We start from the raw sequence: 56,801 nt of genomic DNA, 5'->3' as shown, positions 1-56,801 counted from the left end.
CCCTATGTTCCACCTCCACACCCGAACAACTCGTTGTGGGCCCTTTTGGCCCAACTCAATATGGCTGATAGGTCATCTATGACCCCCACGCAACTTCAAACGCACGAGACCATGATATTGGGTCTCCAAAAACAATTGGGGTTGGTGCCGCCGGATGCGTAGTCTTCCTCGGGTAATATTAGCCAATAATTGTGTAATTTTTAATTTTTAGGATTTTAATTATGTAATTTTAAATTTTTAGTATTTTAATTATGTAATTTTTAATTTTTAGGATTTTAATTATGTCTTTTTTATTTTATTTGTAATTTGTAATATTTATTGTGGTTTTTTAATGAATTTTAGCATTATGGAAATATTTTTGTGTAATTGAATTTTGAATTAATTGTGCTCGTCCTTGCGGAAGAGCACAGTTGTGGGTGTTGTGCTCTTGCCAGAGAGCAGACAGAAAAAGTGGGGTCGGGCCCACAACCGTGCCGCTGGCAAGTGCACGGTTGTGGATGCTCTTAGAAACGTTACTTGTGATTGGTAATTCATTATTTAAATTAATAATTACTTAATGATGTCTTGTGTTGGTTTTAAAGCATTTGTTTTTTATTAGAACTTCCGTGATGGCTTAGAATATCGACGCAATACGTAATAAAATAGTTAGCCAACCTTTGATCATTCAGCTCAGTGAATATCAATCGTTTTTTTAATTTTATTTTAGAAGAATTTCGAACCTCGAGTTGCTATCAATTCGAATTATAAATTTGGCCTTGACGAAGAATAAATAAATGTTTTTAATTCGAGATTCAAAATGAAAAAAAAAAGAATACATTAATGTTTAAATATGCAATTGAAATTCGAAGGGTATGTACTCGTAAATGTAACAAAAAATCAACATGTTTTAGTTAAGGATATTATTATAGACAAAGTCTCTTACGAAAACGTTTTGGGTATGAATGCGTGGAAAAGCACAAGTCAAGATTTATAAATTAATCTCAATCTCAACTAGAATCTATTAGTACTAGTATCTAATGTTTATTTAATTTATTATATTAGTTTTAATTTTCAGATTTATCAAGCGAGGACAGAAGATCACCTCTTAATTATATGGAAACCCCATAAGATAAATTAATAAATGTAAATTGAATTTGTATGTATGAAAATCTAATTAAAGTAATGTCACACGGCTTAAATTAAATCTGCGAAAACAAATTATATTTTTATGCATGTTTCAAAATTGTAGTAGTAGTAGTACTTATTTTTCTTCTCATGCTGCCGTCCTTTCACTATACATTGTCCAACACAAGCCGCCATTTGGTAAGGAAATCAAACGTTACATTATGAATTGCACTCATCATTGTTGCTTAAATAATTCACATGCATTCTACTTTTGAATTTGTCGTGGAATTATTGATAAATGGGGATGAAGTGTGGATAAGAGGTAGGCTTTGGCCTTTGGAGTATGAACATTGGATTAATGGAATTAAATGATGCAATTAATGCCAATATGGGTTCATAAATTTCCACAATATAGACATAAAGGTTCTACGAGTACTATTATAGGCAGCACTTCCAGACTAATACATCAGTAGGGGCCTGATTAAATGAATATCCTCAAGCTTTAGAAACATAAAAGGATAAATCATATTACAATCTATTGCTATTATTATATTCCCTTAATTCCAACAAAAGATAATCAACCTTTTTTAATATTCCCTTTATACTATAGTGTATATTATATGGAGTAGTATTTTAATGGTTTGAAAGCTTTTGCTTGTCGCTGGTGTAGCTCAATAGCAAGTGAAATACTATTCCATGGATATTGATTTATAAAATCATAAGCTTTGATCAAATTTTGGTATATAATCTATGAATATTAAAAATTATATAAAATATCACAAACTTTACATTTCTTCTGTTGATTGTCACGGCATATCAATTATCATATCTGAGCAACGTACATAATTTGTTCATCTTATTTGACACAACTAAATGAACTTGACTTTTTTCATAGTTTTTATCCAACTTCCCACGAACTTAATAATTGGTCTAAAATATCATAAACGTTTAACGATTACCACATAGAATAAGTTTTTGTCGAAAATATCTTATTTGGGTCGATTTGGGAAATAACAAAAAGAAATGTTGAGTTTTTATATTTTAGACCAATTCTAATGTCCGTGAAATATGCTAGAATTTGGCTAAAATTTATGATTTTAAAGACCAATATCCCCATACACAAATAGCCCTAGAAAACAGATCATTCATTAGAAACGTTATAATGAACACGACTCCATGTCCCTCCAAACTAAGGTTACGTTATAATGAACACGACTCCATGTCCCTCCAAACTAAGGTGTTTGTATTTGACTTGAATTATTAATTTATAAATATAATATATAGATGCAAACACACCAATAAAAGAGAGAAGAAGAAAAAAAAAAGAACAAATGAGAGTTAGCGACCACCTTGTGCGGAACAAAGATGGCCGATAATGGGCACGGCCCTGGCGCCGCCCTTGTGGCTGAGATGGTTGGATCCTATTGGCCTCTAGTTGGATTCCAATTTTTTCGCAACAAACCCCACCACTACTTTTGTTGTTTATCATCAAACACACACATATCATATATATGCCGTGCCGCTAACGTTCGTTTCCTAGTGAAATTGTTTTGTCCTAATTCAAATAAATATGCGTTGTTATCCCACTTTAATATTTTGGAGATAACTTTGTTTACCAGACGAGTACGTAGATATAGTTATTAACTAGTAGTACTTCTATTAAATTCTCTCGTTACAAATGGAGTGAAAAGAATGAAATAAAATTAATGAATATTCATACTCTCTCCGTTCCATACGAATTGGCTGAATTTCTTTTTTTGTCTGTTTCATAGAAATAGCTAGATTCATTTATGGAAACTTTTTTATCTACCATTTTATTTCTCATTAATGTGCCAACATTGACTATATTATTTCAATATTTTTTTCTTTTTTTTAATTTACTAATTACGCATTAAAACTCGTTTTATTCTCAATTATCTAAAAAATATAATACAGAAAAATAAAAGAGAATAAATAATAGGTCGACGTGGAGTAAAAGCAACGACAGTAGAAAAAAAGAGAGAGAAAATCAGTATGAAAAACAAAAAAGATGAAACCCGTGTGGAGCCCATCAACAACCGCGATGCTTCTTCACACCCAAAAATATCTTCAATTTTCTCTTCATATAAGCCCGCAATTTCCATTCATACTCTTCCACACTAGAATAATCTTCCTTCTTTCTCCCATTTTGGCATTCATTGTTTTTTCCTCAACAGCCGCTCGCTCTCTTATTACATCCTCCTATTTCAAATACTCAACAACCATTCCATTTCATCATTCAAGATTCTTGTCGTGGAGCACTTTGTCAGCTGATTCAATCTCCCAGTGAGTTTTAGCATCTGCGATTTGAGATTTCATCTACAATTTTCACTCCTCAAGAGCGAGCGGCCAAAACCAGAGCATTCAAGAAAACAGAGCACAAAAGAAAAAAGAGCAAGAATCTTTATCTTCTACATCATTCTAGATGGATTCTTCTAAAATTAAAGGAAAATCGAAGAAGATGACGGGAAAAGGAAACGCCATGGATTTCGATGGAGACGTAGCTCTTGATGAAGCTTCCATCTCAAATCGCCCTTTCAAGAAAGTCAAGAGCCCTGACCGCGGCCAGAATTCATCATCTTCATCTTGGACGCCTCCGCCGCTTCTACCCGCAATGACATTTCCGCCGCCATATTCCCCCTTCTCAACGGAGAATTCGCCGCAATTGGGGTCGAATCCGACCCCGTTGCTCCGGCCGCAGCAGCAGCAAATGATCTCATTCGTGCCACATTACCAGCAAAACACGGCGTTCCCGCCGTATTTTGCTGGGGAGGCGGCGGCCGGCGCGCCTCCCCGTCAGCAGCAGCTCCAGTTGCTGCAGTACTGGAGCGACGCGCTCCATCTGAGCCCGAGGGGGCAGGCGGTGATGATGAGCCGCCTCGAGCAGCACGGGCGAGCGGCGTTGTACCGCCCGCCCGCGATGCCCCTCTCGGCGACGAAGCTCTACCGGGGCGTGCGGCAGCGCCACTGGGGCAAGTGGGTCGCGGAGATCCGCCTCCCACGCAACCGCACGCGCCTCTGGCTCGGCACGTTCGACACAGCCGAGGACGCCGCCCTCGCGTACGACCGCGAGGCGTTCAAGCTCCGCGGCGAGAATGCGAGGCTCAACTTCCCTGACCTATTTATCGGGAAAGCGGCGCCCCAGCCAGTATTAGCTACAGATGACGAGGAAAATTCCACATCATCTGTCGTTGAACCTAATCCGCCGCTAATGCCAGTAGCGACGGATGAGGCAGAGGAAGAGCCCCCGCCTTCTGCACCTACAGAAGGCGGGGGCAGTGCAGATGGCTCGTATCCTGCATCGTCAGAGCTTGTGTGGGACGACATGCCGGAGGCGTGGTTCGACAGAGTTCCGGCGGGGTGGGGTCCAGGGACTGCAGTGTGGGACCATTTGGATTCAAATAATAATTTGATGCCTCCTCCAAAACTTCCTCCATTTGAGTATATTAAGCATCAAGACTCTGAAAATCATTCAGATGCACAGAAACAGAACAACAGAGATTCATCATCATCATCATCTTCTTCTCAACCATTCTTTTGGAACTACTAACTCACATGAACAAGAAAAGGAGAAACATGTTTTAAGTCATCTCCTTTTCAATTCTTTGAGGGCTGCATATTAGAGGCCAATCTGCATGGGCATGTGATTTTATGTCATTAGTTTTAGTTTATCTGTTAATTAGGGGTTTCTGTTGTGGAGAGTGTTTTGTCATCTCCTTTGCATTGTGATTTTATCCATCATTGTTTCATAGATCTATTTTTGTTTTGATCTATGGGGAGATGGAAATCAATCAGTTGTTAATTTCTGTTAAAATTATTAGTATGATTGTTACTGTTGCATTCAATATTTTTTATTTTGATTAAATTCATCATTGTAATAAGTATCATGATTGGTGTTATTGCTTTCCCATTTCCCAACAAATAGGAAGGAGTAACTCGTGTTTTTTGCATGCTGTGATTATCCATGTTTCACGGTGACCTTTTTGTTGGTTTTGAGTATATGTTTTGAGTATATGTTTTAGTCTATGCAAAATCATATTTGAACATCTCTAATCATTTATATAAAATTCAAAATTAAAACAATATTTTTACTTATTCATTTTTTTTAGTGTTCACAAAATCTCAAGAAGTGATTTATGTAAAGCAAATCCAAAACTCAAAATGGGATGGTTTTGAGTTAGCATTGAAACTCTTTTCTTAATATTTTATTTTGGATTTTAGAATACGGAGAGATCTTAGGACATTATAACATCCGCAGCGGCGTCTCGCTGCGCTACAGATGCTTCGTCTCGTCACTTAGCTCGTAAGGGGGAGGGATGGCGAGACAGCCCGCCACGCGCCAACACCACGCGGCGAGCTCTGGCACGCGGCGTGACGCCCCCTCGCCGGCACGCGGCGTGACGCCCCCTCGCCGGCACGCGAGTTCGCGTCGATTTCTTGATAATTTTTATAAAAAATTTAAAATTTTGAATTAAAAAAATACCATTTTTTCTGCCGGTTTTTTTACCTTTTATTTATTTATTTTCCCACATTCATCTATAAATAACACTACACACACAAAATTCCCTCACCATTTTTTCCACACACAAACACTACACTCTCACAAACACCATCTCTCTTTCCTCTCCAATTTCTGCAAAAATGTCCGGTGACGGAAACTCCGGTGACGAGGGTGGCGGCTACGACTTGAACGCATTTGCCGATTGGAGGGGCATGTACAATGTTTTGGGTGCTTCAGGTTCCTGTTCGTCGCTGAGGCTCGGCTACGCCGGCGTACCAAACACCATCTTTTCCAGTTGATGCATACTATCGTCCTCCCCCTCCCTTGGGTCTGAGGAGCTCGCAAACGCAGGGATTATCCCAAATTAGGTAGGATATTCCGAAGGCGGTGCCGGACGGAGACAACGGCGGCCGTCATCCATACACACAAGGTGAGACGATGGCTCTGTTCGACGCTTGGATCAGTACGTCGAACGATCCCATCCTCGGGAATCAACAAAACAGCAAGGTTTTTTGGGATAAGGTCATCGTCGTATACAACGCAAATAAACCAGAGGGCCTTCCGCCGCAACCTGAAGATGCTTCGCGCTCATTTTGAACGAGCCGACAAAGATGTCAAAAGATTTTGTGGGATCTACAAGAGGGAAGCGGAGCAATACCAAAGTGGAGCCAGTGGATCCGACATTCTGAGAGCGGCTTTGTGAATCTTCAAATCCGACACCGGCAAAGATTTCAAATTTTCGGATGTTTGGGAGGCGGTCAAACATCTTGATAGGTGGGCTGGCGGTGTCGATTCCTCCACGTGCTCGAGCTCGAAACGCACGAAGCATGCGGCTAGTGGCCAATACTCGTCTAGTGAGGGCGGGGAAGCCAACGCCTCACAAGAGGTTGAGTTTCCGACATCCGAGGCAGGGGGCTCCTCCGGTACACAACGTCGGCCGCAAGGGAACAAGGCGGCGAAGGCGGCTAGAGGGGGGAGGGGCCGAGGCGAATCAAGCCAGTCGGGCTCCCAAGGGCCGCCGTCCTCCCTAATGTCGATGTACTTCACCGCCACGATGACTGACACTTCCCGCATGACGCCTCCCCAATATCAAGCCTATCTTGCCGACATTGAGTATCTAGCAAGTCAACTTGGTATTCCACCTCCACCTAGCTTGAGGGCACCGCTACCGCCTTTGGGAGATGATTCGCCGGTGGAGTAGTTTTTATAATTTAAGGGTGCAATTTTTAATTTCTAGTATTTTAAATTATGTCTTTTTTTATTTTTTTAGGATTTTAATTATGTGTTTTTTTATTTTCTTAGGATTTTAATTATGTGTTTTTTTATTTTCTTAGGATTCTAAATTGTAATTTTCTTTTATTTAATGAAGTGTGTTTTTATTAATTGAATTTGTTGGAAATAAAAATAAAAAATGAAATTGAATGAATAGTTAAGGGCAGAGATGTTAAGAGATGGAGGGATGCAGGTGATGTCTCTTAGTTACGAGATGGGGTAAAAAGTGCAGTGGAATCCATGAATATTGAATAGATGAGACAGTTAAAAGACGGTATTGAGACACGAAGGTGAATGCCTTTACATTCATAAGTTATTTCCATCTTAGTAGTACAATTCATGGGCACTGCCAGACAAACTATTTATGATATTTTTGAAACACCCACAGGCGACTGCCATATCATTAATATATCACTTCCCTTACATTAGGCGTATATCATATCATATTTATATAAAATCATATGGTAGATGAAAATTGGCTTGAAAATCTTGATTTATATTTCAAACAACCCAACCTTCAATCAATATATTGAGGTGGTGTTCAGTTTTCAAGATAAAATCTAAAATTGAGTTGTGGGTTTGTTTTAGTCCTGTGGGGTTAGTTATGACTAATTATCTCATGATTATACATATATGATTGAGTTTTGAGATTCAATCTCAAAACCAAACATACTATAAATTTAATTTCAAGATACAATCTTGCAAACCGAATACCCCTAAATATTACTACTATGTGAGATTATCAAATTCGAGACTGTTTAGTTTTGACATAACAACCATATATGTGGGATTAGTAATAAATAAAATCACAAAAAAACAGAGAACATAAGGGCACCCGCAACGCGTGCCGCCGGCGTTCCGCGTGCCGTTCCGCCGGAACGGTTTCGCCGCGGAACGCGTTGCGGCGCACCGTTCCGCTCCCATTCCGTTCCCATTCCGTTCCGCGTGCCGACGGCACGGAACGCGGCACGGCTTGTGCCGCCACGCGCTCGGGCGACGTGGCGCTCCCCGCTTCGTGCGTGCTTCCCACTCGCCGGCCCGCGAGTGGGACACGTCAGCGATGACGCAATAATTAATTTTATTAAAAAATATATATTTTTATAAAAAATTTTTTAAACGGTCATATTACCGTTTTTTAACTTTTTTTAATTTTTTTTATTTTTATTTTTATTTTCTTATTCTATAAATACACCTAATTTATTACATTTCACACACAACTACACATCTACTCTTCCTAAACCAACATCAATTCCTCTCCAATTTTCTATTTCAATCTTCTTCACAAAATGTCCGGCGACGGGAATTACGGCGGTGGCGGCTCCGGTGGGTGGGATCTCAACGCGTTCGGCGATTGGGAGACCATGTACAACACACTAGGCGGTTCCGGGTCGTCGATGCCGGGCACCCAGGGGTCGGCGACGCCGGGTGGGTACCAACCACCCACTTTCGATGTGGATGCCTACGCTCGACCACCCGGCTCGCGGCTTTCTCAGGGTTTGTCCCAGATTCGGGAGGATATCCCCGTAGAACCCACCCAGGGAGGAAGCCGAGGCGGTGGAAGCTCTAGGGCTGCGTCTGAGGCACCCGAGGAGGAGGAGAAGGAGGAACTGGAGGATCTGGGCCGGCATCCGTACAACAACAAAGAAACTAAGGCGGTGTACACCGCCTGGCTCACCGTCTCGTACGATCCCATCGTCGGGAACCAACAAGCCGCCAAGTGCTTCTGGGAAAAGGTCCGTGATGTCTACCACCAGACTAAGCCGAAAGGGGCCCGGAAGCGCAAATATACAATGCTCCGTGCTCACTTTGGCCGAGTCGACGCACAGGTCAAAAAATTTTGCGGCATCTACGCGGCCGAAGCGGCGAACTACCAAAGCGGAGCTTCGAGCGCCGACATTCTGAGGGCGGCTTTGCGCGTCTTCTACCAGGACACCGGCCTACAGTTCAAATATGTTGATATTTGGCAGCTCGTCAAGGACGAGGAAAGGTGGGCCGGCGGTGTCCGCTTGAGCTCGGGCTCAACCTCAAAGCGCACGAAGCACACGGCGAGCGGCCGCTACTCGTCTGGTGACACCGGTGAGGCCAGCGAGGGTACACCGCAGGTGTTTGGGGGTACGGGGGATCCAATGCCCGACGAATACGGGGGATCCAGCCGTGGGCACCGTCGGCCGCAAGGGACGAAGGCGGCGAAGACGGCTAGAGCGAGGAAGGGCCGAGGCGAATCAAGCCAGTCGGCCTCGGGATCGGGCTCGCGGGGAGGCTCGGACACACTTATGGTGGCGTACATGACCGCCACAATGGCGGACACTTCCCGCTTCTCGTACGCCCAATTCACGGCCTGGTGGAACGGAATTGTGTATATGGCATCATAACTTGGCCTTCCGACTCCCCCTCAACCTCGACCGCCTCCGGAGGATGATTCGCCGGCGGAGTAGTTTTTTTATTTTCCCACGTTTAATTGTGTGTTTTTTATTTTGTGTTTTTTATATTTTTAGGATTTTAATTGTGTGCTTTTTTTATTTTTTTTAAGTTTAAGTTGATTTTTTTTTTTAATGTTGTGTGTTTTTTAATAAAGTGTGTTTGTTTTTTATTAAAGTGTGTTTATTTAAATTGAATTGGGTTGGAAATAAAAAAAAATGAAATTGAATGAATAGTATTTTAAGGAACGGTTAAGGAACGAAGGGTTGCAGGTTCCGTTCCTTAGTTAAGGAATGGAGTAAAAAAGTACAGTGGGGCCCTCAAATAGTGGCTTAAGGAACGGTATAGGAACGGTATAGGAACATCGTTGTGGATAGGCATGCACAAGGGTTGTAAACCGCCGGTTCCGGGCCCGAACCGGCGGTTCAAGGGTCGAGATATTCACGAACCTGAACCGGCCCGCCTAGCTTCGGACGGTTCCGGTTCAGGTTCAAAAAACCGGCGGGTTACCCGCCGGTTCAAAACCACCGGTTTTCGGCTTGAACCGCCGGTTCCGGGCCGGTTCGCCGGTTCCACGATTTTTTTTTTTTTGCATTTTTCAACTTTTCAATTTTAATCAAATTACATTACACTTTTCAAGTTTGTTTTTGTATGGAATGTGAGTAAATAAAATTGAAAAAAATACGGCTAAAGTTGCAATTTTATTGAAATTGAATGTTTACAAATTACACGTTACAAGTTACAACAATTACAAATTGAAAACATATGGCGGTCTTGAATTCTTAAACAAAATTTAAATACAAATGAGACTACTAGTGAAGAACTAATTACAAATGACAAGAAACGACGTTGAAGTTCTTAAACGTATAAGTGTATTATATATATACTCTTAACCGGCGAAGAAGATCTTTCTACATAACTAAATTAAGGACACCTTTAGCAATTCAACTTTAAATGTTGAGTTTCGTCTAACAATCAACAATTATAGTAGAATTGTCAAAAGTTTCCCTCATTTAGCCGTATAGAGAAATATACTTCATCGACTAGAGTATATACAAATACAATTATGTAATTGTATTTGCATATTTTTAAAGTAGGAATTAATGGGAAATCTGCCGTAAACCGCCGGTTTACCGCCGAAACCGGCGGTTCTACCCTAAACCGGCGGGTTGGTCACGGGTTGCGTCAGAAAACCGGCGGTTTACGACCGGTTTTGCAGGCCTAATCACTGACCCTACGACCTAGCCTCTGAAAAGTGGCCGGAACCTGCAGAAACCGGCTCCCGAACCGCCGGTTTACCCCGACAAACCGCCGGTTTACCCCTTAAACCGGCGGTTTACCCCGCAAACCGCCGGTTCCAACGGCTATCCTCAACCCCTACGCGAACCCTACGAACCCCTAACCTACGAAACACTGTTCGACCCTTTGAACCGGCGGTTCGAACCACCGAACCGCCGGTTTTGAACCGCCGGTTCAAGGGTCGAGATATTCACGAACCTGAACCGGCCCTTTCGACCCTTCAACCCGCCTACCGGTTCAAACCGCCGGTTCCGGGCCCGGTTCCGGTTCATGAACCGGCGGGCCCGAACCGGCGGTTAACCGGCGGGCCGGGTCGGTTTGTGCATGCCTAGTTGTGGATGGCCTAATGGGCGTGCGTTCCAAACTTAATCTATTTGTTAATCCCTTAATTAGTGTAAAAAAATGGTATGGGTGTGCTGCGGTGGGGCCAATAACCGGCCCATGAGATCATCTTAATTTCTTAATTGCGACGTCAAGATATCTGCTTAAAGATAATGATATGATTAAAAACAAATATACACTATTAAACTACTTACAAATATCTAATTCTTGGTCTTCTTCTCCTTGACCTATTCACGCCCAACATTTATATCATTGGGTGACCCCCATTTTCTTTTCTATATTATCCCACAATTTGAAAAGAATAATTAAATATTAAAAAGGGATGGGTCCAACAATTTTTTGTATGAGATAAGCCTATGACGAGATAATGAGGCATGCAAATTAACGGGATTAACCTAGTTGTAACAAATACTACTTCTTAGATGAATTTTATTTTATCATATATATATACAAAAGATTCACCATTTACTTGTTGACAAATAAATTTTTAATTCATATCACCTTCACGGTATAAACAACAAATACAAAAACATAAGATTTTCTTGGTACTACAACTAAATGATAGGCATTAGATTTTTAAATCAAGGGCTAAGATTATTCCAGAATCAATATATTGAAAAAAAAAATATCAATTAAAGTATTTATGTCAATTAACAACAAATTAGTTGTAATCAACTTTTATAAAATATCTCAAAACTTAAAATGCATATAACTATCTCGATTTAAACTATTTTTTCACACAACATATATCAAATTAAGGATACTTTTATAAGGATTATAACGAGATGAGATCCTACATGCATATGTTTCGATGTCAAAATTTAATATAATTTTCGTAAATTTTTATATATTTCGATAACAGTTTAATGTTAATATAACTAACATAATACGTCCACTTAATAAATGTAAAATGTCAATATGAAACTGTGTGGACATATTCAAAACATGGTGTTGATATGTTTTAATTCACTATGTTGATATTTTGATCTAAAACCCTAAATTCAGATTTGTTATTATCTTTTTAATATTAAAAAATAAAAAATAAATTTACACATGTCAATTTATAGATCATTAGATCTTTAAAATTTTGTGATATTAAATTAGTTGTAGTTTGCAATTAAGGGGTGAGTTAGCAATTGATCATACCCCTTTCTTGGTATGTATTTACTCAAATAAACAAGTGGAAGTATTAGTGTTAATATATGAGTGCGTTATATTGCTAACTTTTTAAGTTGCAGACTCATCAACGCAATGTATTAAAAATATCAACACGATGACATTAAAATATCAACACAGTATATTGAAATGTCAATAAAATTATGTGTTGACATTTTAATGTTATCGTGCTGACATTTTTAATACATTACGTTGATGAGTCAGCAGAGTTAGCAACTTTAAAAAGTTAGCAATTGATCTTAATCAGTATTAATATATTTATAATTTTAACTTGAGACGCAAGAATGGTAATGGAGTGGTTGTGACGACTACTTGTACATGAAGCTGATGTTTAATGTTGTGATAGACATTAATTATTGATAATCCATTCTGATCATGAAGATTATCTCAAGGAATTTCAAAGACAAAGATTTATTAATTATTAGTCACACAAAGTCAAAGTAAGTATTGTTTTTTAAGTGGATGGAAACTGCTTTTGAGGTTCAAATCGAAGGATAACTAAGGTTAGTGCCGTCCACACTAGATTAGTTGTAATTTCCTTTTCAATTTAGATAGCAAATTTGATTGGTTTAACTTTTAATTGCGCCAATTAATAAGGCTATAAGCTTCATGAGGCCCTCCTCCCCTTAGTCCCCCTATATTGTTGATTATTCACTTCCACCTATCCAATTTAACATCAAGTTGGAACAAGATAATGAAAATGAATAAAGAAAAACAAAAGACCTAACAAAAATATTGTTATGATGTTATCTCGACTTAATTTGATTCAAATGCACACTTTACTCCAAATATCAAGGCTAATCCAAAGTTTTGAAAAGTTGGCTAAATTTTCAACTTTTGTCTTATTTATCTTTTAAATTATGTACTATATTTATTGTAGGCTGGGCTTTTTTATTAAAGCCCAGAATTCAAATTACATAAAGCCCAGCCCATAAACATTACCATAAGAATATTGTCTTTCTACTTCTAACTAGCTAGACCAACATTTCATTATGCAGAGCTAACCCTTATTTTTCAATATTATTGAGAAATATTAAATTTTAAAAACTCAATTCTCACCCTCACGGACAAAGAATATATATTTTACAATAAATTCTTCTCTACTTGAAAAGTATATAAGTGGCTAATAATTAGACATTTTCCAACTAAAGTATGATAATGATCCACAACAAAGCTTTTAAGTAGTAGTTAATTGCTTAAAAATACAAATGAGGTCTCTACCTTAACATTTTTGGAATCAAATCCGATAGAAAACTCAATCCTTCTATCGAAAAATGGTGCTAAACAATGATATCCGTATCAGTTTAAGTTATTGATATTTTTACTAAAATAGAACAATAGTTTAGTTTTTAGCTCTAAATTTTCGTAGAATGAACGAAAAAAATAAATTGATGGTCTTAATTTCTATATAGAATTGGTAGGATAGAGTAAATATGTAAAATAATTTATATTAGAGTGAACTACAAAAATGGTCCCTGGACTATGAGTTTATCTCGCCCATAGTCCCTGGACTTTAAAAATATTGCCAGACATCCCTAGACTAAGGGTTTATCTCGAAATTGGTCATTTTGCCATTTTTTGATACGAAAATACCCTTTTGAAGGTTTGAGCAATTTTGTCCTTTTACACTTTTAACATTTTAAATCTGATATTACTTCAGTGATCTACTAAATCTGATATTATTTCAAAATTATCATTCTTCTTCCCTTTTGTCATCCTTCACTTCGTATCTTTATTTCAATATTAGATTTAATTTATAAAATTAAATTTTAACTTTATATTTTTAAATATCAATACATTTTTATTAATTAAAATTATCAATTCATGGACACTATAAATATTGATTAAAACTATTAATTTTTATTATTTAATATAATATTCAGTTGAATCAAATAAGTACGGAAAAATAATATTAATCATGACGGAAAAATAAGAGCTATTCTACTTAGCTTTCGTTTGGTTGTTATAATTGCTTGTGATTATATATTATGAAGTTGACTAAAAATTTTATATAGGAGTATTTTGTTTAAATTTTCTAGTTAATTTTGATTGTTTTCAAATAAATAAACAAAAATTTTATTAGTCTTACATTAGATGCATATTTATTTCAGAATACTCGTGTTATATGATCTATTTATGATTAAAACTATTAAATATTGATTAAAACTAAGTTGACGTCGGCATACCTTATTGATTAAATATTAGACACTATCAAATATTGATGAAAACTATTAATTTTTGTTATTTAATAATTTTAATAACTAATAAAAATTTATTGATATTTAAAAATCAAAATTTAAAATTTTATTTTATAAAATTCAATCTAATATTGAAATAAAGAAAAAAAATGAAGGATGACAAAATGGAAGAAAAATGATAATTTAGAAATAATATCAGATTTAGTACATCACTGAAATAATATCAAATTTAAAATGTTAAAAGTATAAAAAGACCAAATTGCTCAAACCCTCAAAAGGGTATTTTCGTATAAAAAAAATGACAAAATGACAAATTTCGAGATAACCCCTTAGTATAGAGATGTCTGACGATATTTTTAGAGTCCAGGGACTATAGGCGATATAAATCCATAGTCAATGGACCAGTTTTATAGTTTACTCTTTATATTAATTACAATAATTTTATATCGGAAGTGATAATATATTTATTTATTATGCATCAAAACTATAACAAATATTCATTTTTCACGTCATCGATGTCCGAAAGTACGTGAGTGGATTTACTTAAAAGACAATATTTCAAGAATTATAAGAACAAAAATATCAAGTCGAATCAAACTATGTAAGTAGATAAAAATATCATAGAATATTATCTAGAAAATCAAGACAAATAAAATTGATAGAGAGAATCCGAACTCGATTTCTGATTGGACGAAGGTAGCATTGATCCTTCAATCCACCTTATCCTTTCCCGCTTTAATTTTCCCTCTTTACACCACACCAATTTTTCACACTCCTCAAAACCATAAATCTCCAATTTCAGACAAAAATTATCTGAATTTCGATAATTCGACACGAATTCTGCAAATATCTCCATGGCTCTTCAAGCAGCCACGTTGTTTCCCTCTACTCGTTGCATTTCGAAAGAGGTACAAAAATGTGTATAAATTCCGCGGGTTTTTTATGAGCTAAATGAAATTGAAGAATTTTCTGAATTTTGATTCTGATTTTGTGAATTTTTGGTTAATTTTGATGTTGTTAGAATAAGGGAATTGCAATTAAAGAGTCATCTCTCTTTGGAGCTGCGTTACCTGCAGGAATTAAAGCTGAATTTAGCCCATCTTTGTACAAGGTGATTCATTTTAATTTTTATTTTGATTCCTATCTATGCAAAATAAGCATTTAGTTTAGGCTGTGAATATTTCGATTGATAAGAAAATTTCCTGTTAAATTTGTTTTCTCAAAGTGTTTAGAATAAATTTTCTTAATGTGCAAAAAATTAGTAATGATTGTTTTCTACACGAAAACTGTATAAAGTTCTATTATTGAGAAATTGACAAATACTACTAAATATGGTCTGATTTAGGAGTTGAGGAAAAAGGTATCAAATGGAGCAATCAGGGCACAAACAGCAGCCACAGCTCCTGCCGTGAACCAGGCCTCCTCCGACGTGAAGAAAACCCTACGCAAGGGCTGCGTCGTCATCACTGGCGCCTCGTCGGGGCTAGGCCTTGCTGCAGCTAAGTCCCTGGCCGAGACCGGGAAGTGGCACGTGATCATGGCGTGCCGGAACTTCCTCAAGGCCGAGCAGGCTGCAAAGTCGCTCGGCATGGCCAAGGAGAACTACACCGTGATGCACCTCGACCTCGCCTCCCTCGACAGTGTCCGCCAGTTTGTCGAGACGTTGCGCCGCTCGGAGATGCCTTTGGATGCTCTAGTATGCAATGCTGCGGTTTACCTCCCGACCGCGAAAGAGCCGACTTTTACAGCCGAGGGCTTCGAGCTGAGTGTCGGCACCAACCATCTCGGCCATTTCTTGCTCGCCCGCCTCCTTCTCGATGACTTCAAGAAGTCGGACTTCCAGCAGAAACGCCTCATCATCGTTGGCTCCATTACAGGTATCAGTATTACTAGTTCACGCACGATTGCTTCTCTGTGCGAATAGTTGGATTCGTATTCGATTTTTTGCTAAAACCGAACGGAACCAAATAGAATAATCCGAACTTTGAAAGAAAAACAACCCAAACAGAAAAATCTAAAAACCCGAACCGAACTCAATATTTCAGTTTGGTTCGATTCGGTTATTTGGACTCTGAACCCGTTCTGCTGTTGCAGGAAACACCAACACTTTAGCTGGGAATGTGCCTCCGAAGGCGAATCTTGGTGATCTGAGGGGGCTTGCCGGAGGTCTGAACGGTGTTGGCAGCTCCTCCATGATCGATGGTGGTGATTTTGACGGGGCGAAGGCCTACAAAGACAGCAAGGTTTGCAACATGCTGTCGATGCAGGAGTTCCACAGGCGCTACCATGAAGAAACCGGCATCAGCTTTGCCTCGCTCTACCCTGGCTGCATAGCCGAGACCGGTCTGTTTAGGAACCATATCCCTCTGTTCAGGATTCTGTTTCCACCATTTCAGAAGTACATCACAAAGGGCTACGTGTCGGAGAAAGAAGCCGGAGACAGGCTTGCACAGGTAGGTTACCAACGATGACATTGTTGTTGTTGTTGTTGATATCGCATTCTTGAAACTGTTTTAATGTGGTGGTTCAGGTGGTGAGTGATCCGAGCCTGTCGAAGTCGGGGGTGTACTGGAGCTGGAACAGCACCTCGGCCTCATTCGAGAACCAGCTATCCAAAGAGGCGAGTGATGCAGAGAAGGCGCGTAAGCTGTGGGAGGTGAGCGAGAAGCTCGTTGGGCTGGCTTGATGCAGTGTCAGACCGTTGAGGAGGCAGTTAGTTAATGATGAGCAGCAAGTGGAGAAAAACCAGTCTCACCTTCATAAAACAATATCCAGAATTCATGTTTTAGGGTAATGAAATTAGCGTGAGCAAATGAGTGTTACAGAGATGCAGAAAGGAAGATGGTCACTTTTTCAAAGTCAATGGGGTCTCTCTCTCTTAAGGAGATGTAAACATATGAGTTTTTTTGTACTGGCTTAATGGAGAAAACGTTGCTATTTCTAATGATCATCAACTTACATTGTCACACAACAAATGACTATACATTGTTTTGGAGGATTCAATCTGAACTAGTGCAACAACACAGTAGAGCTCAAGATAGAACAAGATATGATAGTATAAAGAAATCCAAGTTCAACACAAAACAAAAGTAAAACCAATCAAGAAACAAATTCTACAACAGCAGCAAAGATAAGCAAGCAAATCCATAAAATAGAAAGTAAATCTCCTGGCAAAGATACCAACAAAAAATTATGATAGATCCCCACCAATATCAATATAACTGTAACATGTCAGCATTCACAATCATATTCCTATATCTTCTAATGCTTTAGCAAAATCAGAAGCAACACTAAACTCATCACTGAGGTAAATGAACTAGTTTTTGCCATTTTCAGCAGCATGATCTTCTTTCCCTATAGCAACCACCACCTTTTTCAAGATAAACTCCGTAGGCTGATGGGAATTCTCCACGGCCTTCGATATCCCCTGCCACTTCTCTCCGTGCTTCGGGTCTGCAGCGACGCACCTGTTCAGCACATCCCTCTGGTTATCCTCCTCACCATGCTGGAGCTCGAATTTGTAGTACAGCGCCCAGAAATCCCCAATATCCGGAGCAAGCGTCACAGCCCTATTAAACCATGTCCTAACCTTGTCAAACTTCCTATCATGCCAAAATATATTCCCCACAGCAGCAAGGACATGAGGGTCGTCGCCACATTTCTTGTACGCATCCCTGCTCTTCGTCTTCTGCTGAGGCCGAGGAGCCATCTCAATTGAAGCAGCCCAGAGGATACCACTAGTCGGGCATTCTTGCAAAGCCTTTGCCATCAATATTTCGGCTTCCTTCTTGTGACCATGTCGAGACTCAGCTCTCACTGCAGCAAGCCAAAGCTCGGGCGTTTGAGGGTTTTTCTTCCTAGCCATTGTCAAAACAGCGCGGGCTTTGCTTAATGCATTCACCTTCTCCTCCAAGTGAGCAAGTGAGAGCCATAGAGGAATACACTTCAGGCAGTGCTTCAACCCCAGCTCGTACGCATCCTTGGCTCGATCCAAGTTCGCAAGACGCTCCTCCAACTGCCCCAGCATCAACCAGAGCTTGAAAAACGAAGGAAACTGCTTCAGCCCTTCATCAAGCAACCTCCTCTCCTCTGCAATATTCCCCAGTTCTCTCTCAACAATGGCAGACTTCATCCACACCCTCTCCGTTCCTCCCCTCTCTCGGGCCTTTGCAAGAAGCATCCTCGCCCTCTCTGGCTCATGATTCTCAAACTCAAGCTTGAACGCAGCAAGCCAAATCTCCTCAGAGTTAGGAATTGCAGCATATGCTTCTTGAAGAATCGCCCGAGCTGCAGGCACATCCCCAGCAAGCCATTTCTCCTTGGCACCCATGAGCCACAAAACTTCAGCATGTGGTATGTAAGTAACAGCCTTCCGGAGCAGAGCATCAAGAGATTCCCGAGTGCCATGGCTCTTCTCAAGCTGAGCAGCCTTAAGCCATATGCTCTTCTTTGTTAAAAACACAGTTAGAGCATGTGCATAGATGGCCCTCGCCGTCTCAATAGAGCCTCTCTTCTTGCACTCCTCTGCATCAGCAACCCAAGTTCTCTTCCTATCTTCTTCTTCCACCCCAACCTCGACCGTGTTGTGGATTATAGCCTGACAGGTAGCAACAGAACCAGCTCTTTCAGCTGCCTCGGCCTCTTTCATCCACATTTCTCTATCGATCTCAACACCTTCCCTCTGCAAAGCTCGAATACCCCTCTCGATAATCTTCCCAACCATGCTAGTATTCCCATTAGCTTCTTCCAACTTGGCAGCAGTGATCCATATAGCAGGCTCCTTCGAAAGCTTCTCCCTCGCTTTATTCAGCACTTTCTTCGCATTATCGTATGTTTCTAGCCTAGCAAGTGCCAACCACAGCTCAACATGCAACGGGCAGCATTCCACAGCCCTCTGCAACAAAAGCCTCGCATCTTCCTCATTAGCAAGCTCAACAACCGCCTTCCAAAGCCTCACGGAGTCTGGTATATGCTCAAGCCCTTTCCTCAACACTCTACTTTTATTCACATCCTCCAACTCAAGCTTCGCTGCTTGCATCCATAACTTCACTGAGTTAGGAATCGCCTTCACACCTCTTGCAATAACAGCCTTCGCATCAACATGAGACGCCAAACGGCACGCCTCCAACCACACATCCTCGCTTTTAGGGCATTCTTCGCACCCTTTCCTGATCAAATTCTGAGCAGCCTGAAGCTTCCCGGCCACCTCTTCTAACCTGGCCGCCGCAATCCAGCCATGAGGGTGTTTCGGATTCGTCTGCGTTACTGATTTCAGCAGTAATCGAGCCTTGTTTATATCAGACACCTCTGCATCGCTAGTGATCTTCATACTCTTCAAATCTGTCAAGTAACCTTTAGGATCCACCACAGTCAATCCAGAGACCGAATCAGACAACCTATCGAGCTTCAATGACAACACAGTTCCTCTCCCTTCACCGACAGCAGTCAAATCTGTAACCGGAGTCTGTGCAAATGGCGTTTCAGTCCCACCAGCCGCCCTGCTCTTCGGGTCCAAAGCACTCACATGCTCCTTTTCCTGCCTCGCCTTCTCCAACAGCGTGTCCGGGACAGGAACAAAGCTCTCAAATCTCTTCTTCTTGTTCCTCAACGAATAATCCCCAATCTCCGGTATGCTATCCCACTCGTCAGTCGACATTGTGTGCAATTTCCTCTTTAAATCAGCAAACTGCTCAGTGATCTTCGGATTCGAGGCTCGATACTTCTCAATCTCCTCCTTCAACCTCGCCTCCCTTCTATCCTTCCTCCGCGAATCCATCCTATTATCAATCGCCTCCCAAACAGCATCAGCTTCTTTATCCTCATCGTCGTACTCCGCAGAAGCAAACAATCCAGCATCATTCCCTTCGAATTCATCGAATTTCTGATTCTCGTCATATCCCTTTTCCTCAGCCTCCTCCTCCTCTTCCTCCTCGCCAGCTCCCTTCCCCCGGCCGCGGCCCACGCCAGGCGTCCCGGGTACGCCGATCGCCGCGGCGGATCTGTCTGGCAAGTCAGGGGCAGCGCGGGCAGGACCGATATCAGACCGGGTGGTGAAACCGGTGGCGCCACGGCCCAGCCCGGCGACGTAATTCGGAGGTGGCTTCGAGTTGAGGAAGTCGGTCCTGGCTTTTGGAGCCACGGGCGCTTGCATACCGCCGAGGAGAGGGACGTGTAGGGTTAGGGTTGAATTTGGGGAAACCCCCAAATCGGACAGGAAAACAGCGCCGTTTCCTTCGGTGGAGAGGAGGCGCGGCGAGAGATAGAGGCGCTGGTGGGAAATTGGGATGAGGTGGTGGCGATGGAGATGGAGGTTTAGGTCCCGCAGAGTGGTGGTTGATGGATTGAGATTGACGGTTAGGGTTTTGTTGAAAGGGGATTGGACATACACCATTTTTAGGGTTTGATATGTGCTTGAAAATTGGGGGAAATTGGAATATGAGAGGGCGGTATGTGTGAGTGTGTGAAAATTAGGGGAAGTGAGGGTCGGAGGGAGTAGAAAGACGCCGGAGATGATGAAAACAGCTTTTCCAGACGAGATGATCGAAGCAGGAGTATTTGAGAGAGCGGAACAAAAAATAGGGATTTGGGGACTAAAATACATTACTCTTACTAATTGCATAATTATATAATCAAATTCTAAAAATTAATTTCAAATATTAAAAATTTAAAAAAATATTATTCCTATTATTATAATTAATTCTAGACATTACTTCCAAACAGAGGTATGTTAATTTAAAAAAATAAATTATTACTCATACTAGTATAATTTCGTTGAAATCAAATTCTAAAAATCAATTCCAAAATAGAGGTGAGTTAATGAAAAATAAATATGTATGTAAGACAAAATATGTATGTAAGACTTGGAGGCTAAGTAAATTTATTTTGGTATTTATTTATTTATTTCCTAGTAGATGGATAGATATTAATTGTTTTTCCTTCAACTAAATTAGGGTTTTCATTATACTTTATTTCATTCTATTTATTTTTTTTAGTTTTATTTTTTCCATAAGACTTTTCTTTTGCCTGTATAAATGCCTCATTTTTAAACTAAAAAACAAAGTTTTGAAGATTAATTATGAATTTTTAATACATAATTTGTAAAGTAAAAGAGAGTAGTCAGTAAAATAAAAAAGATATAAGGTAAAGTAAGATAGAGGAAAAGAAAAGTAGTAAAATTGGTGTTAATGGAATGTGAGATTCACGTCCTAAAATACAAAGTTTAAAAAGTTTAAATTTTAAAGGACAATCCATCATAGAAATAGTTTCTATTTTTAATTGATGGATCAATTCCCGACAGAAGGTATGTAAATTGAAAAATAAATAATACTACTAGTCAGTACATGTATAATTATATCATGTCAAATTATAAAAAAAATAAGTACAAGCAGTTAGGGCATTGGTAACGGGTTAGGGGCATGCTGCACTGGTCGGAGGTGTATGATGTGATGCGGTGTCCATTGCAAGGCATGGAGAGAAGAGGGTGCCGGGTGGGACTGTAAGTGCTGTCACGCCGCACCACAAGAACATTTTTAAAAATAAATTGAATTTATACTATTAATAATTTATTTCTACATCTTTTTATTTAAAAATTAGAAATGTTAATTATGTCAACTTAGTGTATAATTAATGAACCCTAAACCCTAAACCCTATAAATACCAACACATTTCACTTTATATACTTTAAAAGATTTTTAATGGAGTAATTTTTTTATTTCTAATTAGAAAAGATGTTGATTAAATTATTTGAGTAGAGTTATGGATTGCACGAGCTGTGGCTTGCTGCAAAAATTGGGGGATATAATGATAAAGAAGAAGAGAAGTATCGTGGATAGCCTAATTTCTCTTTACATTTACATTTATTTGTTCGAATACAGGTACATACTGGAGACAAAGGGAAGTCTGCTTGAGCAAATCGAACTACCTCGAGGATCGAACGAGATGCAGGAGAGCGAAGTTGATCTCAGGCAAATAAAATAAAAATAACTACGGAGTATAACAATATTTCACATTGTAGATTAAAGAGCTTACACTACTATATGATCATTCCTCCCATTACTAATTGTTTCAGGATGAACCCTATGAATTCTATTAGGAGATGATGAGCATCTGGTGCAGGAGTGACCTGTGTTTGCAAAAGAAGAGTAAATGTCAAATATGATCCTAAACATATGACGATTTTGGTGTTAAATATTACTCCCTCCGTCCCCGAATAAGAGTCGCTAATTTCCATTTTGGGTCGTCCCTCATTAAGAGTCACTCTTCATTTTTACCATAAATGGTAGTAGGTCCCACATTCCACTAACTCACTCCACTCACATTTTATTATAAAACCAATATAAAAAAGTGGGTCTCACATTCCACTAACTTTTTCAACCATTTTTTCTCTACATTTCTTAAAATTCGTGCCCGGTCAAACAACGACTCCTATTAGGGGACGGAGGGAGTACGTTTTAAATTATTCGGTCCAACACATTTGAATACGGGCTAGAATCAGTCCATTTTGGATGGTGCCGTCTAAAACTAACTGTCAATAGTTGTTTATGAGATTTTGACCGAATTAAGCATTTAAATTAGAATCTTCCTTTGTGGGAGCCGCCGACGATGAGCTCCACGAATTCATGATTGTCACCGGATCTGCTCGTCGGAGTGAAGTACTCTCTCCGGAGATCAACGCCGCGACAACGAATATCTACATGTGCGGCGGCGATGATGATCAAGGAGATGAGATTGGAGAAACTCGTCAGGTGATGGATGTCCACTCCAGAATCAATAACGTGAACATCGTGAAGCTACGCGGCGTCTGCTACGGCGACGACGAGGATCGGCCGAGCTACTGTTGCTACCTTGTGTTCAAGCTCCCCTCCAATGGTAGCTTGAGAGAGTGCTTGAAAAGGTAATATGCTACGCTTCAATGGCATAGAAGGACTCTAGATCGCTGGCGGGCTCCACTATCTGCAATACTCCGTCACGGCGGCGGCCTACGCGGATCAGCTGAGGGTGAGCAGTGACAACGTATACCTGAGAATCTGAGAAGCTCGGACGTGGGTGAGAGTGACGATCGGAGCAGGTAAATTTTGATTTTGAGGTGGTGCACTAATTCTCTCACTGTTCCCGCCGCTGCCTCTCCTTCCGCCGGCGCCGACTTAGGCTACGCCTCGCCGGAACGAAACTTCTACGACGACCTGAAGCTGGGCTACGCAATCGGGTCGGCGCCGGTGAAGAAATGCTCCAAATAATTTTTAATTATATGCCAAATAATTAAAAAATTCTAATTTAAATGTTTAATTCGGTCAAAATCGGCTAAACAGCTGTTGACCGTTAGTTTAGACAGCACCATCCAAAATGGACTGATTCTGGCCCGTTTTCAAATGTGTTGGACCGAATAATTCAAAACATAATGTTCATGACTAAAATCATAAAATCGTCATATGTTTAGGACTATATTTTGACTTTACTAGCAAAAGAATTATGTTTTCAAACTGCTTGACTATATTTAAGTCCATTCTTTTGTTAGTTAGAGTTTTTGAACATTTATTCTATTAAAATATCATAAAAGAGTTGAAAAAAAAATACTGATATGAAGTTTTCAATAATGATTTTTTTTTTGGTGAGGTTGTATGCAATAATATGGAAGCCGATAAATCATGATGGATGTCATCGTCGGCGAGTTAAGCGATATCGTCTGTTCATAAAGAAAACAACATTATTTGGTTGAAATCAAAATTTGGTTTTTTCATCTGATATTTTTCAAATTGCAAGACATACAAGAATTTGACAAAAGTCTGAGATTATTCTAGCAATTGACCGTAGGTTTAATTACTTTCAATTTCCGATTTAATTCAATTTACTTTGGTTTAGAGAAAGACATTTCTAAAGCTCATCACAACAGTCAACCGTTGGCTAATTGCAGATATAAAAGGTCAACTTTAAATTAAAGAGGCAAGAAATGTCTAATGTTTCTTATTAGCTTTGGCTAATCGAAATCGAAATGTACTTGCTCTTACTTGCATTATTAAGTTCAAACAACCAAACAAAAATGAGGGAATTGATTATTGGAAATTTGTAGCAATCAGAAAATGGAAATCACAATATTGATGGAATTTGGATTATATTCCATCACATGGTGATGAGATCACACCAATATTTAATTTGTGGACCTTTTCATGCTCCTACACTTTGGGCGTTCACATGCAATAGATTTCATACTATTTGATATTGGGTCGTATCCATTACTGGTCCTGTTCTAATTATATTTATTTTTCATTTCGTATATTTTGTTATCTTTCATATAGTTTTTGGAATAATAGTAGTAATATTTGGCCGTTGGAAGTAAGCAGCCAAGAGCTTGGTTGTGCTGCAGAGCATGTGAGTGTTGAAATTAAAATTAGCTATTGTTGCATTCATATCTTCTGACAGAAATGGACCCTACTCTCATGCCAATAAATTTCATTTTTATAATACAATAGTACTAGTTTATAAGTTATGTACATGATTAAAATAATTATAGTAGTATTAAGTAAGTACTATAAATATTGTTTTATCGATCAATTTTTCTCATTTATTCCAAAATTGTATTATAATAATGTTTGACATTGAAATAATAGTAGTATATAGTACTCGCTTGCTTTAAAATTTGACAACCAAAAAGTTTATTGGGACTATGATTTATTTGAGCAAACTTTGGTGAAATTATGTTATTCGCACTACTATTACTGATGACACATACACACTATATTATGAGGAGACAAGAAAGATAAAAAGAAAGGGACGGAGTGGACAAAGAAAAAATGTGTTATCCCCACATCATCACAATTTCCTTCAAATAAAACAAATATCACTATATTAATATTATATTGCAATGTCACAACATACAGCCATAACTTGTGCCCTTACTCAATGTAAAAGAGCACCACTCACAAAGTAGATTTATACCTAAACCAACTTCCAACCGCACTCTCTCCTTTGGAGAGGGCTACATACGCTTAAAAAGTTAGAAAACTTACAATGCTTCACACACTACACACATTAGGGGGAAAAGATACAAAACAAACAAACAAACTTCTATGAAATCACACAAGACAATTTGATCCTTTCTCCTTCTCTATTTCGTGTTTTATTTTATCGATTCATGCTGTCGTACTACAAAACTAGTACATGCAGATCGAATAAACCACGAAATGTACATAATATACAACGAAGGCTCAATTGCCCATCTAAAGATGGGCAATTAAAGAAAAAATTAGCCATAAGTGTTGTAACTTTTATCGGCTACTTTTTCTTTGAAGGAACAAGAATCACACACTTAATTTTAGACACTGAAATATTAATATATAGACTTTACCTAAATTTGGGATAAAAGTTAGTGCCATATCAATTGTTAAAATTGAGCCGGGAGGTGTAGGTAGCCTTCGGAGCCCAGTTCCGGGGGATCACATCCCTCGCGGACAAGGATTTTCCTGAAGATAGAGTTGTGAGCTTGACAGAGAACGGCCCTTGTAGAGGGCCGGCTATGATACACCAAGTCGCACCCCAAATGTGGGTCATCTCAAGCCATTGGTTCGAGTTAGCCTACATAAAATATAAAAAGATATAAACACATAATAATATTAGGCCAGTTAAGTCCTTTTTTATACTCATTAATGAATTGTGTGTGTGTGTGTGTGTGATGCACTTAGGATTGAGACATGGTATTAGAGAAAAGAAAGTGGAGGCCTTTTCGGCCGATGGCATGGGATAAAAGATAATTGGCCTAATATGTAAAGTTATGTGTCATAAAGAATAATATTCCAAAGAATAATTATGATCAGGTAAAGATAAGTGAATCTCTTTTCTAATGGAAACCAACACATTGAGTGTCAGAGGCACGTGATGTTTAGACATCTTAATTTCAACAAATAGATCATATCTTCACATATGACATCAAATAGAATATTTCTAAAACTGCTGAGATTTTGGAACTATGCAATGCTGTAATTTTTTGTTTCTTGAATTTCATGAGATGTTTCTTCAAAAAGGAGAGGTCTCTGTTATAGTGAGGTGTGAAAGTGGGAAATTTGTGAAAGAAAAAACAATCTAGAGAAAAGGGAAAGTTTCTTTGACTAAGGTGTGAATAATCAACCATAAAATGAGTTCATCAATTTTTGGGGGTCACAGAATTTAGCTTTGCTTTTGTCATGTTAGTCCTAAGCAAAAACAGATCACCAAACTGTCAAAGGTTAAACAATCATGATATTCTGTTATGCACTGTTATACTTATACCTAAATTCTAACCCTATTTTATCCTTTTTCTAGATATTTTTTTCACCATACATTGCATTACTATTGACGTAGGTCTCACTATTATTATGTGACGCTACTTCAATTATTTTTTCTCTCTCGCGTGTTTTATTAATTTTCATGTTAAAATTCATATCGCCTAAAAATTTCTATTTTTAGAGAAACGGGAGTACAAAACTAGGTAAAGGAGATAATGTTACCTCCCTGATGTGCATGGATCCGACATCACCATCTCCACCCTCGAACTCGACTAGCAACGACAACCAATAATTAGTCGATCCTTCGTTAACGTGAAACGCAATGTTTTTTCCGGGATACTTGCACGGAGTCCTGTACATAATATTTCATTTTATCAATTCCTTAAACAAACAATTAATTATCAATTAGAACCTAATCATAAAGTGACAAAACAGAACAAGACCGTTAAAAAGAAGACTGGATCAATAGTACTACTAGTAAATAATCTAATACTAACGTCGACTAAAATAAAAAAATAAATAAATGATTTTAGCAAAATTTATTTCGTGATTATAAACACACACATTGCATCGCATTACCTCCGGAAGATGACGGGGATCTCGCCGCGGTTGCGGAGCTTGCCGCCGTTACCGGAGGCAGCCATCCTGCCGAAGGCGGCGCCGCTGAGGTCGAAGTGCGTGCGGCCGCCGGAGCAGTAGCCGCCGGGGCACTCGTCGGTGATGATGACCGTGACGGCGCGGCGCGAGCAGATCGAGCGGTCGAGGCAGCGCACCTTGTAGCAGGCGCCGCAGCCCTCGCCGCCCTTGAACAGCACGGGGCTCACCGCCCCCACCCGCGCGCGGAACGGCTTCACGTCCACCAGCGATCCGTATCCGCACGCTCCGCCGTCGCTTCCGTCCCCCTCGGGGCTCCCGTACCACGTCGCCGTCGCCGGAGACCAATTCTGGTTCCCAACCGCCGCTGCGCAGGCGGCGGCGGCGAGCAGAATGTAGGAAATTGCGAAATTAGACGGAATTGACATAATGTGGAAGCTAATTTCACGGCGGCGCGTAGAAATCGAGGCGGGAAAGTGGCGACAGTTTGGAAGGGAAGGCAGTGGAAGTGAAGCTTAAAGAGAGTGAGCAATTTCTGTGTGAGATTTTCTATATAAAAGGGGGAATTTCGTGTGACGATATGGCCCACGAAGGTTTATTTAATTTACGGTAGTGCCATTGGCTGATGGGGTGGGGCCGGCGACAGTTAAGGCGTTAAATCCACTGGACAGCATCCACGTGTTGGGAGGGTAGTTTGGTCATTATGGAAAGGTTGATCTATCAACATTCTACCGTTAAGTTGCATTATTTTTGTTTTTAATTTTAATTTTAATTTTAATTTTAATTTGTTTGATGTTGGAGGCATGTGAGGGAGAGTTCTAACTCTCAAGTTTTGAGGGGACCGAAAAAACGTGGGTTTTAATCTCGTGGTTGTTCTGTTTATATGATTTGGTAATTAATTAACTTCTTTCATCAGTGTGAGGGCAAACAATTCTCACATTGGAGAATGAACAAGAGTTGCAAGCGTATATAAGGGCTACCTCAACTCCATTAGAGCATCCACAATGGGACGCCCTATAGTCCGCCCTATGCTCCGCTACATCAGCATTTTATCCTCCTACCCATTCACTTACAGTGGGATATCCTATAGTCCGCCCTAAGCATTTTATTTATTTGAATATTTAAAACACTACAAAAATTGGAAAAAAAAACTTCATTTCATTGAAAGTTCAAACATTACAGTACGAAATAAAAAAACTACAAATTCTCAATGGCCCCAATCGGTGACTCATCCACCTTCGTGTTCGACTATCATGTTATGCAAGATGATGCACGCATACATGACATCGGCGATGACTTCCTTGAACCAGAAACGCGCCGGACCTTTCACTATTGCTCACCGCACTTGGAGCATACCAAATGTCCGCTCCACATCCTTCCGCGCAGCCTCCTGCTTTTGCGCAAATAAAACTCTCGTGTCACTCATTAGGCAGCTGATCGTCTTCACAAAAACAGGCCATCTTGGGTATATGACATCGGCCAAGTAATACCTCATATGATATTGGCGTCCGTTGGCAGTGAACTCGATGGTTGGGCCGTTGCCATTACATTGCTCGGTGAAGAGGTTGGATGAGTTGAGGACGTTGACCCTGCTACACCGAAGTAAGCATGCCAAATCCAGAGCCGATGGTCAGCGACGGCTTCGAGGATCATCGTCGGGTGGCTACACCGAAGTAAGCATGCCTGCTCCACCGCCTGGGCCTGCTCTGCCGTTTCGCGCTCTATTTCGGCCAAGCATTCCGCCTCATGAATGCAATCGAATAAGGCCCGAGTAATGCCCTTCGATGTACTCCAGTCGTCGTCGGGTCTCATTTTTTTAGTGAGAAAGATAGAGAGTGAAATATTGGCGTGTGGGGAAAGTGAGAGATGTGAGAGAATTATTGGTGTGGGAAATGGAAGAGAAATGGAGGTTTAAATAGATTTAAAAATTCAAAAAAAGGAAAACGCGTTGCATCATCCGCGGTATCGTCCGCGTCGCCCGCGGTGGGGCGGACGATACCGAGGACGATGTCTGGTCGAAGGCCTATCATCCGCGGACGAAGCATAGGGCACGGACCATGGATGTGCCATCGTCCGCATGGCTACAGTGGCGGACTATCGTCCACCCCACTTTGGATGCTCTTAGTATGAGGCCTTTTGGGGAGTACCTAAAGAGCAAAACCGTGAGGGCTTTGCCCAAAGTGGACAATATTATACTAATGTGAAGTTCAGGTGTGCACCACCGATTCCCAACAATTAGATGATGATTGATGTGAGATCAGGAAGGTTCGAGTTTGAGATGGGTAAGAGCATCTGCAACGGTGCTCTTTCGCAAGGACGACGTCCGTGCCACTGGCACGGCACATCCATGTCCGCCGCTGTGCTCTTGCCAACGACACGGCTCTGCTCGATACATCAAGTACGTCCGTGCCGCTGAGCAGGGTGACGTGGCGTGTTCCTATTGACTGTTGGCATGTTCATTTTCTTTTTTTTTAAATCGAAAATAATACAAAAAATTATAAAAAAATGGATTCCCAAAAATATAGCCTTTTTATTACCGTTTTTTAAAAATTTTTAAAAAAAAATTAATCCCAAAATCATTTATAAATACACACATTCATCATCCATTCGGGCGAAATTTGGCCACGAGTAGTGGGTTTTTTTAATTTTATGAATTTAATTATATAATTTTTAATTTTTAGGATTTTAATTATGTAATTTTTAATTTTTTTGTAATTTGTAATAATATTTCGGGTATTTTTAATGCATTTTAATATTGTGGAAATATTTTTAGTAATTGAAGTATTTAAATTAAATAATGGAATTGTGGGACCCTTGAGCATGTCTTTGAGGAAGAGCATGGATGTGGGTGTTGTGCTCTTGGGGAAGAACATGAAGTAAAAAGTAATAAAAGTGAGTCACGGATGGAGATGCTCTAAGGTTCAGAGTTTGAGATATACTGATAAATTTACATAAACTTATTTACAAAATTATCAAAATTCAAACTCTTGTTTAACCGTATGAGGTTTGTAATATCACTAACAATCAGAATATTAAAAGTGGTCCTAATTTCTGTTTAATAAATTAACAAAATAGAATAAATAAATGTTATCCGAAAAAGAATGGACCCAAAACGGTTGGAAGAATATAGTTGATGACTGCAACTACAAGCTCAACCCATACTTGTAAAATTGTTCTCAACGCAACATGAATTTGTTGATTTATTGGAATTTGGACACATCCATTTAAATACGTCAACTTCATTATTAGAAATAAAAAAATATATATATCATTAGGGTAGCAAAATTGGAAGAAATCCTCATTTCATGCATGTATAATTTCGTTTGATGGAAGTGTGAGGTGATTAGCACTAATTAGCATAACTGCACGAATAAATGTATAATTATGGTCGTGGATGATGATGGTGGTAATGAAACAGGGTGCAGCTTAATAATGCCAAATAATTTTATAAATCAGTTTGTCGGTATGATTTTTACTTGCTTAATAATCAACAAATCTGTTTCGACTATTTTATTCAATTATTTATTCTCTCGTGATCATGCACTTCTCATGATCTATGAAATCGTCATCCAATATGTAAATTTAAATATATTTGTAATGTGAATTATTGGGTTCAAACTCGGACATGGGAATTTCAGTTTTTTTCTTATTTTTATAATTTTATTCATTATTTGTCTTGTTTTTCTTAATTTAACGGAGAAAACATTTAAATTTTATATTGTGTTGATAGTAATATTGTATTGGATTCATATTGATTGAATTCGGATTGATTTGAAGCTTTTATTTACTTATCCAATATAACTATTTCATCAAATACTTATAGGACGTTACAATAATGAGTTAGATTAAAAAGTTGTATTGTGTTAAAACATTTTATACATTGAATGTATACTAATTACAATCAATTATACTCCTTATCTTCTTAATTGTGCTCTAATTATACATGGCGTGATTATTACCTTTCACGAAAGAGAGTATACATCAATATTGTGTCATTTAATACATTCATTAAATTGCACCACCATTCTTCTAGCATTTAATTAAATCAGTGGAAGTACATGATACATATGCACATATAGCACATTCTAAACCACAAAATAAAAATACGAGTTTGAAACCGTTTTTGACTATAGTCAGTTCATCGATTTTGGTGAATAAAAATATCGTAAGTACTTACTTATATAATGTGAAGGATGCCAAAAATGTTGAAAATGACGCTGCATAGAGCAGTACTACCTAACACAGTAAGTACTGCCCACCCCTCATTTTGTTCATACCAATAATTAATATAGATACACATAATATAATCAATTGTTAAATAGTTGCCGGTTTTATTTCAGTTTTGTTTAGCAAAATTTAAGATTTTCCGATGAATTAATGTACCTTGGGTTTTTATGTCAAGTTACATCATTAATTGCATTTTCACCATTTTTTCTAATATTGAAAATTTCTAACAATATTCACCAGAAACCGAAAAGCCAAAATTCCTTCTTACTTCCAATTAGGGATGTCAATCGGGCTAGGTCGTCGGGTCTCGGGCCAACCCTACTCGGGTTGCGGATCAATCGGGTGCGGGCTAATCAGATTGTGATTTCTTTCGGGTTATAAAAGTTCAGCCCTAACCCTAAAGGTCGGGTTTCGGGCTAGCCCAATGGGTTAATCGGGTTGCTACCGATAATATTAACATGCGATTAATCAAATAAATAATTATTAAAATTACTAATATTCGTACAATGTAAAACATTTAATTATGATATATTTGAGATATATGCTTAAACTCCATCATATACTAATATTTGAGATATTTCGTAAAATTTTAATGCATGTTTTAGAAATTTAAATAATTTTTTAGTGAATTTTAAGTTTTTAATTAATTTATTAATTATTATATTAATAAAATTTCAATATATAATTTTTTATATTTAATATAAAATTGAAAGCTATTTTTTAGTTAAAATTAATCAATGAAGTGTCGAATTAGAAGTAAAAAAATAGGAATAATAGAAATTTTATCGGGTTTTCGGGCCAGCCCATCGGGTTTTCGGGTCTGGCCCTAACGGGTTGCAGGTTAATCGGGTGCGGGCTAATCAGGGTTTGATTTTATCGGGCTAGAAATTTCGAGCCCTAACCCTATAAATTTGGCGGGCTATTCGGACCAGCCCACGGGTCACAGGCTACATTGACATCCCTACTTCCAATGCTCTCTCAACTCATAGACGTTGGGTATATGACTATTTATGTATCTTTGCATCGAATTTTAACTATATTACAGAAATAAAATTGATGACCAACTATGGATTATTATTGTTGTATCTATAGTTTTACTACTACTTTGCACCATTGCCATATTAAAATGTCCAAATTCAAGCTCTATGATTGAATAACATATCATGATAAAATGGCTCATTCATGTGAAAGCCAACTCTTACCCCACTAAGTTGCACTATTGCTAGATTGTGCAGTTAACTTTATAAACTGGATTTTTCAAACACTAATACATTACTTTTAACAATAATACACATATAATATAGGTACATTCCTCTCCTTTATCTATAAATCATGATTATCTTTTTTAATTTTCTTGACCAAGATTGCATTATGTCTCTTGCACGATCATTAAATAATGGATTAGTTGCGCAATCACAGCAACTGTACATAACTAATTCCATATGTTAAGGTGCATTAAGTTGTAGGTTCGTTTATTTGAAGGATGGATTATGAAATTTTTAATCTAAACTTTCAATAGAAGCATAGATTTTTTTTAATTTCACTCAAGAAAATGGATCCTTTATGTTAATTTCAAATGCTTCTCTTAAACATAAAAAAATGGATTCTTTTTATTTCATCAAGAAAAATGAACATATAGCTATTTGGACATACCCAATCAAGTGAAAAGTGGACCACTATAGGAAAAAAAATGAACCATATAATGTAATTTATTAGCTATTTCAAGTTTAGTGACTTAATATGACGTGAGAGAGTGTCGGTGGAAATGAATCCGCACTTCACATGGATATCTATTAAATTTACACACTTATGAAAACTAATTTTTGAAAAATACTTTTTCAAAGGGAAATAATAATATTGCTAAAGATGCCAAATATAGACCTATCACTAGTGAATGGTGTGTTTTTCAATTCGACAAATATGGATATGAAAATTGTTGATACAGACAGAAGTATTATCTAAAGAAGAGATTCTTCGTCCAATCAAATTTGTGACACACTTAATTTCATCATCTTTATCCTCGTATCACGGGGACAAGATGCTACATACATATTTGAATGAATTTTTTTGTTAAAATGATATATTATGAACTTGGATTGGATATATTGAGTTTGATAATATACTATGTCGATGAATTTTCGATTTTAATTTGCCATATTTTAATTCGCCACACATGCATCCGCAAAAAAAAGTTGATACATATTGAGATTTGAAAATACTCCCCCGTCTGCGAATAAGAGTCGCGCTTTCCATTTTAGTTTCTTCGCGAATAGAAGTCCCGGTTCATATTTATTATAAATGGTAATAAGGTCTGATATTCTAGTAACTCATTTCACTCATATTTCATTTAATTAAAACGAATATATGCAAGTGGGACACATATTCTACTAACTTTTTTTCACTCATTTTTTTCACATTTCTTAAAACTTATGCTGTAAAAAAATGAGATTCCTAATGGTGGATAGAGGGAGTAAGAGGTAAACTTGTGTTATAATAAATCTAAGAAGCAAAATCAATTAAAAAGTACTGTAATAAAGTTTCTGAAAGTGCAATCAGAAGAAGACCTTTTTATGATGTCAAGATTTGGTATTATTATGCCTAACGAGATACTGTTATATGGTAGTTAATTAAATATAAATACTTAAGGTTAAAGAAAAGTAATATTGTCTCCCATCTGCTAAGCACAAAAAACAAACAAATTAATAAAGTGGTAACTTTTCTTTTTCCAACAAATAAAGTCACAACTTTGTTACTAAATCATATGTAAAGTATTGGAATGATAAAATTATCATTTTCATTTACTTTACATAAAGATACAAATGGCGTGGTCTTAGTTACCAAAAGTATTTATATTAGTTGAATCCGTTAATCAAGGGATCAAAAAGAACAAAACTAAATTTGGAAACAATTAGCTATTTTTTCTTTCAATAAGTGGGACCAGGTCATATTATAAGTTAGTGTGGAAAATGAAATTATTTCACATTCTATAGCAACCAAATTGCATTGTTTATTTATGGGTTAATTGCGCACACTTAATAATATTTTGCATTTTCATAAGATTTTTTATTGAATCTAAATACATTAATCATAATGGTTGTCTAGTAATTGCGCACATCAATAATATTTTGCATTTTCATAGGATTTTTTATTGAATCTAAATACATTAATCCTAATGCGTGTCTAGTTTTTTCAAGAAAATTGTTATCTCCCAAATTGAAATTGGCATGTTCGCCGAAACTTCCAGATTTGCTAAATCAACATATAATTAAAATTAAGATGTTGAAACACCGAAATTAAAAATCCCAAAAGCCGAAACTAATATGACTATATGATCTACTCAAGAATCTAGGTCTAATATAAATTGAATTCAATCATAAATGAACTAATATGACTATATGTCATATGATCTACTCAAGAATCTAGGTCTAATTGATTGCATATTAATGATACTAAAAATGCTACGCAATCTATACATATATAAAAGTTGAGTTTTGGCATTCTTTTGAAATATTTATAAGTTTTGTCCTTATTCTAAAATATTTTTAAATTATGGGCTCAATTTGATAATATTGCATTTTGAGCTTACATTTTTCAAAATAAACTTGGATTAAATAATGTGGTGGAAGTTTTTCTTATAATCAGCCATGAAATTATAACAGCCAGTACGTTCTAATTCATTATCATGTATATTTATTACCATTTCAATATTAATTACCATTACCATATTTATTACCATTACCAATTCATTGTTGAGATTAAATCATTAGTGCAATTTACCACCACTACCACCCAATTAATTTGTTTGAATCATGTGTATGAATTAAAGTTATGCAATTAATTTATAATGTGGCAGTTGTAAACGACCACTTTGATCAAAAATTTATCGATTCAAATGATTTTATTAAAGGAATGTAATTTGAAAGGTCAAAAAACTTATAATTCATTTGTTATTAATTTCATTTAAACGATCACTTTGATAAAAAATTTATCGATTCAAATGATTTTATTAAAGGAATGTAATTTGAAAGGTCAAAAAACTTATAATTCATTTGTTATTAATTTCATTTACTACATAATATTGTCTTAAAGTCACAAAGAATATGAAAAGCTATCCGTTTTCTATAAATTGAGTTCCACCAAACGAAGAAGCTTGAAGAATTGATGAAAATTCATTCTTGCTAGGGGCAACTTTAACAATACTGCAGCTAATTGTTAGGATTGAATTAGCTCCAACCATTCCGCAAAAGGTGTCCTATTTTCTTTTCTTTTTTTGTGCTATAATATCTACGATTTATTGTGTTGAACTATAGCAATCTCAAATATGGTTTTTTCAAATTTTGAAAATTTCATTTATACTATTGCTTCTTTGTTTGTTGAATAGAAAAATGGAGAGATGTCGTTGGTTGAACTGGCCAACGAATAAAGCTTGGGTAGGAAGATGTTTGTTGTCTGGAAAGAAGAAGATGCATAAATATTTGGTGAAGAAGATGAAAATGACAACTATTTTTGCTAGGTTAACGAGTAGTAGTATTTGATTGGGTGTATATCAGCTAATAAACTTATCAAATGATCAAATATGAACATATATATAAACGTGTATAATTATGTAATTATTGGCTGATTATAGAAATTGATTCCTTCTTGGAAATTTATGTAATGTTAGAGGCATCGTTTAAGGATAGATTATATGGATATTTTCTTCCTCAAGCCTCAGCCTCCCCCCATTTTCCCTCTTTCTATCCTTAAATTAACCTAAATCCTTCTATTTTTATTTAATTAATTAATTTATAATCTAAATCAATATATTAATGACCGACAAATAAATAATACAATATGTTATTAATTCTAAGTATACAGGATTTCTCGAGTGCATGGCTTTCATTAATATACATGTATACTCATATATGTGCTTGTACCTTAACCAAATGGTACAACCACTTCCACTTATTCAACTTAAAAAAAAACATCACTTCTCTTTGCCTTTGAGAATATAGATTTACTAAGCGATTTTCACGTGCAATTCGTGCTGAATATAAAACGACAACGAAAGTGGAAACATATTTTATGCAATAAATTCGTACTTCCAAATACTAATACTCCACAGAGAGAGAAAACTATGATTCTCATTTTCGTTCATATCGATATATCAATTATGTTAAACTAGGAGTATTATAATATTCCAACAAAATTATCTATTGTAAAAGATTTATTTTGTGCACCTGCAACTATAACTCAGACAGACGTTATTCTTCCTCTATTTTTTGAATTTAAACTAGACCTTATACAAATGTCGATTTTGCGTTAATAGAGAATTTTAGTATCGATTCAACTTCGGTTACTATATGTCATCTTTAATTCTTTCCTAGCAAATATTAGTATAATTAGAAAATACACGGTACAAAATAAATGTAAAATGATTATTTATATAGACGGAATGTAACTCATGAGAAATCAATTACTAATAATAAGTATAAATGAGAATTAAATGCTTTAACGGTATCTATATTTATATCTATATCTATACAAATATAAAAGAGGAGTTTTGGGCATAGTTTTAAATATTCATAAGGTTTTGGCATACTTTTAAATATTTATTAGTTATGTAGGAGTATTAGATAATTTCTTCCTAAACGTTACTAATATGGCTGAATAATTGTGTAACCGTCGCCTTCCACGTTTGATAATAAAGTTTCAATTTTTAATGCAGTAAAGTAATTGAAAGTTATGTAAAATAAATTGTGAGATGGTGCTCGAAGTTGCTCTCCTTTTATTTTACAAAAATATCATATACATAATTAATATAGCAAATAATTGAATGCTCAATAATTATTATGCATTTAATCCCCAACATTTGTGCAAAGTGTGCTTTACTTGAATTACAATGAGGCTGTTGTTTAATTTTTTAAATTTCATATTAATCTATTTATCCTATTTGTGGATTTTAATATCAGGGAAGTTATAAGGATTATAAATTCAAATTGTTAGTGGAGAAAGTGGAAGGTTTTGAAAGAGTCTCCTATAAATAATTCTATTTTTTGGACTATAAATATAGGAGATTTGATGGTTTATAATCCTCTCACTCATCTATCTGTTTTAGGCCTTTCTAAGGATAGATTCATATTTTTCCATTACTCTCCAACGATATTAACATGAATCAATTTCTATATGATGTTTTTTTCCTTTTGTCTATTACCATTAAAGTTTGTTTTGAGCCATCATATCGTTATCACAGCTGTTTTATTGATGAAGATTTTTTTACTTTAGTTTACTGATCTCTATTTCCATCAGTTTATGCATTTAATTTTTTATTATTTTTATGTTAACACATTTGTTGTAGTTGAGGACAAGGAAGAAAAGAAGGTGATAAAGACAGAGATGATGAGAAAAGAAAAGGTTTAAGATATTTGTGTTTGATATAGCCAAAACATTGGTTTTGCTACATTATCTTTTTTAAAAGCACTACTTCGGCTCCAATAAATAATACCATTGGGTGAATAGATGCTTGGATGAAATCAAACAAATATTTTTTTTGTTTACCGTTCACATAGCCCTATTGTAAAGCACTTTTTTGATATGAGCATATAAACAGATTTACAGCCAAAATTCAGGTAAAATAACCTCTACTCTCAGTAAGAATTATCAAGTAGGCCGACCCAGTGTAAGATATTGAATACAGATCTAAAACCCCGAAAATAGAATAAGCGATCAATAAAGTAAAATTGAACTGGGACGAAGGAAGAATTTTATTGATATTTGGCTCATTTGTTGGTCACGATGAGTATATTTTAAAGTTTTTTTTTTTTTTTAGTATATTTTAAAGTTAAGGGTTTAGGATTTAGGTTTCAAGGTTTGGGTTTTTAGAGTAAAGGGTCACTATATTGCGTGTTATAATGATTACGCGTTCACATTTCATTTTTAATGGGATAATTCAAAAAGAAAAATGTTTCATTTTTAATGGGACAGGTGGAATATTTATTATTGATCTATATTTATTATACACATTTTTGTTTACCATTTTCATATAATGATATTGTTTCTATTTTTATTTAATTAATTAATTTATAATCTAAATCAATATTTTGTTAGTCCGTGCATAGCACGGGTGTACTACGCAATTTTAATAAGATGAGACTTTCTATTTTAGAATCATGGAGTATTGTCATTTTCTCGTTTTATCATTGTCGTGTAGTATATTTTAAATTTTCCCTATAATAAATGATCAACAAAAATTATAACAAGAAATGGAATGAATGTTTTGGAATAAAAAATGTGGGTTAATAATGCCCTAATTAAAGTTGGGCCCTTTCAGCATCTAATAATTAAAAGCCCAAATAATTCTCGATGGGCCGAACCCGAAATCCAATTTGCTCAAAACGAATTCTCACTTCTTTACCCTCCCTTCATTTCGATCCTTCCTTCTACAGTTTCTGCTTTGTGTGATTTTCCCAGCTCTGCATTTCAGGTATTGTGTCGTTCTATGTGTAAAGATTGATTAATGAATTTTTTTGCTGCCTGAATCTAGAATTTTGAGCTTTTAACATTAGGATCGTTAATGGCTTGCATCATTCCGTACAGAATTAGGCCTTCCGTCGCCATTTCTTAGATCGATCTGTTTGTTGGTTTACTGAAGCTGCTGAATTTGATTTTGACCAGCTGTGAATTGGAATGTTTGTTTGTCCTTTTGTTTTATTTCAATTTTTGGTAATCATCATGGATGTGTTCGTGCTTGAATTCAGTTACGTGGAAATTGCTAAGACCGTGTTGGCTGTTTTTAGGTTCAATTGTTAGTAAATCCTAAGCTAATTTATACTCCCAAAATTGGCATGAACTTTTTCAATAAAAAACCTGGACTATTGACATTGAACTGAAAAAGTTTGCACTGACGTTTTGGTTCACAAAATGCTCACTTATAGTGGTTCAATACATTTTTGGGACTATGGAAATAGGTTAGGATATAAAGAGAGTGTTACATGTCGGGTTAAGTTTGCTTGTATTAAAGAAAGCATTTCTTCTTTTTTCATCAGAAGGCCTTTAGAGCATCTCCAATGCACGGATGTCCCACTCGGACATCCACTAGGACTTCCCAAAAACACCTCCTGCCACGTCACTAGGACTTCCCAAAGACTTCTCCTGCCACATCACTAGGACTTCTCCTTCACAATCCGCCCTTCCCATCGCCCTTCCCACTAGGACTTCTCGCAATAAAAAAAAATCACAAATTCACAAATAAAACAATTTACGTTTACGGAAATAAAATTTCAACACGAATACGAACGGGAAAAATTATCAACTTCATTAAAAAAACATACATGATTTGAAAAAAAAATTACATAGTAATAAAACAAAAAAAGTAATAACATCAACGTCAACCCCTCCGCGTCCAAACCTCTTCGATAATATCGTGCTGAAGTTGAACATGGGCATCTGTTTGCCGCATGTCGGTAAATGCACGCATCCGCTCGACCTCTCCATGAGGTATCCCCATATTCACATTCGCGGTGGCCACGCCGTGACTTGGACCTGCACCCGTATCATCTTCATTGGTCCACTGAGTCAGTTCCGCAGCTTCATTTTCGACAATCATGTTGTGCATTATGATACATGCGTACATGACATCGCCGATGTTGGGAATATACCACTGCCGTGCAGGACCCTTTACTACCGCCCATCGACTCTGGAGCACACCAAATGCCCGCTCCACATCCTTGCGCGCTGCTTCCTGACGGCTCGCAAAGTATGGCTTCTTTTGTTCGAGCGGGTGCTTGATTGTCTTCACAAAGACGGGCCAGTTTGGGTATATCCCATCCGCCAAATAGTATCCCATATTGTGCTAGTTGTCGTTGGCGACAAAACTGATGGCGGGACCAACGCCATTGCACTAAGCGTTGAACAGGGGCGACGACTAGAGAACGTTGATGTCGTTGTTCGACCCGGCGACTCCAAAATAAGCATGCCATAACCACAACCGGTAGTCAGCTACAACTTCAAGGATCATCGTGGGATGCTTGACTTTGAAGCCGGTAGTGTACATCCCCTTCCAGGTGGCGGGGCAGTTCTTCCACTCCCAATGCATACAATCTATGCTGCCCAACATCCCAGGGAACCAGTGCACCGACCCATGCATATCTATCAGCCTCTGGCAGTCTTCGGGGCTCGGACTCCGAAGATACCGCTCTCCGAATATCGCTCTTACGCCCGCGCAAAAATTCTGCAGACACTCGACGGCTGTCGACTCGCCAATGTGGAGGTATTCGTCGAACATGTCGGCCGTACCTCCGTACGCCAGTTGTCTGATTGCGACAGTGCACTTCTGTAAGGGCGTGAGTCCGGGTTTGCCAACTGCATCCTCCCTGATCCTAAAATACAGGTATCTTCTCTCTAAAGCACCCACGATATGCATAAACAGCGGACGATGCATCCTAAAACGTAGCCGGAATAAGGCATCCCAAAACGCGGCTGCGGAGCGAAGTAGTCCTGATACAACCGAATATGTGCAACAATGTGGTCACGGGGTATTGTAGTTCGACGACGGATCGGCCGATGTACCGCCGACTGCTGCCGCCGCTGCTCCCTCTGGTGTAGCAGCCTATCTATCGCACCTTCCACAACGACCTCCAATTCATCCTCGCTATCACTGTCACTAGCCATTCTAGATATACTTGAAAATAGAGATGTAGAGAGAGAAACTTGTTAACACAAGTGGTGCGAATGAAATGAAGTTCAACGAGCCGTATATATAGAGTTTTAAAAAAAAAAAATTTAAATACCGGACGTCCGACCCACGCCACAATGGCGGACGTCCGCCCGCCCGTCGCCCGCACGTCCGAGGACATCCGACGTCCTTACGGGATGTCCGTATCCGAGTTGAAACGCCACAATGGCGGACGTCCCGGTCGCCCGTCGTGGATGTCCGACCGGACGTCCGCCATTGGAGATGCTCTTAGCATGCACTTTTTTTGGACACGTCAACTAATCTGCTATGGTTTATGGTCATATTTTCCTGATTTTACATGTAATGATTGATAAATATGAGTCTTGACCCTTGATTACTCTCATCTCAATCACAAAGACTGGTCTTTTATTCAATAAAAAACACTGGGGCTCATTGTTTGGGGATGAAGCCTAAGGCTAGTGGGTAATGTTGATGAGAGTAGGACCTTCAGTACTTGGGAAATTTAAAATTTGTTCTTAAGTGTGGCACATACTCAACACCCCCAAAACAGCGTTTAACAGTTGCCTCTAGTGAATGATTATGGTGTCTTTGTATCAAATACAACTGAGTGAAAAACTTGATGGCAGAGAGAGAAAGAGAGGGAGAAGAGATGGCAATCAGCGCGACTATGTTTGGAGCCCTACTGGGAATGGGGACCCAGATGTACTCTAACGCTCTCCGCAAGCTCCCTTACATGCGTCGTAATCGCTCTTTCTTTTTCTTTTCTAATTTTCTTTTCTTTTCTTTTTTGCTGATTATTTTGTCGAATTAAACAATTCTGAATGCTCAAATGCAGATCCGTGGGAACATGTGCTGGGGATGGGTTTGGGGGCGCTATTTGTTAACCAATTGATCAAGTTCGATGCAAAGGCTCAGGAGGATCTTGACAAATTACTCATCAAGGCCAAACAAGCCAACGAACGTCGCTACTTTGGTAATATACTCACCCTCCCCATTTCTTTCTTAATTCCACCTTTGTAAATGAAATTGGTAATCGTTCCCACTGGATTTACTCCCTTTATTCTCTCCTTCTCATATATTCATAATCTACTTTCATATGCCTTACCATGCTCCTTGCTTTATACAGTCAACACTTTCACATATTAATTGTTGATATTGTGATGATGAAACTAGAAGTATTTGAATTCATGCACGCATGCAATCTTTTTTCTTCACAACATCTGAGAACAAACTGTTGGCTTTTCTTTTCATGCACCGTCTTTGTGTGACTTATAAACTGTTTGCTAGTGCCAAAGTTAAAGATGCTAGTTGTGCTATCAGGGATTAGTTGATTACTACAGAAAGCTGTTGAGGATTAGCTACTTGATGCACGGATGATATTCTTGAGTGGCTAGAAGTTACTAAAAGAAAACAATAGGTAGAATAGATTTTCATACATGCATGAACTAAAATTTAAAGAGAGCATTTTATGTTCCATGATCATTACACGAATCAACAGATTGTAAGAAGTAAATCTGGAAATGAAGCTAGACGTGACATAACAAGGTTTGATTAAACAAGATACATGTTCTGACATAGCATGATCAAAGATACGTATTCAAAGATGTCTGCTTCCGGACTTCATCACGCATGTCTTTGGGATATCAGGGTTGCATAACCTGCATGGGTACCCATTACCTGTTTCAGTTTCAATCTCTTACTTCTGTGACTCAAAGCAATGATCACAGACATAGGAATACGTTGAGTGCCAATCTGGAAGCTTAATTTCTAGTCATGCTTTATTTTTTAATGAAATCCTATGAAAGTTGCCAGTATTGTATTTTCTTTATCTGCTAAAAAAGTTGACCCAAAGGAGATGGTCTGATGATTCGGTTCTTGCTGTTTTATGAATACTCCATTTCTTCTGTGATTGGTTTCACTTCATTTAGCAAGTCTTACTTTCTATGGCTGTTTACTTCGTCTGAAACTATGTGCTAAATTTGTTTGGATATTTATTCTGATTCGTATCCTTTGATCCTAATTTTGATTGGATATTGTGTTTGCAGATGATGATGAAGAATAAAAGATGTGGGAAGGGTCAAAACTCTTTTGTATCTGATTTACATTTCTGCAAACATTTGTTAGCCTAGTTTTGTACCAGGCTTGTGTTGCCCTGTATGGGCTTGCTCCGGCTGTTTTTATGAGAATAAAAATCTTTGTGGTGCACATTTGTTTGCAACATAAAACTATGTTTTATAAACAAAATTTATGTAAACATACTGCTCTAAAAGTTGAGAGTGTGTGGATTGAAAATAGAAATAAATCAAAAAATGGTTGGTAAATGTGAAGCCTCCAAGATCTCGCAGAAGCTAAGTCTGCCACTTGAGTAAAAATTTGAGTTTCAATATTCTGACAATCTCACGCAAGTTCATCCTTTCGAAAATGTCATATAAAACGTTGTGACTTTACAAACGCGCAAAGTAATATCAAGAGAAGAAAGAACAAAGAAATACTAACAAGCATTACATATAATTCATTCACAATGTGAACAAATAAGCTACTAGGTTCAAAATGACGCATTAGACTGCTTAAAGAGGCCTACACCTAAACAACAGGAGAATGGCAATCAACAATACTAGGATTCTGCTCATCATGCGGTCGATATACGTCTAACGATATCCACATATGTAGCACTTGATATAAGTTGGAGTAAATTCGTGTATAAAGTATAGGAAGAATTTACAGTATATGCACAAATTGGTGGAGATCACGTCGGCCAACTGAAGTTCAGAAACACTATCGACTGCCAGAAACTAATAAACCTGATGTTTAGAGACGCAATACCATACTCCCACTGTTCGTGTTCGAGCACTTCATTTTATTTCTTTACCTGGCGGATGGATAGGAGAAGAATAAGTCAGCTAAAACTATTTAAGAGGCCTGAGTGATTCAAACAGAGCACATTGTTTAGCTATTCCAGTGGGTGCAGTCAAGATAATCTTGCAAGGCAGTTGAATAATACATTGAAGTTTCATTTTCATCTTAAACAAATATGTGCATATAACTGACCCGTGAGGTCATTAATATACTATTGCCTCTAATTAACTAGCTAAATTACCAACATTTTCTTTTTAAACTCAGTATGGAAAACTTTTATTTCGATTTTGAGTTATAATAAGTCGTAGATTTATCACATCTCTCTCATGATCATTGATTTTTACCAAATGGCCCAGTGATTGTTATGCCATTTCTAAGTTTTTCTAATGGATATAAATATGTAGCATGTCTATATTATCCCTACTACTGAAATTCTTCGATCCAAATGCAGTAATATTATAACTTTGCAAAACTAGATGTTAACTTAAACTATGAAAAGAGGAAGTCAAGCCTATAAGAATGGGATCTGTAGTCTGTACCATTCAGAAATTTACATTCCAGTCATGCAAGTATTATGAGACCTTATTATAAGTGCATGTACCTTACTGTTGATCCTAGCACTCCAAGAATCACTTTTCACACCGTATGCCGGTTCACTACCATATGATTGTGGAGGGACATAATTCTTCAGCAGGGGCCCCCTATCTGGTAGATACTCATCATCACTTTCATAGTATTTTTCAGAATGTGGACCTAAAGCTTTGAGTACCATAGCCAGCAACATGCTTAGTCCCTGCATGCAATTACATTAATAAGAAAGGCTAACAAAGATCAAGCGGAATAAGATGTTTTACATATAGTCATATAGAAATAATAAAATTACACAACAGGTGTGACTTGGAAGGCATATTACTAGTATTCAATTCAGAGAATACAAAACAAACGCACACATTTAGAGAGCGCGAGAGCAAGGGAGATTGTACAGGAGAAAGAAGTTGACCTGCACAGCAACCATTGACAAGCCAATCCATTTGCAAATGTCAAAATTGTCCTTGATAAAGTCCTTCAACCTATCGAGATTTCCAGTTGCATCTGCTGGGAAGTCCTGAAAAAACATTCAAGTTAGAAATTAAACCATTTCTAATATTCATGCAGTGTCTTTCCATATTAAAAGAAGCATTATTAGAGCAAAATACCTCTTGCCAGTCGTGGTTTAAGAATACATCTGTAGTAACTGCAGCTTCCAGCAGAAAAATCATGAAGACAAAAGCCATGTACTATGCTGGTTAAGGTCATCGTAGAAATTTGATGCATGCACTTGACTTACTGAATTGACAGACCAATAATGACCATGACAAGAGGAAAACAGTAGTACTAACCCTTCATAACACCGACAAGAACCACTTCATAAGCATTACGTAGGATCGCAAGAGCATTTAACTAAGTTAATTGCTTCTAAGAGATCTTGTTCTGTGTATTTCATTGAAAGCAGAAAATAATTCAATTGCTCAAAAATCTTCAACTAACCTTCAATTTCCACAAAATAGTTCATCTGATCTACCAGCTGAATCACAGATACTGCATCATCTAAAGGGCTTATGATTAATGTAAGCATATGAAATCTAATTGTGTGCCGTTCTAACCACCTTGAACTAAACCATCTCACCAAAGCTCATCCTTTACTAGAAAAGGCAAATTTTGTTTGCATAAACAAGAACACAAATGCACCAGAGAGCTGATCTGAGAAAGATGTACAAAGTGCTCACAGTTTCTGCTTCAAGATAAACTGGAAGGAGTGGATTATGAATCCATCAATGATCATAGTCTGTTGCCAGATAAGTAAAAAAAATAATGCAACCAAACAAACCCTAATGAAAGGATACAATGTACAAGCAACAGCCATTGGCAGTCTCAGCAGCAATGTGACCGGAGCATGTGATGACGCACAAACTAACACCAAGCCCCAAAATAGTGTATATAAACCTGTAACGCAGCTCCCAATCAATAAAAAACTAAACAAATAGCAAATTACTTCAAACATACGCAGCAAAAACGCATAAAACCCCCTCTCCTTCCACACACTCCTATAATTGCCCCCATAAATAGATCCAACATTTGAATTTGTGATACCAACAGCTGAAATTAGTAATTACTCCATAATCCTCACCATGAAACACACTTACTTACCATGGGACGGGGAAGTTCATAGATTCGTCGGTGTGGAGCCAGACTCTAAACATCCAGAGCGAGTAGATGATCATGGCGATTCCGGCCATTCCGAGGAGCGAATTGAACAGCTTCAGAAGAGATTGAACGCAGCTGCGCGTCATTCGACCCATTTTTTAATTTTTGTTTTGAACGAAATCGTTAAAATTGACCACAGCTCCCGGAGAATTGAACGAATTGGGGAGCGGGAGCCGCGGTGGCAAAGAGGAACCCTAACTTGGAGAAAATCAAAGATGGATGGACGTGAAGAAACAGAGAGAGACTAGATATCCCATTCACAATCACAGCTCAAAATAGTGTTACGATTTTCACGGTGCTCCACTTCTACCACAAACGTTTATATTATACTTTGTGAAAGATAATCACAAGTGTTGCTGTGGTGTAGTGGTTATCACGTTAGTCTTACACACTAAAGGTCCCCAGTTCGATCCTGGGCAGCAACATTTTTATTTTTTGTTTGCTTGAAAATTTAAAGCTTACCACCTACGTTGGGAGCTGCTTGTGTGAGGTAGTGGCCGTTTAGAATTTTTATTTTTTGTATTTTTTGTTTGCTTGAAAATTTAAAGCTTACCACCTACGTTGGGAGCTGCTTGTGTGAGGTAGTGCCCGTTTAGACTATTCATGATTGGTGACTAGGTGAGCTTGCTACTTTTAAAATGGGGAGCACGAAGTTGTTTGCAATAAAAATCAATCTTTGAAATGAGGAGAACAAATTTTGGGACTATTCACGATCATTATCTAATTTTGGAGTTTGCAATCACACACCAAAAATTAGTTTGAAGTCAAAATTAGTCTGCAATGAAGTTTGTAGAAGCGGAGAAGCAACAGCGGTTGGCGAAGCAGCCATGTCGGAGCAGCAGCAGAGCAGGGTGAGGAGAAGAGATGCGATTCTTTTTTGGAGAGAGCATAATTTTAGTAATTTAGAGTTTTTACCATTTTACATTTTACTTTTAAGTTTTAATAAATGATAAATTAAAATGAATATAGTGAAAATTAAATTTCATTCCATTAATCGCGGTTCTTCGGTTCTAGGTTAGAACCGAGAACTGCCTAAATCCAAAACCTACTAACCGAAACCGAACCTTAACCTTATTCTCGGTTCTCGGTTAACCGATAACTGAAAAAATAAGGTTCGGTTATCGGTTAATCGAGAACCGTTTCCCCACCCCTAATCCAATCTAAAAATATCTGAAATTACATATAAATATATAAAAATTCAGAATTCCAATAACCAAAATGTTAAAATTCTATATCAAAATTCGAAAATCTACTAATACCCAGTACTAGTTGTTCGACACAAATAGTTGTAGTATTTGTTAGATTTATAATTATAGCAGCAATATTTTTTATTATATATAACATGTATAAATATTATTTTGGGTTTCAGGTTTTATGACATCCAATTCGATCCAACGCATACGAAAATTTTACAAAATTCAATCTAATCCGATCCGCAAATTCGAAAATCCCAACCAAGTTTGAAGATATTTTCTCACCCCTATTTTTCTACATGTAATCTACTCTAATTTTATACGTAAGTTAATTCTTTCAATGAGCAATTATTATAATTACTTATGTAGTAGTAGTAAGTATGATGTAATTCTTTGTTGATGGTGAATAGAATATTGGACCACAATATCTACGTGCATCTCTTCTTCTGCCGAGAAAGTGTTATTATGATCCATTATTTTATTAGAATGAAACTGAAATTAGTTAAATTGTAGTAAGTAACTTTAGAATGAAAGTGAAATGAGATTGTACTATTTATATAGTTTTGAATAGACTAAATTTAGAATGATACATTTTATAGTTTAAATGTAGATTTACATATATTATATTAAATCTAATTACTTTTTCTGTATAAATTGGTATACGAAGTATTTGTTAATCTTCTAAGTATTGTTTATTAATTCAAATAAATTTCACGCATGATTAAAATCAATTAATCAGATAAATTGAAGACCGCGATCCCTTTCACTTTAAAACCTGATCTCAACCGTCGATACAGCCTTCACAACGGTCTAGATCACTCGACAACGTTGACTCGGATCGTAATCTTAGCCGCAGTTAAGCAATCCAAATCCAACGGCCGTAGATCACACATGACATCTATTTAAAACATCGCCAATTTTAACTCAGCCGCCACTATCTCCACTTCGCCTACCATATTTCAATTCCAAATCTAATTCGCATCCGAAAATGTCTGGGCGGGGCAAGGGCGGCAAGGGTTTGGGGAAGGGCGGAGCGAAGCGCCACCGCAAGGTCCTCCGCGATAACATCCAGGGCATCACGAAGCCGGCCATCCGCCGTCTGGCTCGCCGTGGCGGCGTCAAGCGCATCAGCGGGCTGATCTACGAGGAGACTCGCGGAGTGCTGAAGATCTTCCTCGAGAACGTCATCCGCGACGCCGTTACCTACACTGAGCACGCTCGCCGCAAGACGGTGACGGCGATGGACGTCGTCTATGCTCTGAAGAGGCAGGGGCGCACTCTGTACGGATTTGGCGGTTGATGATGTGGCTAGGGTTAGGGATTTGTGTAAATTTGTTGTAGTTTCGTAAGTGATTTCGGATTTGCAGTTATGAATTGTGAAATTCGATGTATGGAATTTGATGTTTGTTCAATGAAATGGTGCTTATTATCTAAAATTTAGCTCCTCATTTGATTTAATCTTGAGTTTTGTGGTATAATAATCTTCAATTCATTATCCGCAAACTATAATCTGTTCACTTCTGATAACAGATTAAATCGTCAGTGTTTTGGAAATGTGGTTCAATTGCAAAGTCGCTTTATTGTATAGTTTTCTGTATTTATCAGAGGCAACAATGAGCTCATGTATTAGTATTTAATGAACTCTTGAACTTTCTGCAGTTATTGGAATCGAAGCTTACTGTTGTTTTGATACTTTGATTCATTGTTTCTCAGAATCTGAAGTGTAAGCAAAGTGATATATTCATTTCATAGCTCTTCTTGTATTACTCTCTATTTTGAGTTATGATTGTCTGTTTAGTGCCATTCTCCTTTGATTCTGAACTTATGATTTTCTTTTTAGAGCCACGCTCCTTTGATTCTGAACTTGATGATTGTAGCTATGTTGAGACTGGTGGACTCTTCATACAATGCTTCAATTTATCTGACTCCATATGTTGATCTTGTGGAAATGACAGCAGCCACAGGTTAGTACCATCATCATTTGTGTGTTGGCAAGTAAAAGCTAAACAAATACATTGTGCACCTTCCATAGATTTGTAATGCTTGATATGATATTTTACAACTGATTGTGTTGGGAGTTCATTGCCCAAATCCACAGTAGACAGCCTGTAGGCAATATTTACAAGATTTATATCTTTTACAGGCACTATTCACAGACATAAACATACACATTTACATACATCATATACACATGTGCCATATATACACTATTATGCTGGAACTGGTAAAGTGTAGAACTCTAAGCACGTTCAGGTTCTGAAATGCTTCCAGCTCCGATCCCACCCCAATAATGAACAGCAAAACCAAGTGTTGAACTATTATTATTCAATAAAGTTCCTGGAGATTATCTTAAGATAACCTCGTCCCTCTGTAGAATTCCTAGTCTCTGAGTGCGTATAGCACAAGACAGAATGGATAGTATGAGAGACGGCGGAATATGTGGCGGTTTGATGAGCCGAGGAAGCATAGAGGAACGAACAGCACAACCAATGCAAAGACAAAGCTCGAGCTTATGAGGAGGACGGTTATTGCAAGCCAGCAGAGTGTGCTGACAACTAGGTAGACACCGGCCAAGAATGCTATAGACATCATAGCAAGAGCTATTCCCAGCAGAAGAATAGCCGACTTCAAAGCTAGACGCATGGAACTAGGGTCTCCCAATTGTGCCCACAGTAGAGTGACAGCAACAATGACAGAGGTATGCATTGCTATGGTGTTGCAAATCACAAACTCCTGAAACTTTACCTTTTTAAGCATGGTTGCGATACCTGGGTCATAATGTGTATTGTTATTACCACCAGGCACAGTGAAACCTGCTTGAAATGTAACAGTTGCGACCACCGTGGCAACCAGCAGAATGGTATTTATCTTGTCTCTCCAACTTTCTGTCTCCGGTTGGTCTCTGAGCTTAAAACTCGTGCTTCTGGAAGTTGGTTTATGCGCTCGTGGGGCATCAACTGATCTCAAGGCCATGCAGGTAAGCCTCTGCATTTGAATTGTTCATTTTCAGGTATTAAAATCTACACAACTTGTTATTTGAGAAATATCCTTATATTTGATCTTGTCAACAGGTATTAAAAATTTAAAATCTACACAACTTGTTATTTGAGGCACTAACCTTGTGAAATGAAACCAGTCCCACTTCAATTTGTTCCTCGGCGATGTCAAGTGCCATCTGGCGGTTGTTATTTAACAACCTAGGAATCACTCTTTTGTCCCTTGCAAGAATGCCAACCAGCTTTGGATGCGCATAAATGGTTGCAAGGTGTAAAGGCGTGTTCCCATCAGCATCTTTTTCATTAATAAGCATCTCCATCTCTGGCCTTTTAAGCATATACTCCACTGCTTTGTATTTTCCACTTCTAGCAGCTACGTGCAGTATATTCTGACCGTGTGCAGTTAGCAGCTCCCTTGCATCTGGCCGATGCTGAAGCATCATCTGGATCATATCTACAAGCCCTTTGCTGGCTGCTGAGTGGATGGGATGAAAGCCTTGTTTATCTTTCCGGTAAGCAAATTCAAACTGTCTGTCTAGTAAGAACTTGACCCCTTCTGTAAATCCCATGCATACAGCTGCGTGAAGTGGACTTTTGCCTTTGCTGTTTCTCAGCTGAAACATTGATGGATCCTTTTCCCACAACAACTTAATGATATCTAAAATTTTATTACGAAAACAAGAAAGGAAAGGTTAAAAAAAGCATAATATCATAGGAGGAAAGAAGAAACTGCTATGTGTGTATATATAACCGAAGTGGATGAGCAACGTTATCAATCTAAATATTATTGTTGTGTCCCGACTCATCTCATCACTTTTCAGGTAGTCCTTTCTGCTCATCAATATCAAGTTACAACAAAATATTATAATGCATAGAAATAAAGAATAGTATGGATGTTTACTACCTATGTTGTGCCCGAGTATCGCAGCAAAAACAGGTGACTTGTTTTTATGTTTTGCACCTGTGCTGTAGCTCCCAACAGGATTGTCCATGAGGAGCCTAACAATGGTGAGAAATCCTGCTCCTGCAGCCAGATAAAGCAAAGACTTACCTTCCTTGTTAAGAGAATAAGGCATCACTGGGTTCCTGTTGATCAGAATGCGAGCCACTTCCTCATGCCCATATTTCAGGGCCTCGTGCAGGGCAGAGTTCCCTTCCTCGTTCTTTTCACGCAAACCACCTTCTGCGAAATCCGAATTGACTAGCAGTGTCACCAGTTGTGAACTGCCGGCTCTTGCTGCTATATGAAATGCAGTGTCACCTCGGGCATTCTTTTCAGCAACTAAGTCAGGTAAGTCCTTGCAGATTAGTTTGACAATTTCATAGCTCCCATAGCTTGTTGCTACGTGCAGCACTGTCTTATTCTGTGGGCCCAACTGCACGCAAGAAACCTTTGGCCCGTGCTGTCGATCACATTCCATTGCTCTCACGAATTCAAGAATGTCATCTTTCATGATTGCTCGATATAATTTCGGGTCCATGGTTTGTGCAGTCTCAAAGCTCTCCTCTTCATCGAGCAAACCGGGATATTTGGGCACTGACATAGGTAACTGGCTTGTCTATTTTCTTCACTAAATTCTTTTTGTAAAAGCTATGCTTGTTTATATACACACACTTGCTAACCACAGTCCTATGTAAATTGTCCTGTAATTTCTTTAAAAAGGGTTGTTTGATGACTTTGATCACTTCTTTGAATCTTGATCAGTCATTTCAAGTAGTGAGCTGTATGATTGCAATGTTTGATCTTATTTGTTTTGGACCACCCAGATACCTAATTTATCAATGGAGCAAATATTGAATTTTCTTTGACTATGATATTTAAATCAGTAGGCAAGGATCATATAATTTACCTGATCAAGTTTGTGGACTTTCCCATATTAGATACCTCTGAATATTCCTTAAAAACCAACAGCATGTTTTAGGCTAAAAGATTTGATATGATAAAGATGGAGTATAAAACTTTGCTATTTGGAAAAAACATTCAAGAAAGTGGAATAAGCATGCACATTGCTGCGTTGGAGTGATGTGTGTGTTTGTGTCTTATATCATTAGTCAATCACGCGTTGTTAGGAAAGTGTATAGTAATCTCATATTCTTTGATTCTAAGACTAAGACTAAGACTTTTGATTGCGATCTGCTGTCTCATTTCAGTTTCAGTGGTGACTGCTGCAATTTCCATGGATAAATTTAATGACTCCTGTCTGCCGGTCTTGTATTCCTACTTATTACATCGTCCTCAATGTTATTTTATGCTCCATCGGTCCCACGAGAGTGTGCACTCTTGATTGGACATATATTTTAATGTACAATTGGTAAAGTAAGAAACATATAGAAAGAAAAAATAAGGCCATCCGTAGCGATGACTCATATCCATCCCCTTACCCACCACATCACTCCATTATTCATGGGCACACAACACTTTTTACTCAATCTCTTTATTAAGTGACAACAACTGAAACCCTCCATCATTTATCCTATTAAGTGACAACAACTGAAACCCTCCATCATTTATCCATATCATCCCTTCACTATTCATTATGGGTGAACATTCGAGTTTCGGTTCAGTTTTTTGAGTTTAGTTGGATTGAAAAACGCTATGAGGAACTACGTCTGCTGTTGTTGTCAGCTCCGCTTCTCTTCAAGTGTGCCCACTTAGTGTTCTTTGTTTCATTTTTTTTATGGTTTCAGGTTTTTCTTATTATAGTAGTACTATGTACTCCCTCCATCCGCGAATAGGAGTCTCATTTCTTTCTTACACAAGTTTTAAGAAATATTAAAAAAAATGGATGAAAAAAAGTTAGTGATATATGAGTCCCACTTGTACTTGTTAGTTTTAAATAAAATGTGAGTAGAATGAGTAGTGAAATATGAGACCTATTACCATTAATAATATAAATGAATCGGGACTCCTGATTAAAATGAAAAAAACATGACTTCTATTCGCGGGCGGAGAGAGTATCTTTCATTTATTTAATTCCCACGTTGACATCGTTACGTTGCAATGCTCGTTGTCATTATCTTGTACTAATTTGTTTTCGGTCTTAGAATTGGCATTGTTAGCTATACTCCCTCCGTTCCACTCTAAGTGGAACATTTCTAATTCGCTATGAGATTTTATATAGTGTTATTTTGTAAGTAAAGTGGAGAGAATAAAGTATGAGGAATGAAAAATGTAGCAAAAGTGGTGTTAAATGTCATTTAGAGTGAAATATCTAAAAAAAAAAATGTTGAGGGAGTATTAATTACGGTCCACAGTGGCCTCTTTGTCACTGACGTATATAAGATATTTGATTTGGGTCATGAGTCGTGTGACAAATAACTACTTTCTCCGTCCCGCCATAAGCAATGCGCTTCTTTTGTGAAAGAGATTCAAAAAATTCATACTTAATTAAATAAGAAATGTAATTAATTATATTCACAACTAAGTAATTAATTAATTAATTTAAATTAATTAGTTATAGCCCGGTATACATAATAAATCTAGTCCACCAATCTCCTCAATTATCGACGCAATCACTTTAAGAAATAAGTCCATTTTGAAAAAAAAGAAATCAGCCCAAACATAAAAACTCCCACCTGCCGGCCCAAATTCTTATCAGTGAAAGTAAAGAGGCCCAACAATGTATTTAATGTTCCTTTTGATTTAAAATTTAAAGCATTTTGATGGGTAAAGCATTTCCTTTACAACAATCTCGATTCACATACATATATTTAGAAATCCTCCGTATTTGTCATAAATGCAGAATAAGTAATTCAGAATTTGAGACGTGATTTCATATATAAAACTATACCGCTGATATCGCCAGAAAAAATTTCCTAGTTTAGACATATCATTTGGCATAATAAGTTGGTATGCCTAATAAATAATTATTTGACAAATAAAAAGTTATATTCCAACTATACTACATGGAAATTAAGGGATACAACTCTAAATTCAATTATTTTTCTAATAATGCAAAATATTTTGAAGTTACGTCTTATACATACTCCCAATCTAAGGGGAGTAAATATTCGTATAGTTATACATGTCTTAGCTATTTTATTTTAAAATTTTCTTAAATAGTTTTATGCTATCAAAAAAGTATTAAAATAATTAATAATATATCAACAAAATTAATATTAATAGCCAAACTTTATTGTTTATGTTGAATATACGTTTGTGCATATAAGATCACGTGTATTCTACATAAATAATGAAGTGCGGCTATTAATTTAAATTTTGTTAACATATTAATTTAAACCAGTAATTTTAATTATTTTTAATTTTTTATATACTTTTTTTGCAGCATGAAAAAATTTAAGAAATTTGAATAAGTAATTGAAAGTATTTAACAAAGAAAGTATTTAACAATTTTATTAAAATATAATTTTATGCATATATTTCTCCCATTAGATTCAATAAGTAGTTGAAAGTATATAACACATGTTCAAAATATTTTGGAAAATTTTCCATAATTTAATAGTAATAATTGAATGTAGAATTAAATCCATTAGTTTCCATTTATAGTTATGTATAACTGGAGTATAACATTTTTAGAGTTCCACTTGTCAAATAATTATTTGTTGGGCATACCACCTCATTATACCAAATGGTATGTCTAGACTAGGGAATTTTTTCTCATGATATCGCATAAGCATGGAAAAAGCAACGTGTGCCTAATCACTAAACGTTTTTTAAATAACTAAAGTGATTTCATATATAAAACTGTACCATTGATATCGCATAAGCATGGAAAAAGCGACGTGCGCCTAATCACTAATTTTTTTTTTAAAATAACTAAAGTGATTTCATAGTAAAACTATACCACTGATATCGCATAAGCATGGAAAAAGCGACGTGCGCCTAATCACTAAACGTTTTTTTTAAAATAACTAAAATTAAAAAAAGGTGAAAAAAGACGGGTCATCACACAAGCTTTATAATGGGCGTCTACTCTAGGACGCCTACATGTCCCCCGTCCTATCCCAGCCCCTCACTTCACCTACAATGTATGGTGCCACTCGCCGAAAGGCCCCAAGTCACGTGGCATCTCCATCCCTCCTCTGTTGTGTGTGCTCTTAGTTGAGCCAAAAAACTAAAATAAACGATTTTAGTAAGTACTAAAGTAAAATAGAGCCATTCTTTCCAATAAACCTTTACAATTGTAGAAAATAAATCCATAACATTCAACACAAATTATAATATTACTTTCTCAACACAAAGCAAATTTGGACAGAAAATTTAATATTTAGCATGTTTATATATATATATATATCTATAAATTGGAGATAGTGTACTAGATAGTTGCAGACTCATAGATTACACTCTTATTTAATGCTTGAATTTGTTTAATTTGGTTTGACTCTAAGAGCACCCGCAAAGCGGGCCGCCCACGTTCCGCGTTTCGGAGGTGCGTTCCGTCTCCGTGTCGGGTGCCGACGGCACGACCCGCGGCATGGTCCGTGCCGCCACGCGCTTCGGCGACGTGGCTCGCCCTGCATCGTGCGTGACGCCCACTCGCCGACCCGCGAGTGGGCGTCGTCACGCTGACGCAATAAATTCATTTTTTAAAAAAATATTTTTTATTTATAAAAATTGTTTTTTATATTTAAAAATAATTTTTACAAATAAATGAATACTAGAAATTCGTATTAGCCCATATATATTTGATGGGCTTGCGAATTTATAAAACTCATTCTTGGTTGTCTCTCTTTTATAGAGATATCCTTGAATGTTTTATGTTCCACTTTCGATGTGGGACAAACTCATTCTTGGTTATCTCTATTTTATAGAGACATCCTTGAATGTTTTATGTTCCACTTTCGATGTGGGACAAACTCATTCTTGGTTGTCTCTATTTTATAGAGACATCCTTGAATGTTTTATGTTCCACTTTAAATGTGGGACAAACTCATTCTTGGTTATCTCTATTTTATAGAGACATCCTTGAATGTTTTATGTTCCACTTTCGATGTGGGACAAACTCATTCTTGGTTGTCTCTATTTTTTTATTTTTTTAGGATTTTAATTATGTCTTTTTCTATTTTTTTTGAATTTTAAGTTATAATGTTATTTTAATTTTAATGAAGTGTGTGTGTTTTAATTGAATTGGGTTGGAAATAAAAATAAAAAATGAAATTGAATGAATAGTAATTTAAGGAACGGTTAAGGAACGGATAAGAAACGGAGGATTGCAGGTTTCGTTCCTTAGTTAAGAAATTGAGTAAAAAAGTACAGTGGGACCCGCAAATAGTAGTTTAAGGAACGGTTTAGGAACGTTGGGGGAACAGCGTTGTGGATGGCCTAACTCGACTCAATTGAAAGTTTGAAACATTGCCTTATAAATTCGGCAATCAAAATAATTTAATATTCTTTTATTTAGTTAGTAGTATTATATATTTATACGTGATTCCGTTTATGTTTTTTTTTTGTTCTGTTTTACCGTTTATGTAATTT

General features: G+C 37.4%; 8 protein-coding genes and 1 non-coding gene across 9 annotated transcripts; 5 read left to right on the top strand and 4 right to left on the bottom strand.

The window, feature by feature from the left end:
* The first annotated feature begins 3,233 nt into the window (after positions 1-3,233).
* On the top strand, positions 3,234-5,006 carry LOC121787965 (ethylene-responsive transcription factor ERF053-like). The gene has a single exon (XM_042186815.1). The coding sequence runs from the start codon at positions 3,548-3,550 to the stop codon at positions 4,670-4,672; it is 1,125 nt and encodes a 374-aa protein (XP_042042749.1). The 5' UTR covers positions 3,234-3,547; the 3' UTR covers positions 4,673-5,006.
* Positions 5,007-15,072: 10,066 nt separating this feature from the next.
* LOC121785726 (protochlorophyllide reductase-like) lies at positions 15,073-17,278 on the top strand. The gene is made up of 5 exons (XM_042184144.1): positions 15,073-15,236; positions 15,350-15,439; positions 15,674-16,205; positions 16,423-16,781; positions 16,859-17,278. Exons 1-5 carry the CDS (start codon positions 15,183-15,185, stop codon positions 17,012-17,014), a joined length of 1,191 nt encoding a protein of 396 aa, XP_042040078.1. The 5' UTR covers positions 15,073-15,182; the 3' UTR covers positions 17,015-17,278.
* A 225-nt stretch (positions 17,279-17,503) lies between these two features.
* On the bottom strand, positions 17,504-20,907 carry LOC121785725 (protein STABILIZED1-like). Its single transcript, XM_042184143.1, has one exon. The coding sequence runs from the start codon at positions 20,717-20,719 to the stop codon at positions 17,645-17,647; it is 3,075 nt and encodes a 1,024-aa protein (XP_042040077.1). The 5' UTR covers positions 20,720-20,907; the 3' UTR covers positions 17,504-17,644.
* Positions 20,908-25,151: 4,244 nt separating this feature from the next.
* On the bottom strand, positions 25,152-27,685 carry LOC121788079 (expansin-B3-like). Its single transcript, XM_042186951.1, has 3 exons — positions 27,162-27,685; positions 26,805-26,934; positions 25,152-25,896 (listed from the first exon to the last, which is right to left on the bottom strand). Exons 1-3 carry the CDS (start codon positions 27,602-27,604, stop codon positions 25,699-25,701), a joined length of 771 nt encoding a protein of 256 aa, XP_042042885.1. The 5' UTR covers positions 27,605-27,685; the 3' UTR covers positions 25,152-25,698.
* Positions 27,686-38,754: 11,069 nt separating this feature from the next.
* Positions 38,755-43,397, top strand: LOC121785823. Its single transcript, XM_042184273.1, has 4 exons — positions 38,755-38,865; positions 41,703-41,816; positions 41,912-42,049; positions 43,122-43,397. The coding sequence occupies exons 2-4, from the start codon at positions 41,726-41,728 to the stop codon at positions 43,136-43,138; spliced, it is 246 nt and encodes an 81-aa protein (XP_042040207.1). The 5' UTR covers positions 38,755-38,865; positions 41,703-41,725; the 3' UTR covers positions 43,139-43,397.
* Positions 43,398-43,554: 157 nt separating this feature from the next.
* On the bottom strand, positions 43,555-46,439 carry LOC121785822 (tetraspanin-19-like). The gene is made up of 6 exons (XM_042184271.1): positions 46,120-46,439; positions 45,816-45,915; positions 45,129-45,209; positions 44,933-45,037; positions 44,534-44,725; positions 43,555-43,945 (listed from the first exon to the last, which is right to left on the bottom strand). Exons 1-6 carry the CDS (start codon positions 46,269-46,271, stop codon positions 43,934-43,936), a joined length of 642 nt encoding a protein of 213 aa, XP_042040205.1. The 5' UTR covers positions 46,272-46,439; the 3' UTR covers positions 43,555-43,933.
* An 89-nt stretch (positions 46,440-46,528) lies between these two features.
* TRNAV-UAC lies at positions 46,529-46,601 on the top strand. Its single transcript has one exon. It is a non-coding gene; the product is annotated as a tRNA-Val (tRNA).
* Positions 46,602-48,305: 1,704 nt separating this feature from the next.
* On the top strand, positions 48,306-48,805 carry LOC121785715 (histone H4). The gene has a single exon (XM_042184129.1). It carries the CDS (start codon positions 48,358-48,360, stop codon positions 48,667-48,669), a length of 312 nt encoding a protein of 103 aa, XP_042040063.1. The 5' UTR covers positions 48,306-48,357; the 3' UTR covers positions 48,670-48,805.
* Positions 48,806-49,372: 567 nt separating this feature from the next.
* LOC121787632 (protein ACCELERATED CELL DEATH 6-like) lies at positions 49,373-52,337 on the bottom strand. Its single transcript, XM_042186426.1, has 4 exons — positions 52,216-52,337; positions 51,270-52,136; positions 50,488-51,023; positions 49,373-50,354 (listed from the first exon to the last, which is right to left on the bottom strand). Exons 2-4 carry the CDS (start codon positions 51,907-51,909, stop codon positions 49,749-49,751), a joined length of 1,782 nt encoding a protein of 593 aa, XP_042042360.1. The 5' UTR covers positions 51,910-52,136; positions 52,216-52,337; the 3' UTR covers positions 49,373-49,748.
* Between the last annotated feature and the right edge of the window lie 4,464 nt (positions 52,338-56,801).

This window comes from Salvia splendens, chromosome 22, assembly GCF_004379255.2.
Source record: "Salvia splendens isolate huo1 chromosome 22, SspV2, whole genome shotgun sequence".
NCBI lineage: Eukaryota > Viridiplantae > Streptophyta > Magnoliopsida > Lamiales > Lamiaceae > Salvia > Salvia splendens.
Note: the sequence above shows the minus strand (reverse complement) of the source record. Positions and strands in the feature narration are given on the sequence as shown.

What these genes read in the sequence shown, in the direction of transcription:
- LOC121787965 (XM_042186815.1), top strand. Translation starts at nt 3,548, where the DNA reads ATGGATTCTTCTAAAATTAAAGGAAAATCGAAGAAGATGACGGGAAAA.
- LOC121785726 (XM_042184144.1), top strand. Translation starts at nt 15,183, where the DNA reads ATGGCTCTTCAAGCAGCCACGTTGTTTCCCTCTACTCGTTGCATTTCG. An exon ending in TTAGCCCATCTTTGTACAAG is followed by an intron (nt 15,440 to 15,673) that starts GTGATTCATTTT and finishes GGTCTGATTTAG; the next exon opens with GAGTTGAGGAAAAAGGTATC. An exon ending in CCGGAGACAGGCTTGCACAG is followed by an intron (nt 16,782 to 16,858) that starts GTAGGTTACCAA and finishes GTGGTGGTTCAG; the next exon opens with GTGGTGAGTGATCCGAGCCT.
- LOC121785725 (XM_042184143.1), bottom strand. Translation starts at nt 20,719, where the DNA reads ATGGTGTATGTCCAATCCCCTTTCAACAAAACCCTAACCGTCAATCTC.
- LOC121788079 (XM_042186951.1), bottom strand. Translation starts at nt 27,604, where the DNA reads ATGTCAATTCCGTCTAATTTCGCAATTTCCTACATTCTGCTCGCCGCC. An exon ending in ATCCCCGTCATCTTCCGGAG is followed by an intron (nt 26,935 to 27,161) that starts GTAATGCGATGC and finishes TATTATGTACAG; the next exon opens with GACTCCGTGCAAGTATCCCG. An exon ending in GATCCATGCACATCAGGGAG is followed by an intron (nt 25,897 to 26,804) that starts GTAACATTATCT and finishes TATTTTATGTAG; the next exon opens with GCTAACTCGAACCAATGGCT.
- LOC121785823 (XM_042184273.1), top strand. Translation starts at nt 41,726, where the DNA reads ATGGCAATCAGCGCGACTATGTTTGGAGCCCTACTGGGAATGGGGACC. An exon ending in CAAGCTCCCTTACATGCGTC is followed by an intron (nt 41,817 to 41,911) that starts GTAATCGCTCTT and finishes GCTCAAATGCAG; the next exon opens with ATCCGTGGGAACATGTGCTG.
- LOC121785822 (XM_042184271.1), bottom strand. Translation starts at nt 46,271, where the DNA reads ATGGGTCGAATGACGCGCAGCTGCGTTCAATCTCTTCTGAAGCTGTTC. An exon ending in ATGGCTGTTGCTTGTACATT is followed by an intron (nt 45,210 to 45,815) that starts GTATCCTTTCAT and finishes TAACCAGCATAG; the next exon opens with TACATGGCTTTTGTCTTCAT. An exon ending in TAAACCACGACTGGCAAGAG is followed by an intron (nt 45,038 to 45,128) that starts GTATTTTGCTCT and finishes ATGTTTTTTCAG; the next exon opens with GACTTCCCAGCAGATGCAAC.
- LOC121785715 (XM_042184129.1), top strand. Translation starts at nt 48,358, where the DNA reads ATGTCTGGGCGGGGCAAGGGCGGCAAGGGTTTGGGGAAGGGCGGAGCG.
- LOC121787632 (XM_042186426.1), bottom strand. Translation starts at nt 51,909, where the DNA reads ATGTCAGTGCCCAAATATCCCGGTTTGCTCGATGAAGAGGAGAGCTTT. An exon ending in GATACTCGGGCACAACATAG is followed by an intron (nt 51,024 to 51,269) that starts GTAGTAAACATC and finishes ATAAAATTTTAG; the next exon opens with ATATCATTAAGTTGTTGTGG. An exon ending in GACTGGTTTCATTTCACAAG is followed by an intron (nt 50,355 to 50,487) that starts GTTAGTGCCTCA and finishes ATTCAAATGCAG; the next exon opens with AGGCTTACCTGCATGGCCTT.